General features: G+C 41.3%; 1 protein-coding gene across 2 annotated transcripts; it reads right to left on the bottom strand.

The window, feature by feature from the left end:
* Positions 1–26,751: 26,751 nt before the first annotated feature.
* On the bottom strand, positions 26,752–52,566 carry LOC111148138 (pleckstrin). 2 transcript variants are annotated; one of them, XM_022504564.1, is made up of 9 exons: positions 52,397–52,566; positions 42,714–42,869; positions 42,284–42,465; positions 40,502–40,593; positions 37,281–37,465; positions 35,584–35,688; positions 30,683–30,766; positions 29,736–29,805; positions 26,752–28,427 (listed from the first exon to the last, which is right to left on the bottom strand). In XM_022504564.1, the coding sequence occupies exons 1-9, from the start codon at positions 52,436–52,438 to the stop codon at positions 28,291–28,293; spliced, it is 1,053 nt and encodes a 350-aa protein (XP_022360272.1). In that variant the 5' UTR covers positions 52,439–52,566; the 3' UTR covers positions 26,752–28,290. The 2 variants fall into 2 exon arrangements, with proteins under 2 accessions (XP_022360272.1, XP_022360271.1); XM_022504563.1 differs by having other exon boundaries at positions 26,752–28,430; positions 52,397–52,516.
* Between the last annotated feature and the right edge of the window lie 19,523 nt (positions 52,567–72,089).

Raw genomic sequence — 72,089 nt, 5'->3', positions numbered from 1 at the left:
CAATTTAATTTAAAACAAAAATCAATTAACACAAGAAAATACAGAGATAGTAACATGGAACAAGCCGGATAAACAAAAAATAAGTAGTGAGATGGGAAATTTCAACCAAATGTATTTGTGATTATAGTTAATATAAGTACACTAAATGCTCTAGTGTAAAGATAAAGAGATCAGACTGCATTTTGTAGGAGATACATCAAAACATAAGGATACGTAAAGGTGTAAAGTAAAAGATGGAAAATTATATACTGTGCAAACATCAATGAAAGGAAAGTTGGTATGCCTCATATCAGACAAATTAATTTTTTAAGGGAAAATGCATTACTAGAGATTTTTTTACAAAACTCTACAAGGATAAAAAAAATTCATAATGAAGATTATTTTTTCTATTCATATGAATTTAATAACACAGGGGGGCGTAGGTGGTTCGGTCAATGAATTTAATAACACGGTATGAACATATGGAAAGAAAATCTGATTTAACTACAAGATGAAGTAAAAGAATCCATGATTATAGTGGGAGATTTAATAACGCTGTCAGCAGTTGATAGGAAAAACAAACAACAAAAGACAGTAAGGATATACGAGAGCAATGCTACTGTCTCAAATAAGTAGAAAAACTATAATAAAACAGAAAACATCTACTTAAAGGCATTGGAGAGCCCCATAGCAACCAGGGCGAGAGAGACCAAGATTCTGGAGAGGGGTGAACCCGAAAAGGCAAGCTGATATTCTGCAGTTTTCTTTTCCATGGAAGCATTTGGCAACTGCAGATGTGATACAAAAACCTGAGAATCTGGACTTTGTCAAGACAGAGGGCCCGGGTGGAGGAGCAGATCTGTGGGTGGTCTCAGGGGTGGGTGGGGTGGGGGGTACTGGAGAGATAAAACTGGAGATTTGAGGGCTCACCGGAAGGGACAGGTAGAGAACGAAGTCTGACACATGGCTAGTCTCCTTCAGACATTTGCCAAATTCTGGAGCTCTGCTGAATTGGAGACTAAGAAGTTAAGCCAGGAAAGCCTTTGGGAAGCAGAGTTGAGTTTCCCCAGAAACTCGCTCTGCTGAGGAGACAGTGATTAGAGCTGAGGACCCACCAGAGGCAGCAGCCCAGATGAACAGGCCACGTTCTCAATTTTAAGCCCCTGGGGGGTCTTATAAAAAGGGCTCCAGCCTCAATTCAGCTACAACCGTTAACATGATTAAGGTGAGCAAACCACTCCATTTCTGACATCTCCCACCAGAGGACAGGCTGAACCCTCTCTGGTGGGAGATGACATCGCCTGGAGCCTCTAGCTGGTCTTATGCAATGTCTGCCTCCAGTAAAAAATGGTCAGTCCTGCGGAGCCGTAGAGAAAAGAAGAATTGCTGGGGCTAGAAAGTACAGTAGGGAAGGTTACCAAAATGCCAGCCCATTCTACACCCCCTGCACCATAAAACAATGCTGGGCAAGGAAGAAAGAGTAAGGACTACGAAGAAAGGCGGAGATTGAATGACACCAAAGAAGGTAATAGCGCAAACCAAGGGATGCAAGTCAAGTCTCATAAAAGCCCGGTACCTTTATCTTCAGCCCCGCCGCAAATGAAACCCGCTCTTTTAGTAAATCCATTTTGCATTTTCTAACACCTCCCAGTCCCTGCCCAATCAGGGCAGAATGGGTGATAAAATCAGATAAAACAGGAGCCTTGCAAACCACTCCAATGACACTATGTTACCATAACTATAAAGTTGTCAGGGAAACTTTTTTTTTTTTTTTTTTTTTTGGTAACTATTTTCTGAGACTCATTTTTCAGCTGGGTGTCTTTGGAGCCATGTAGGGAAGAAACTGGCTGCTAGTTTCCCAGTTTGCTCATTTTGATTTAGTTTTAATATGACAAAGTTATGTATCTGATCATCACACAGTGAGAGCCTAGTTAAAAAAAAAAAAAGAAAAGAAAAGAAAATACAAGGGTACCTGGCTGGCTCAGTCCATAGAGCATGCGACTCTTGATCTTGGGGTCATGAGTTTGAGCTCCATGTTCGGTGTGGAGGCTACTTAAAAAAAATTAAAAATAAAATATTAAAAAATATTTAAGAATATATATATAAACATGAAAGAAGCTTCATAAAAACCACATTTGAAAATCTCTCAACTTAATGTGGTGACTGTGGTTTTATTGCCAATGAGTAGACTAGGCACAATTTTCTGTCATTTCTTTATTCTTGGGTTAATTTAAAAAAAAAATGTTTACCATTGTTTTCCTATGAGCGGCTTATTGTTTTATTAATGCAGCTTCCTTTTTCTCTCCTAGACTCCTTTGATTATATGTATTTTTTTTTAAGAAAATTTTTAATCTATTTGACAGAGAGAGAGCACAAGCAGGGGAAGCAGGAGAGAGAGAGAAGGAGGCTCCCCGCTGAGCAGGGAGTTGGGAAACAGGGCTTGATCCTAGGACCCTGGGATCATGACCTGAGTCAAAACCACTTAACCAGTCACCCAGGCACCCCTGATTATATATATTTTATAAATTTTCTTTTTCCTCTAAATATTTAATCTTGGGGTGCCTGGGTGGCTCAGTGGGTTAAGCCTCTGCCTTTGGCTCAGGTCATGATCTCAGGGTCCTGGGATCGAGGTCCGCATCAGGCTCTCTGCTCGGCAGGGAGCCTGCTTCCTCTCTCTCTCTGCCTGCCTCTCTGCCGTCTTGTGATCTCTGTCAAATAAATAAATAAAATCTTAAAAAATAAATAAATAAATATCTAATCTTGAAATTGTCAAATATACAGGAAAGTTGAAAGAATAATATAATCATATAATCACCTAGATTACCCAACTGTAGCCCTGTTTGCCTTCTTTCTATCTATATGAGATTTCTAAACCTTGGCACTATTGATATCTGGAGTAGTTTAAGGGGCTTTCTTGTACCTTGCTGGATATTTCACAGAATCTCTGGCCTCCACTCATTAGAGGTGCCAGTAGCCTCCTTCCCAAGTTGTGACAGCCAAAAATCTCTCTAAACATTGCCAAATGTCCCTGCTTAAGAACCACTGGTCGACAGTAAAAACACTTTTGTTTGAGTTGTATTTGAAAGTAGATTCTGAGGTCTCATGGTGTTTTATTCATAAATACTGTAGCATATATTCCCAAGGACATGCACACACTCCTACATAACCACAACACAATAATCACACCCAGGAACTATAACCTTCATAGAATAATGATATCGTCTAATACCCAGCTCAGGCCCAAATTTCACTCAATTGATTGCAGAAAAGTATGCTCTCAAGCTTGTGAATGCTTGCCAGTCTGAGAAATGATATCTCAATGTAGCTTTTCCATAATTTATTATGAACTTTTTCAAACATACAGTAAAGCTGGAAAAACTTTTTCCCTGAAGATTTAATTTGCTTTTCTCTTGTCATAAATGAAGTTCGTAGGTTTAAAAGCGCTTGTGATTTTTATGTGAATGAATTTTTGCCCTTCTCAATTTTTGAATGCTTCATCTATGATATATGTTGCAATTTTATTTTTCCCAGTTTGTCACTTATCTTTTGATTTTGCTTGTAGAGTTTTTTCATAAACTTTCTTATCATTGTAGTCAAATGTGTTGATCTTCTCTGTTATTGTTTCTGGATGATGAACATATTTTAAAAGGTTTTCTGACAGCAAAATTATAAATAAATTCACTTAGGTTTTCTTCTAGTACTTGTATGGCTTATTTTTTCCATTTGGAAAAAATACCCCTGAAGCAGAATGTGTGTTATGGATTCAAAATTATTTTTTTCAAATGGCGTGTAGTTGTCCTAACACTGTTTATTAGCAAGTCTATCTTTTCTCCAGTGATTTGAGTTACCATTTTATTCATATCATAATTTTTTCTTTGACTTGGTTCTACTTCTGAATCAGTTATGCTCCAGATCTGTCCATTTATTCATGCCATGCTGCTTTAATTATAGAGAATTTATAGTGTATTAGTAATTTTTAGAGTTATCTCTCCTCATTAATCCTTTTCCCTCCCCCCAGGTTTTCCTATATATGCATGTATATCTGGGGAGGGGGGTTGCCATGAGAACTTTAAAATCAATTTTCCGGAAAATTGATTTCAGGAAAAGTGCTTGTTGAAATTTTACTGGAGTAGTGTTAAACTAGGGATGATTTATATCTCAATGATGTCGAGTGATCCAAGACCAAGGAATATTTCCACTTGTCTTTCAGGAGTGTTTAAAATTTTTCCTCATTTGAGTTTTGCACATTCCTTTTTAAACTTATTCCCAAGTATTTTTATCTTTTATGTTGCTATTATAAATGGAATTTTCTCTTCCTTTATCTTCTAATTGATTATCATTACACACACACACACTGCTATTGATTTTTGTAGCTTGATTTTGTAGCCTGCTAACCAATGTATTCTTTTGTTCATAGTAGTGTTATCATTGAGTCTATTGAGTTTCCCAGATATATTATCATATCACCTGCAAGTGGAATTTTACTTCTCTTTCAATCTTATGTCCCTATTGTTTTTCCCTTGAATGAATACACTGATTTATGTATCCAGTATGATGTGAAATAGTAATGGAGATTGTGGACATTTTTGACTTGTTCCTTACCTTCATGGGGATGCTTTCAGTATTTCTTTCAACAATCTCTCTGTCTCTCTCCCAGATATATATATATGTATATATATATATATAATGTTAAAGGACAATATATGATAATTATATAATTTATAATATATATTATATTAATCACATTAAAGGGACATCCAGGGATGCCTGGGTGGCTCAGTCGGTTAAGCGTCTACCTTCAGCTCAGGTCATGACCCCAGGGTGCTGGGATCGAGCCCCCCTCGGACTCCCTCCCCGGTGGGGAACCTGGTTCTCTCTCTGCCTGCCTCTTCCCCTGCTAGTTCTCTCTCTCTCTCTCTCTCCCAGACAAATAAATAAATAAAATATTTTTAAATAGGAACATCCATTAATTTCTATTTTATCTAATAATTTTACTAGCATTGGATATTAAATTTTATAAAAGGACTATTTGACATTTATGATTTAAGTTAGACATTTCTCACCTGAGAATTTTTAAGAACTTTACAAGAATTATGTTACTATTCTACATGCTATAACAATAGCTTCTTAGGTTGCTATAACACATGCATGTTTTCTCATATCCAGAAAATCAACAGTATTGAAAATCATGTTTTACAAACTTGAGAAACTGGATGAGCAGCCTGGCTTTCTTCCCCCAAATTGTCTCCGTAATAATGATATCTTCCATTGATTTACTTTTACATAGTCATTTACTCATCAAATATACTTGAAAGCTAGTGCGTTAACATTAATATTTTAAAGATGCAAAAATTGAGATTCATGGAGGCAAAGTAACTTGAGTAAGGTCAAGGAGCTTGTAACCAGAGGAAGGAACTTTGACCCCAGGACGGCCAAGAAACTATCTCTGCTACACCATCCTGGAGACCTGGTAGATGCTACCTGGTCGCCAGCAGGGGGAGCAAAGCCTCTGTTGAAACTCTGACAAGGAGTTTAGGAATAAGAAAACAGAGTTCCTCATTTCAGCCATGTTAGCTGATTGGAAAATCTCAGAAGTCAGAACTTATACAAAACTTTTTGTTGTAAATGGCAGAACTGAAACCAGTCCTGCCCATCTTCTGGGCATTTCCCAGTAGAGAACACTGGAGATAAATAAAAAAATGACAAGCAGTTTTTCTAGCTAGAGAGTTAAGATGTCAGGGAATAGAACACGCTAACAAAAAGAATTCTCATTCCATGCTGCCCTCCACTCCTATCCTGACCTCTCCATAGATTTCTATCTTGATTTCCACAAGCACAATAAAGAACACGTGAATTCAGTTTTGCAGTTTTTTTCCCCAAAGAAGTATGTCCACGTCATTATTCTGTGCAGATGTTTTTACATAGGGATATTACTTCATTTTTTTTTTTTAATTTTTACTTATTTATTTGACAGACAGAGATCACAAGTAGGCAGAGAGACAGGCAGAGAGAGAGGGGGGGGGAAGCAGGCTCTCCGCTGAGCAGAGAGCCCAATGTGGGGCTTGATCTCAGGACCCTGAGATCATGACCTGGGCTGAAGGCAGAGGCTTAATCCACTGAGCCACCCGGGCGCCCCTTCATTTTTTTTTATAGGTTTGTTCTCCAGATTTTCAGCCCCATGTCCATGGATACTGTAGTTCCATGAGGTTAGGCTGTTAGTGTGAGTATATTCTACTGAAGTGACAGATGTGACCTCTGAGGTGGTCGCATCCAAGACTTAGAATTTATGGTTTAACAATCTTTAGGTGTCAAGAAGTTTCTTACCCTTTTACCAACATTGTCAATAAATTCTATTCTCTTATATGAAGAGACTATAAAAGGAATTCATCCAGCAGTGAAGACTCCTCTAGAAATATGTTTTTAGTTTCCCTTTGAAACTCATTTGGGCAGAAAGAGTGAGCCAGGGGCCCTAAGTAGTTGAGTAAGGTAACCAAAATTCATGTGCAAGATTCCATTTCATTTACAAATAAATCTGTCACTTGTCCACTTCTTGGATTACACATTTTATTATGTATATAAATATCCTTATCTCAAAATGGAAAGCAAAAAGTATGTTGTATAATTTTATCTCATATCACTTAGGTTTTTTTTTTATTCTATTTTACTGACCCTGCCTAAAGGACAGTATGTTTCTGATATAAAAGTCACCACACAAGATTAATGCCTATAGATAATAACTGCTACCCTAAGGTGAGTGTTCCCTATGTACAAGATACCTTTCCAACAACCATTGGACATAGTTCGTTCCTACATCTTCCCCTTACTGTGTGTGCAAGTTATCCATGCCTTAGATTTTCATCTGTAATATGATTACAAAAAGATTCATCTCATGGACCTGTCATGAAAATCAGCAGTCATGTCCCATCTCCCCATTTCCCCTTTCCCTGCCTCAATTACAGCTTATCTACTTTCTGTCCCTATAGATTTGCCTATTCTTTTCATTTGAGTCAATTTTTATAAATGGTGTGAGGTAAGGCTTCATACTTTCGCATTAAGTTCTCTACTTGTTCCAGCACTATTTGTTGAAAAAAACTGTTCCTTCCTCATTGAATGATTTGGGGACCCTTGTTGAAAATCACTTGACCATAGCTACATGGGTTCATTCTGGAATCTCAATTCTATTCCACTGAACTATCTATTCTTACTCCAGTGCCCCTTTGTCTTGATTCCTGCAGCTTTGCATTAAGTGCTCTCAGGAAGTGTAAGTCCTCCAACTTTGTTGTTTTTTAAGATTGTTTTGACGATTCTGAGTCTCAGGAGGATAGTTTTTTAACCTTACTCTAGCTGGGGGAGTTTTACAAAAGGAAGAGAGAGAAAACTGTCCTGGGTGGGGTGTGGGGGTGACAGAGACTTCTGAGTGATTGGACTGTCTTTTCTCACAATCTCAGCATGGAGTATATCTCTTGTAGCTAAAGTGGCAGAAGGCATTTATTAATACATTAATACTCAAGACATATTATCCCTCTGGTATTTTCCATATTACATACTTGTGTGCAGTAGCAAATATGAACAAAGATAAAGCAATAGAATTTTTTTTTTAAGATTTTATTTATTTGACAGAGAGAGAGAGAGAGAGAGAGAGAGAGAGAGCATGAGCACAAACAGGGAGAGCTGCAGGCAGAAGGAAAAGCAGGGTCCCCACGGAGCAGAGTGCCTGACATGGGGCCCCATTCCAGGGCCCTGGGATCATGATCTGAGCCAAAGGCAGACACCCCGCCCACTGAGCCACAGAGGCACTCCAAAGCAGTAGAATTATTAGCACTGGTTAGCAGTGATGCTCCAGGCTGAATCCTTCTGTTGACAAACAGGCCTGCTGTTGGCATTAAAGAGGCACTTGAGAGAACACAGGCCCTGGCAGTTTGGGCAATCTCTGCTCTCAGAAAACTCTTCCGGGGACCCCAGCCCCTAGGAGTTACTAAAGCCCAGAGGTCACTCTGAGAGGTCATGCTGAGTAACTCATGTCACTGTCAGCCTTGTTTCTTTTTAAGTAATGGGAGCTTATTTTTCCTGACCTTCATTCCACAAATACTTGAGGATTTGGAGTTAAATTTAGTAAGGTTTAACATTTTGATTTTATGCACTTCCCGCTCTAGTCTTTTGTCACCTCTCTATTTTTATTCTCTGTATTTATCCTTTAGCTTAGTTTGACTTTGTTTTTACTTTTCACCTATCTATTCTTGACTTCACAGTGTATATTTTACCCTTCTTTATATCCTTTTTATTTAGCTCAAATATTTATCCTTAATCCTTGTTTCTTTGATTTTTTAGTTCTATCCCTTTTACTGTTTCCTTTTTATTTTATTTTATTGTTTATTTTTGAGAGAGAGAGAGAGAGCGGATGGTAGGGAGGGGCAGAGGGAGAGGGAAAGAGAGAATCCTAAGCAGGCTACACGCCCAGCACAGAGCCCAACACAGGGCTGGATCTCATGACCCTGAGTTCATGACCTGAGCTGAAATCTAGAGTTGGACACTTAACCGAGTGAGCCACCCAGGCACCCCTCCTTTTTATTTGTTTAACCAAATCTATTACTTTATTTTTCTGAGTTATTCTTGGCTCAGTCCTGGTTTAAAAAAAGGGAGGGGGGCTTACTTTTGTAAGGAACCATATAATGTTTAACCCTCCCCTAAATCCCTATGGAAGAAGGCAAATTCATTCTTCACAAGCCTACTTCTATGTATTTTTAATTGGATTTGTGTTCATTTTTCATGAAATTACTAAAAGATCCTTTCATTCTTACATTCTGTGGGTTTAGTGAATTTTCTTTTCTCTCCTCCCTTTGTGTTCCTTTCAGAGTCAGGAAGTTCCTAAAGAGTCATTTGATTTCTTTAAATACAGGAATACATAAACCTCAAATGCCTTTAGGGGCCAAGCTGGCAATAAACAGGAATGAAGCAAGCTGAGTATAAGAAAAAGTCACCTAAGGAGGGGCGCCTGGGTGGCTCAGTCCGTTAAGCGTCTACCTTCAGCTCAGGTCGGGATCCTGGGGTCCTGAGATCCAGCCCTATATCCAATCTCCCTGCTCAGTGCAGAGCCTACTTTGCCCCTCTCCCTCTGCCACACACCCTGCTTGTGCACTCTCTCAAGTAAATAAAATCCTTAAAAAGAAGAAGAGAAAGTCAGCTGGGGAAAGAGAATCAAATTTGCCTTATTTTTACATGATTGTGGCTTAAGCACATAATCTCATACACATTTATATAATATTAGAAGATTTATTTTGAAGATGAAATGGAATACAAATAAAAAATATAAATATTGAATTTTCCTGAATACTTTCATAGGTTTTCTTACACAACATATACACATAGAAAAGTGTTTTTCCTTTATTTAGCTGACATGACTGATAAGGTGTTCGTTGGAAGCCTCCAGCCTCTGAGTTTCAGCAGAGGAAGAAAGGTTTACTATTGAATCCATTTCAAACCTTAGACCAATCCAGTGACATAAAGTATTTTAAATATCAAACTTTTGAGAGAAATGCTCACATCTTGTATTTCCTGCTCTCTATCCTGTTCTCATTCAAAATGGTGAAGAGCGCTGGGGGCAGAGGGATACATGTGATTTTGCACCAGAAGAGATCATAATGACATTTATTCTTCTGTCATCATGTTGGCTTATGGCTGCTGAAGCATAGTTGGCTGGTACTGTCCTGGGCTGCTTCTAGCCTCTGCTGCTGATTTACATGGGCTTTTCTCCACTGTCTCATGCTAACCAGGCCTGCCTTTAGTGATTGGTTGGCTATAGACATGACTCTCCTCCAGGTCCTCCATTGGTCTCATAGTCAATAGCTCTCCCTTCTGTTCTGCTGTGAATGACTGCTCCTACCAATGGCAGACATGATGACAAGCCCGCTGGCTCTCAGCCTGGAGCCAAGATAGGGTTGGTGTCTAAATGAGAGTTGCTCTCTTCATGGCCACGCACAACAGCTTTCTTGGCTATGCGGTTCACCTATACTGGCCCAGAGCTTCTACCCAAGAGTCCCTTCCAGAATCTCCAAATGTGAGCAGGGAAAGCCACTCTCCCTTTGATTTATCTGACTCTGCCCATTCTCTACACCAAGGCCCAAAGATGGACAATCACAACACACTTCTATTCCTTCTGATTCTTTCTTTCTGTCCTTTCCCACAACCCCAGAAATAGAATGGGCAGGTGTCGACCACCGCCACCCCTTGTGGTGCTCTAGCCTCCCCACCTGGCCATCCCAGCAGGAGTCTCTTCTCTACATTAACTCTATGATCTCAGTTTGCAAGACTTAGAAAAATGTTAGCCCTTTCTCTCTCTCCGTTAACTGGATTTCAAGCATATCATCTCACTGTAAATCTCAAAGAATGTCAAAAAAGGAGTATTACCTTATTCTTGCTCTCACATCGCTTCTGTAACAGATCCAAATCTCCTCCAAAGCTAAGCAGGAAAATGGTCACATACTTGGAAAGGCACAATTATACTTTTCTCTAAATATCATCACTGTTACATTTTCCTTCTTTAATTGGTTGCTTCTTTGATGGAACTAAAATATCATGCATTTTCTTCTTCACTAAGCTGTCACTGCCAGGCTTGTATTTTTTGTTATAGTTTGCAATGCAGAATTTAGTCTTGAATCATTTAGGTGAGAGAGATAATTATTTTTATTCATAATGAAATCAGCTGATCACAAATGTAGGTACTTTGAAATATGGGTACGATATTTGCACCATGGTTTTTATACCTAGACTAGCCATTCTTAGGCTATTTGTAAAATTCTGCTCTTCTGAAATCACTTGATTTTTTTTTTTTGCTCTTGCTTAACTGCATTTGGTAACTTTCCTTTGTAGCAATTTTCTACAATATCAATACTCAGATGATAAAAAAGAATCATCCTAGCTTGTTTTCATAAATTTAAAGTCAGAGAACTTTTTGAAATTTAGTTCTTAGCTTCACAATTATACTTCATACCATGATTTCTATTTTTGGAAACTGACTTCAGTGTAGCAAAGTGGGTCAGATTATTTTCCACCAGTTGAATTTCCTCCACATAATTTCACTAAAAATGAGTAGATTCCATGTGATATGTTTATGTCACCACATATGAATGCCCATGCAAGGTTATATTCACTATGATGAATTGAAATGTCAGGCAAATGACCAAGTTTTTGATCTGATCTTGTCAGGTATCTAAGGTAGGGATTTTTTTTTTCATGGCATAAAACAAACTGGTTGCTTTGTTTCGTTTTCACATTTTAAGCAATCTCTTCAACATTTTGCAGAACTAAGTCCTTCAATTGCTGCTACCACATTGTGTAACAATTTACTAAGCAGAGCATAGAACTGTCTGAGTATTAAGGAACTGGGCCATATTTAGTTCATAGCAATACATCCATAATGTTTTAAATGATAATTGGCCCAAGTTAATTCTTTAATAAACTGTAATTGCCACATTTTATTTTGAGGCTTCACTTTTTAACTAGCCCTTTCACTGATTTTAATTTCACTGAAATTTAGTTTAAAAAAAAACTTCAGGCTTAGTAAGAGAAAGTACACAACGCATTCTACCAATTAGTATTTGTAGCTGACATCCAGATGCCCGGATGGAGTAGAGAACGTAAGTGGACGCCTTCACTTGTGTGCACCACATACACAGACACTGTGGACTTTGGGGCAGCATCCCTGGCACCTTTGCTTCTGTATGATGCAGAAACACATGAAACAAATCAAGTAAGGGGATATTTGCATCTTTGCTGACTCACTTGACATAAACAAGCAACCAGCCCCCAAAGGCGAATGCAAATGAAGAGTGAGGAGATAAAGAATGTGGGAGGGAATCAACTGGAAAGATATTTTTCCAATTCGTGATAAGACCTTGAGCCCTGAAGAAGCATCCATAGGGAGAGAGAGAACATTTAGCACCGATATACGAATGCATAATGATAGCCACACAAAGGTGTGTAAAACTTACAGGTAATAGGTTAGCATTCTACATATTAATCCACAGCTCCTAGATCAAGTTATAGAACATTCCAGCATCTTACAAGATTCCTTGCTGGGATTTCCCAAATTATATCCCATGCTCCCCCAAAATAATCAATATTCTGATTTTCAAAACCACTAATTTTGCTGGATCTTAAAAGCCACATAAATGGAATCATGCAGTATGTATTCTTTGGGGGCTGGTTTCTTTCATGCGATATCCATGAGAGGAATTTATGTAGGGTAACAATTTGAAATATTATCAGAAACACTTTTTATTCTTGGCAATTTGTATTGCTCCCTTAGTCTCTTCAGAGGGGTGAGCAGAACCCAGCTACCAAAAAAGGAAACACTGTTTGACTTTTAGTTCCACACTAGGCATTGATACCATTTTAGAGATAAATAGTTATGAAAACCAATGTTTTCATTAGCAAGTGCTAAGTTTTATTGGGAGAAGAAAGGAATTTTATGTTCAGTTGAGCCAAAGCTATAGGATCAGATAGAGTTCATTTAAAAGTTAACTAGACACTAAGGAAATATTAAAATAAGATATGTAAGGACACTTTCTGAAATACAAGAAAGGCTTCTTTCCAAAAATACATACCAATTCTGTTTGAGGTTAGTGATTCCACTTCTTGCCTGCCGATCCCATGACACGTGGAATTCGAATAGCCCAGGTGGCAGCAATAACTTGTAGTTTACTAGCAACTTTGCTGGGTCCTCTCAAGTGAGTATACTTTCTGGGGATGAGGACCTCTAACTTGCAGCATCCAGAGTTGCAAGGACCAGTAGCCCAAAATCACCTGGTGCGTTGTTGGGCATGATGGTAAGTGAGGCTACTCCTGCTTCCACCCATTGGTTCTCAGACACAGTGCCACATAGAGGTCTCTGATTCATTTGACACACTGCACCCTTGATCTCTGCAGAGTACTGCTCCAAACTGTCACTTTAAGCTGTGCTTCCAGTAGGCCATTCCAGAACATTCTACCACTCCAGAAGTTTCAGGATGATACAGTATGTCATATGACTAATGGATCCCATGGTAGTAGGCTCATTTCCTCACCTCCCTCATTGTGAAGTGGGTTGGCTGTTTGAATGCTATGTTGTATAGGTCCCATGCCTTAGATCAGGCACTCTATAAACCTTTGGATAGTGATGCTGCCTGAGGACTCTATGGACAGGAAAGGAAAATTCACACCCCAAATTGACGTCTGTTCCTATCACTGGCCCTTCCAGGATGGAAGGTGTTCGATGTAGTCAGCTTGTCAAGTAGCTGGTTGGTCTCCTTGAAGAATAATGCCATATAGGGAGCTCAGCATTCGTCTCTGTTGCTGACAGGTTGGGCATTCTGAGGTGGCAGTAACTAGAAGAGCCTTAGAGAGTGGAGGTCTATTCCATTGGGACTAGTCATAGCCTCCATCTCTGCAACTGTGACTACTCTATTCATGCATCTCTTGTGCCCATTCTGTAGTAGACCAAGGACTCACTCACATCAACTGACCAACTTTTAGGGTGAATGCTTTTTGTGGGGTATTAACAAATGATACAAACACCTTCATACTTGAGGCCTACTTTCATTATGTCCATATACCACTACCCCAGAACTTCTTGGCTATGATCTTTTTCTTTATAGCCCATTTGGCACTTCAGGAGTCCATCTGTATTATCATCCTGGGCCATCTCTTCTTCCTCACAAAGCTCAAACGTCTGTCCACTGGGAGGATTATCCTTTGTCACTGACTTCCAAGGCCACCCCTGTCAGATCAACATCACAGTCTAAAAGGCTTTCTCTACCGAACTCCACTTCCTTTTTCTTTTATCTTGTGTGGGATTAACGCCCCCCGCCCCTCTTCTCAATAAGCTCCTTTCACTCCTACTGCTGTCTCAGTGTCTGTTTTCCAGAGAACCCAGCTGACATGTTCTCCCTTCAGAGGAGTGATCTTCAGGGGAACAGAGGAGGAAGAACTGTATGCATGTGTCATATATATATATATATATATATACATATATATATATATATATAATTTTATGTATATAAAAGAGTGAACAGAAACTGCTTCATGTCAGGGATGGGCAATGACAACTAAGATAGGAGTAAGAATTTAGAATGAGAAGGGGGGAAAGAATGTAAGTCTTCTCCTCACCCTTCAGAAGTTTTGGAAAAATTGGTGAGGTTGTCAGATTTCCCAGGTGTACAGGTAGACAGGAACGAAGTCATCTTGTTTGGATGCTAAAAGAAAAGATAACCGCAGAAGGCTAGAGAATTCCTGCTACAGTAGGTGCTAAATGTAGCAATGGATTCAAATGACACCCAGAGGAAGAGTGTGAGGAACAGAAGAGAAAACATAACATGGATTAAAATTGCAAAATCGGGTTTTGAATCCCATCTCCAGTGGTCTAGTCATGTAAGCTTGGCTAATTTATTTCGCCCTTCTGAGCCTCAATGTCCTCATCTATAAAATGGGGATAATGAAAGGAACTACAGCAGAGGGTTAAGGTGAGGTTGAAAGAAAGCAATGTTTGCTCAGTCCTTAGCACAGCACCTGGCCCAGGCTACTGATTCTGTAAATGGTTATTCTTTGATTAAATCCGAGGAAGCACCAATATCACACGTGTCACCCCTCAAGGAATAAATGATAGTGCACATTTTTCCCCAGAAGAATTGCAAACATATGGCTGAAACTGTGCCACCCAAATTGTACCATCTTTGCCCTTGCAAACAAATCTACTGTTCGTAAAATAACTTGAGTCTCCCACTCATCCCCCAGGAAAGAGAAAAGATGTTAAAGAAGCAAGACCAGGGTTCTTCATGATTCCCTCACACGTAGATACTCAAGCAGAACTTGGAGTTAGAGGAACTTTCGAAAAGAGGGACATACCCAAGACATTAGGAAGTATGTACTCCTCAACCCTGTACGTGCCACATGGCAAATTATACATCCCACATACCCCCCCACATCATTATGCCGAACATGTATCATAGCGTCTCATCAGAGCCTATTTAATTATGAGGACAAGCCACAATGAGGAAGTGGAAGGAGCCCCAGGAGAAACTTGTATTCCACCCCAGGACCAGGATTTCTGCTCTGATGTTTCTAATTCCCTACATCAAAACCTTCACATCTTGTCCCCCTTTGCACAGACCTGGGTTTCCATTCCCTGACCATTCGCCTCAGACTGGGAGTGTATCTCATCTCCTCAATCCTCCAGGGTTCTTCTCCTGAACTGTCACACTGGTAAGGATCCTCAAAACTGTCTACCTGAACTGGCCCAAAGACTGCCAAGCAGAAGAACTTTTATATTATATGCGTTGAAAGTTGTTTTGCTTCGTGATTTCTTACCCTAGTACAATCTTAATATATAATAATAATCTTTGAGCTTTTATTATGTGCCAGGAACTGTCCTCAGGTATTTACATGATTTTGAATGTAATTCTCATGTTAACCCTACCTAGTAGTATTTTCATACCCATTTTGCTGATAAATAAACAGAGGCTAAGTTAAGTAACTGGCTGAAGGGCATCTAACCAGGAAGTAAAATGCTCTGCTGCTAGGTAATTCCCTGGAGGAGACTGAACTCCAGGAGAGCCTCCCGGACCTTCCTTATTATACTTTTATGGGAGTCTGCTCAATTCCTTCTATTATTGAAACAGACCCTGAGAATCTGGCTGAACATTAACCTCTTCGAACATGCCTGTATTTCCGCTTCTGGAACAAGTGTATATGCATTTTTAACATTGGGAAAACATAAAAACATATAAAAAGTAAAATGTAGTAAATTTATCTATAAGAAAGATCTTTGGATCTCTGCAGAAATGCACCATTCTTATTTTTAGAAGTATATAACCTTTGAAATTCTCATTCTTTAGAACGCTCATTACAAATTTTAACACACATAGAACATCACCCAGGGATCTAGTTAAATTTCACTGTCTGACTTGGAAATCAGGGTTGGAACCCTGGCTTTCTGGAACAGACTCCCAGGGGATGCTGACTCTGTGGTCTGGGGACCCCACTTTCAGTTGCACTTCCATACTTCTATGCTGCTACAAACACACGCAGTCTTCCACCCAGACCAGGAACCTAACCTCTTAGCCCCATTCAGGACACTGGTGTCCTTCTGTATCCCACGTGTGCCCTGTTCCTACTGCTGGATCCAGCCCCCCGCCCCAGGCCTGACTTATTCCCTTCATGTCCCTTGTCCTTGCCTTATGGTCCCTACGGACTCTGACAGATGTCAAGGGCTTTTCTTACTCCTTGCACTACATTGAGACTGATGTTCTCTACTCTCAACTGAGTCTCCAAAATTTCTACTCCAAACCTCCTCTGTCCTCAGGCTCCAACTGTTCTTCTCACTCAAATCCCCCTGCAACCTCATCACTCACTTGAGAGAGAGATGTCAGAAGGCATGCAACCTAAGCTGTCTTCTCTCTCCCATCAACCTCTAAAGGACTCTGTAGCTACATGTGCTTGTATGTCCTTTTCTGCATCAGTGGTGTCCCTCCTGCTTTCCATGGCAACCCTCTGTCTGGCCCCATGATCTAATCCATCCCCACCCTCTCTAAAACCCTCCTTCCTCATTTTCTCCTTTCTTCTCTCTAGCATATTCCTGTCCTCAATCTATGACTTACAAACATGCAGTCCTTCAGTAGGAGAAAAATCTTGCCCTTGGTTCTAACCACTCCTCTGAACCCCACCTCCACCTGGATGGCTCTAAACTCATCACATATGAGCACAACGAAACCCCCTGACTCCCACACCATACCACACCCCACATCTGCACCTCCTCTAGCCTTCCCATAACAGCAAGTGGTTTTACTGGTTATGCAGTCACTCAGGCCAAATACCTAGGAGACATCCTTTTGTGATTCTACCACCAACACACTCCCCAAATCTGACCCCTACTCTCCATTTTCAGGGTTACCAGTCCAGTCTAAGCCACGCTTACCCCTTCCCTAACTTATTCAGCTTCTTCTCCTGTGTCCATGCTTGAACTCTTGCTTTCTTCTGCAGTCCATTCTTCACAAAGCAGCCAAAGAGAATTTGAAAGTTGTAAATCTGACCGTGTCAATTCCTTGTATAAAATCCACAATGGTGTCTGTCTTCTTGCATGTAGAATAAAACCCAAAGTCCTTCCCTGTGTCTCTTGGATGTCTCCTATCACTTTCCCTGTGATAGGGAAATTCATCAAACACCAAACACATTGTCTTTTTTGTTCCTTGAATATGCAGTCAATCTTGCTTCAGGATCTATGAACATTTTCTTTCCATAGATGGGAAAGTGCTTATTTCATGCCTTGTTTTATTTTCATCAATAACACTTTGAAGATCTGAAGTTGTCTTCATTGCTTACAGACTGTCCCTCCAGAATAGAAAGCTCCAGAATACCAGTGATCATGCCCACCTTATTCACTTAACAGTGAACAAGCAGGTAGTGGGCTCTAATAAATATGGTCCTGTTGAACAAGTAAATGAATGAGCTACCTATTATTCCTGGAAGCTACAGATTGGTTCTCTACTCTATAATTCACTGTAATAAACTTCTAAAATGAACAGTCTGCAACCACTGCTTCCCCCTTTCACACCCTCCCTCCCCATTGTCTCTATGCTGTGACTTTTCCCCTTGACCTCCTTCTGAAACTGTTCCCTTGAAGGTCACTATAGTGTTTTAATCACCAAACCCAACTGCCTTTTTGAGGCATCAGCCTCCTAAGCTCTACACATTTGACACTTTTGACCACTTCCTTTTTCTTGTAGAATCACCCTTCTACCTAGGCTTCTGACAGTCGTCATCTAGAAAGATTGCTCCCAATCTCCACCATGGTTCTTCCCAGTGGTTTGAGATAAGGCTGTATTGTCTTAATTCTACATATTTGCCTTTGGTGAACGCATCTCCTTAGACCTCAGCTCTTACTTCTTTGCTCAGGAGTCTAAGCAGATCCCTGCATCTCCCCCTCACTCCTTTATCTTCAAACTCATGTCCCAAACCTGCCCTCACTATATGATTTTCCTCTTTCTGTTAAGGAACTCCTGTCCTCAGAGGATCAAGTCTCTACAGTCCTCCCTGAGTACACGTAATGCTCACCATCTTATTCGGTGGGTACAATATGTGGATTCTTCCTTGAAATAACTGTGCTCACCTTATCTCTACTACCTACACAGTATTACCTCCCATACAGATAAACTACAATAGTCCCCAACTGATTACCCTGTCCCTTGAGTCACTGTCCTGTAAGCTCCCTCTGTCCTGGCCCCCTTTAATAAATGCCTCCCATTGCCTACAAGGAAAAAGAGAAAGCTTAAGTTCTTTAGCTTTTTGGCACAAATAGTCCTCAAGTCAGATTTCTAGACTTTCCTCAACATTTCCACTTTCTCACTTTTTAAGAGATTTTCTACAAATGGAAGTATAATCTCATCACAATGATCATCTATGTGGTTCATGGGCATTAATCTTTATAAACAGATGTTAAGTCCCAGGGTCACGATCAAGTCTTGACTTTTCTGCGCCTGCATAACCCCCGAGGATATGGTCAATTAAAGTTTGTCCAATCAACTTCTTTTGAAGATTCATTGCTTGCAGGGTAGAAGAATCAGATAACAGGTGGGAGAAGTGAAAGGTTACATTAATAAATATGATTGAAATTTCTGCAAATTTTATTAATATTAACAGCTATGTGTACAATCAACTGAAATTTTTGTTATAGTTTTCTCATTGATGAAAAGCTTTTTTTTTTCAAACATAGGTAAGATTCAACTAAATTTTCCACTCTAGGAAGTCTCATCCTTAAAATGTTCTCTTGGTTTTCTATTCTGTCTAATTATCAGCTAGCAATCACTTCCCCCGAACAATCAAGTTTCTTGAAAGAAAAGTACACTCCTGCTCTTTCCAAAAGTGTACATCTACCCAGCTTGATCTCACATTTCTTCATTTACCACATTGTGGGGCTCTCAGTAGATACTGAATGTGTGAGTGAATGAATGGATGGACTCTTTCTCCCCTTGGGCATTCTCATCTATTATTACTGTTTCAAATACCCCAGACAAGCTCTTGACTCTGAAATCTAAAAGCTTTGACCTTTCTTCTTTGCTCCAGTCCTGTAGGTCCCTAAGAATCAGTCAGCAGTCACTCCCAGATTCCTAACTAGAACTTTGTTATTGTTTTTGTTTTTTATTTAAGTGCATCCTTTTTTCCCACTAACTAGACTGTTCTTCTTTTATTCCTTACACTTGTCAATGATGTGACCATCTTCTAGGTGCTAAGTCATAAACCTGGAATCATCTGAGATTCCTTCTTCTTGTTGACTCTTCCCCTTAAGTATCTTTCAAATCTTTCTCCTACCCTCTTTGTCTGGTAAACCCTATTTGTCCTTCAATATTTCACTCAAAACAAAACAAAACAAAACAAACAAAAAACGAACCTTTGCTCAGTTGTCAGCATTTCTAGGAAGACTTCGCGGCACAGGCCATTTCCCCTTCTTTGTGTATCGCAGCACTCAACATCACAGAATGTTGAAGACATCGCCCTAAGAGTTCTTTGAGGGCAGAGAGGAAGGCTTAGCCACTTCTTATTCTGGCACAGAATTCTGATATATGATGTACCTTCTGTAAATATTTGTCTGACTGGTGATTGAAATGGACTCTTATCAGCCTCATCCTCACTGGTGTGACTCCGCCGTGTCTTCCCTGGATTATAACGATAGGCTTGACTGCCGTTGTTCTCCCACAGATATCTAGCTCTTCATACTCTTCAACACTGTCACCAGAATGTGCTTGTAAAACCCTAACATGAGCACTTTGTAGAGAGGCCCAGGGAGCAAGAGAAACAGGAAGGGAGGCTTACCTGAGTGGGCTGTTTATTCAAGGGTCACTGTGACAGGAAGCAAATGACCAAACTCGGGCATGAGTCTTCTGGCCGTATGTTAGCCTCATCTGCAAAGACAAGACAACCAGAAAGTTATCTTCCTTGGGTGTCAAGACATGGACAAAAAAAGAAAAATCCACAGTGATATCAAATTTGTCTTTCTTCTTCTAAATTACTACTAGACCAGAGTCCATTTAAAAGGATAAGGAAAATCCTAAAAGATTCTGATATTTCTGGTTATTGGTCACAGAGATGAGGAGTCTAAAGGGGAGAAATAGACATTCATGGAGATTTCAGAGGATAGAATATTCAGGAGGTTCTCTTCTGCTGCCTTTTTTTCCCCACACTGACCCAGTCAGGATAGTGAGGGTATTAATACTGTTACAGTAAAAAACCCCAGACCCCGGGGCCTTAAACTGCAAACGTGTATTTCTTGCTCACATTGTACATCCATCATGACTTGACTGTAGGATCTGCTCCATGTTTTTGACATCTTCACTTTAGGAACAATCCAGACTGATAGAAGAACTACTCTCTGGAACAACATTACCCAATAAAAATATAATGTAAGCCACAAATGTGAGCCACATGTATGATTTTAAACTTTCTAGGAGCCATATTTTAAACAGTAGAAAGAAAATAATGAAATTACTTTAAATAATATCTTTTGCTCTACCCACTTTTAAAAAAATAATATCTTTTCAGCAAGCAATAAATTAAAAAATATATTAATATTTTATCTTAACATCATTATCTTAATTATATTAAGTACTTACAAGCATTTTGTTTTTTTGGTATGAAGCCTTTGAAATCCGGTATGTCTTCTCGACTAAAGGCAAATCTCAGTTTGGACTTATCATTTTTAAGCACTCAGGGGCCACATAGTGGCTGCAGAGAGGATGTGGACATTGACAGAGAAAAGAGAGCTCAGGAGGGTTTGTAAAGCTACAGTGAGATGCTCAGCGTGGAACCGGTCACAGGGCGACACCCAACCCTATGGGCTGGGAAGTGCAATCCAGCCATGTTCCTGGGAGCAAGCTGGGACTGTGAGGTGAGCAGCCCCCAGGACTGACACATAAGCCTCCATGAATAATGTCTCTGTTGTAACCATAGCTACTGTAACCATTATGCTGAAAAGCCAGCCTTCTAGAAGGCAATCAGAATAAGCCTTAATCCATTCGAATCTGTTCTGAGGAGCTAGGTCTTTCCCACCCTGGGACAGACCCTCAGGCAGGTCCCATCATACTTTCCAGTCTCTCTGAGGTTAAAAAAAAAAAAAAAAAAAAAAAGTCCTCAGTCATTTCAAATCACAAAACTATCTCAACTGACTAATTAAAATGTAGCATTCCATGCAATACTCTGACCACATTTAGAGTTAGGGAGTCTGTTTCCCACAGATCAGGCCTGTGAGGCTGGAGACATCTGTAGAGGGAAAGGGCGCCCACATGGTAAGAACCTCTCCATTTCCTTGCCCTGTGCCTCTGGCTCCACTTCCTTCAGCTATTCCAGAAGTCGAGTGAGGAGTGGGGAGGCAAGGGACAAGAAAGTTTTCACTTGGGGCGCCTGGGTGGCTCAGTGGGTTAAGCCGCTGCCTTCAGCTCGGGTCATGATCTCAGAGTCCTGGGATCGAGCCCCGCATTGGGCTCTCTGCTCTCTAGGGGAGCCTGCTTCCTCTTCTCTCTCTGCCTGCCTCTCTGCCTGCTTGTGATCTCTCTGTCAAATAAATAAATAAAATAAATAAATAAATAAGTAAAAAAAGAAAGTTTTCACTTCACTGGTACCTCGTTGGTCTCCTCTCACCTTGCCCAAGTTCAAAGCTGCCGCTTCAGGGAGGTTCTGGAGGGTTTTCAGAGACACCCTCCCCCCAACAACATTAGGACGCCCTTCCCATGGTGCTGCTGCCTACAATTTCCCCTTTAGCCTCTAGGAATCTGATGGTCCATGTTTGTCAAGCTCATATACCCCCTGTTCAGGCAATCCTTATGGCAGGATTTCTTAAAGCCTACTTGGCCCTCTCCCCTTGAGGCCCTACTGGGAAATACTCAGGCATCCTTTGTCCTGGCAATCTAGGAGCACAGGCCATTTCCAGTGTAGCCCCCTCTCCTTGCCTCTGCCACAAGGGCACCCATGAACCACAGCCTCTGGGTTTTAGGCTTTATTCCAGCCATGATCTACCAGCAGCCTCTGGGTTACACAGATTCCATTAGGTACAGGTCAAGGTCAAAACCTTCTTTGAAGCCCTTCCCAGTGTGTTTCGGATGAAGGGAAGTACCCACACTACCCCCATGGAGTGGAAAGGAAAATTCCATTGCATGGCAACTGCTTTCCCCAAAGAAACAATCTCCCTAATTTCCAACAGATCTCTTCAACTCTTAGACCTTCCAGATGACAGAAGAGTGAAGGGCTGCAGAACTGGCTTTTGGCTACTCCTTTGCAAGTGTTTTTTCCTGTGCATGCATCCAGTGCTATCTGTAAAGTTAGGTTTTCTTTTTTTTTTTAGATTTTATTCATTTTATTTGACAGACAGATCACAAGTAGGCAGAGAGGCAGGCAGAGAGAGAGAGGAAGAAGCAGGTTCCCCGCCGAGCAGAGAGCCCGATGCGGGGCTTGATCCCAGAACCCTGGGATCATGACTCGAGCAGAAGGCAGAAGCTTTAACCCACCGAGCCACCCAGGCACCCCGCTTTTTTTTAAAAAAAGATTTATTTATTTATTTTAGAGAGAGACAGATGTGCAGAGAGAAGGGACAGAGGGAAAGGGAGAAATGTAAGCAGATTTCACACTGAGCTTGGAGCCCGATATAGGGCTCAATCTCACAACCCCAGCCAAAGCCAAGAGTTGGACACTTAACCAACTTTGCCACCCAGGCACCCCAAGGTTTTGAAACTTGTAAGTGCACAAGTGTATATCCGTGTTCACATATACACACATACATATATACATATATATGTGTCAGAGCATAAAATCCTCAGAAACCTTGAAACCAATGTCAGCAAGGCAGAGATATTTCTATCACTGTATCTGACCGTGGAGGTTTTCCTTTAAACAAAGAAAAGCCTAGAGCCCAGGGCTGTGGCTGTGGCTGTGGCCTGGCCTGACAGGAAATGTGAGTGCGGTTTACAGAGCAGGAGTGGTGGGTGCAGTCAGCAGGCTGTTCCTGTCTCGATCACACAGGGAGCCAAACAGGGGCAAGAACCAAATATATCCTCGGTAACAGAGCAGAGCGCTTTAGCACAGGGATTCGGAAGCCATTCGGATCTGGACTTGAATCTTAATCGGCTCTTGGCCCCAGAGTCTTGGGCGATTTGATCAAACTGGTTTTCTTCCTTTGCAAAATGGGGCTGAAACTGCCTTGCATCATTGTACAGTTAAGTACAATATTGTTGTACAAATTAAGGGGGGAAAATTGTGTGTATGTAGCGAAGTTCCTGGCACTCAGAGTCAGCACTAATTAATTAAAATTAAACTAATTAAGCAAAGGGGAAGTTTTTTTTTAAAAGATTTTATTTATTTATTTGACAGAGATCACAAGTAGGCAGAGAGGCAGGCAGAGAGAGAGGAAGGGAAGCAGGCTCCCTGCTGAGTAGAGAGCCCTATGTGGGGCTCGATCCCAGGATCCTGGGATCTTGACCTGAGCTGAAGGGAGAGGCTTTAACCCACAGAGCCACCCAGGCGCCCCAAAGGGGAAGTTTAAAGTGGGGATTAGGAGCTTGAACTCTGGGGCCAGCCGAACCGGGCCAGACCATTCCTAGCTGTGTGACCTGGGACAAGTCACTTCACCTCTCTGTGCCACGATTTCTTCTTCCATTAAATGGGAATAATATGGCATAAATCTCCTAGGGCTGCATTAGCTCAGTTCCTATCTGCAAAGTACTTAGAATGGTGGGTGATAGCAGACAGGTGGGAAGAGTTTGCTGTCACAGCTGCAGTGACAGCTCTAGTCAGCATACAGGAGGCTTCTTTTTTTTTTTTTTAAAGATTTTATTTATTTATGTGACATACAGAGATCACAAGTAGGTAGAGAGGCAGACAGAGAGAGGGGGATGCAGGCTCCCTGCTGAGCAGAGAGCCCGATGCGGGGCTCGATCCCAGGACCCTGAGATCATGACCTGAGTCGAAGGCAGAGGCTTAACCCACTGAGCCACCCAGGTGTCCCCCAGGAGGCTTCTGACTGTGACTAGCCATAACTTCATCTACGAACCAGCTATTTATAGAGCACCTGTCAGCACGAGCACTGAATGAAGTGTTAAGGAGACACTGAAAAAACAAACACTTTTCTGCCCTCAAAGATCACAAACCCTAAAACAGGAAGAATGGCTAATAATATCAACGGACATGGTATGTGACTAGATGGTATGAATAGATGGGCGAGAAATTCCAAGACACAGGGTCTTCCTGGTAGTGGAGGGAAGTTCAAAGAGAGGCAATAGCGAAAACATTAAGTTGGAGCTTGCTGGAAGAGTAAGACATTGAACAGAATGCCCTAAGCCTTGGACGGGTGCCAACAAGAGGCGGTTACTACAGTGTGATGGTCATCCCAAGGACCAGGGATGGGACCGTGTGTCTGGAAAGGAAGGCAAAGGGAAAATCTGTTAAGGGGTAGGTGGGGGCTGGTTTGTGAAGGGCCTTCACCCTGGGCTCATAGCCTCAGTGTCTAAACTGAAGGCAGCAGGGATTCAAATAGCTTTCTGGTAGTTTTAAACCTCAATGTTGACAAAAATTACACATCTACTTAAAAAAAAGTCAAAGCGCAAACATTGAGCCCCATCCGCACACACATGAAGTCAGAAACCCTGATGAGGCTCAGGCACGTGTGCAGCGGAAGAAGCCACTTATCGTGACATTGACCAAAGGCTGAAACCCTCTGCTGCAAAGCCCTCCAAACCTGGACGGCTGCAAAGCCCTCCAAACCTGGACGACCGCGAACAGCTCCCATGGCAGAGGCTTCAGAGGAAATGAGGATTTGGTGAGTGCCCACACATGCCAAGGGACTCACAGCTGTGATATCAGTCCCAGCAACAACCCTATGAGTAGGACATCATTATTCTTACTGTAGCCCTAAAAAAGCCGATAACTCTGACATGTTGCAAATGCAGAATGTCACAGACTGGGCATGCAAACACGGGTCCCAGGCTCCACTGCCTTTCCCACCGTATCACACAAACCTCCCAGTAACCACCCGGGTGCATTTTCCCCTGGACACTTACCGCAGCTTGTAAACACTCCTGCCATCCTCATTTCTCTCCTCCAGTGGTGTCTAAATTTTACCTTCCCTGTGTCCCGAAACTGAGTTTGTGTCTTAAAGCAGGCTTCTCCTACCTTTCTCCTTCTCCCACCCTTTTCTCTCCGATGTCCCCTCATCCACCCTACGGAATTTTGATATTCTTCATTTTCAGAGTAAAACATAAAGTGGAAAGTGAAATCTTAAATAATTCCATTTGTGGTTTTCTTTTACTTTAAAGTTGATGTCGGGTGACAAAGAAGTGGGGGGAGTTGTCCATGATAGATTTCACACACAATCCAAAGGAAAGGATGTTGATGCCTCTTTAGCCTTTTCTTTTCCTTGTTTTGTTTTGTTTTTAAGATTTTATTTATTTATTTAAAGGGGGGAGGGGCAGAGGGAGAGGAAAAGAGAAAATCCCAAGCAGACTGTACTGAGCCCAGAGCCCGATGCAAGGCTCAATTTCATGACTCTGAGATCATGACCTGAGCTGAAATCAGGAGTTGGACACTTAACCAACTGAGCCATCCAGGCACCCCTTAGTTTTTTGTAATGTCTACTACTAGACATTAGAGCTCTGGGAAACTGTTCATTATTTTAATCTAAGCAAGTTCCTCATTTTGAAAGCAAGCTTCTGCTGGCAGAACTTTAGCCACTGTGTGTGTGTATGTGTCTGTGTGTGTCTACAAGAGACACTTCACATCTTAAGTCAGCACTGTATTCTCCTCCTGCATGTAAGATTCTCACCTTACAATGCATCTTTCTATTTTTTTCCCAAACGGGTGTTGGATTTTTCAGATCGAATGCTTTATTTTTCTGACTTGCTGCTGGTCACATGATGCAAGGAGACATTTCCTTCCCTCCGTATATACTTTCTTAACTCTTCTACAGTTGATTATGTTACAATTTATTTTTCTCCCACTCTAAATTGGAATCCTGGGTAAATGCTGAGCAGCCTTTCTTTCCAGCTTTAAATATTCTTCAAATGGAATTGACAGTTTGCGCATTCCTTCATCTACACCACTGAGGGAAATGTCCATCAGTCTGGGGCTCAGTCTCATGAGGATTTTCCTATTACTGTGCTTGAAAGGACCTGAGCATGATTTCTTAACCAAATAGGTTCAGACACAGCATCTATGCCTAAACTCTAAATATCCACTTTGCCAAGTGACGCTTCCATTTCACCAGGAACAATCAATTACCCGTGTTAGGAAGCCATAATGACACTTAGAATTCTCTACATACCACTGGGTACACATTTGCAAATGGTATAAAGCAAATGCAAGGAGTGACAGTCACCTAAACTGCGGTGTGATAGTGCCTTCTGGTGTTGAACAGTGCACATTCCACTCAACCATACATAGCAGCCCTTCAGTAGGAAACTTATTTTCCCCTAATGTGAATAGTTTTCTGTATCCTTAATAGTTATAGACACTTTTGGTTTATAGACAATTTTGCTTGCCTGAACATTATAATCAAGGTCTTATGAACTAAAAATTAGTGATTCTTATTTTTTATTGTCCCCATATTTGCATTATTCCCTGGAATAGACTGATTTTGATTTTTAAAAAATGTTCTAAAGTCATTGAGATGACTTGAGAGATGAAAGGTGGTATTATCCTCAGGAAATGAAAGTGGGTTGTAGAAAAAGAGTCATCGATGGGAAGCAAAACATCAGAACCATCACACCAAAGAAACGCTAAACATGGTCATGTTTATTTCAAAACATAAAGTTGACTCCATATTAATAAATACTTGTAACACTGAATGTAGAAAAACTAATGTGCATGCTCTAAGAAGACAGCTTACAAAAGAATTAGAGAAAAGGTAATATTTTGCCCCTAGGCCACTGAGAAAACAATCTGGGAGTAGGAATAGCTTCAAGGATATTATGTGCAATTGGGGGAAGGAAAGAGAGAAGGTGACAAAATCAGGAAGAATTTTCTGCTCTCCTTTACTCACTGGAGCCTGAAAGTCAGAAATCTGAAATTGGAAAATGTACCTTGACAGGCATACCTGAGGTTTTTCTCAATTTGGGGTTAGAATCACTAGTTGGTAGACAGGGTCAGAAGTTGAAAACAGGCACCCAATTTGAATCTAGCTCAGCTCACTCTGATTGGTAATGGGTTCACAGGGCCCTGCAGAGGCCAAGCAGGAACAGCTAGCTATAGCTTGTGCCTAGAGCTCAAGGACAACCAGACTGGGGAACTGAAGGCGCTGCAGTGTGGACGGCCACCTCCGTGAGTTCCGTCTAGACCTAAGACATCTCAGTGCTTTGTCTAAGCCCGTCAACCAGTCTGCCAGCCTTCAGCTCAGCCCCTGCAGCCTCTGGAACTGGGGGCTATACCTCAGCCCGCCAGCCCCCTGGGCCCTTCACCCATGGAGGGAACCCATCTGACCACTTTTTCCTGCAAACATTCAATTGAAACAGAAGCTCAAAGATTTGGAGTTCCCCCTCCTAATTATAATCAATGGTAGAGAAATGCTCCGGAAAGGGGCAAAGATACACGCGTCTCAGATTAGCCCCAAAGGGGAGTGAAAAATGCCTGCTATGGGTAGCTTCAGGGCACGGAGAAGACCCTCGGCTACACCTGGCTTCCTTGGGTCATTTTCCCAGAAGATAGAACTTTCCAGGCTGTAGTAAGTGATGGAAGGCTTCAATCCAAAAGCTGCCACTGGGGCACTCGCTTTCAGAAAGTTTCTGGTCAGAGTGAGGAAGGAAGAAGAAAGCTCTCCTTCATGATACATGATCTAATGGCCAAGAGCAAGAGAAGGTGGCAAACGAGAACAAGAGGTTTACACCTACCCCCCTTAGTACAGACTGGGAACAGATTTAAAGGGAAGAATGCGTTGGGCTCCAAAGGCCAAGACGGAGCCCAGCAGTGACACCTACTACTTACTGGGTGACTAGAGACATTTTCACTTCCATGGGTATTAGAATCACAGGGCTTTGGGTTCTGAAGCTCAGGCCTGGAGAGTTTAAGCAGAGAAGCCAGGCCACACAGCTCGTTACATCGGCTTGGGGGGAAACAGAGAGGCTTCAGTGAGCAGTGTGGTCGGTGCAGGTGAACAGGACGCAGTGTGTGGTTAGTTACATTCAGAACCTCTGCAGACGAAAACTTCCCAACCCTGGGCCCTTTCTCATTGACGTGTCACCAGAAGTGGACAGGTCCTGGACCGAGCTTCTCCGTGGGGTTCCCTTCGGAGAGTGATGACAAGCAGCAGAAATGTTTTTACTTCCCAGTCCGGGAGGCCACCTGGATGGCTTTGATCCACTCAGTGCGCTCCTTGGGGGTGGCCGCTTGCAAAAAATAGTGAACTTCGTCCGCGGTGATGATCTCAAAGAGATTCTCTTCTTCACTCTTCCTGACTGCTGAAAAAGAAAGTGAATGACAGCGCATGTGCTCCGGAAAGGCCGCCCGATTCACCCTCCTTTTGCAAGGAGTGTAATTTTAAGTTTTTTAGTGTTCTAAGAAAATTGAATATGTGGTTTTCAAACTTACCATCATTGTATGATCATATATATTTATTGTATAATTATATATATAGTATTTATATCGATAGGTACATATATGATTCTGTGCATGTGTTTGAGTGTGTACGCTTAAGAAATAAGCAAAATACTCAGGCACAAATGTTTTCTTTTATAGTTTACAAGAAAACTAGATTTCTCACTTTTGCACACCAATTGTGTCTAATGAGTACCTCTAATAGTGCCTACTGAGTACTTTTCCTCTGCCCATAATATGAACCAAGAGCTGGCTCTAATATATTAAAATGAAAAACAAAACCAAAAACCCAAACCCACTTCCATTACCACCACTATAGCCTGGACTTGTTTTTGCACAGGCTAAGTTACAGTCTCTGCTGAAAGAGCAAAAAATAGTAAACTGGCCAATAGTGAGACTTAAAACATTGACATCAAATAAAAAATCATCATTCTATGAGGACAGGAGGGTGAGCAGATCAAGGAGTAGTAAAAACCTAGTTTTTGCAGCTGTAGTTTTTCCCCATCAGCCTCTATAATCCATAAACTTAAAATGACATGGCAAATCCAGGGCTGGGCTGTCTAAACCACCTCTCCCCTGGGAGCCCTCATTCCGGCACCTGTGACATTGGCATGCACCTGTATGGTCATTCCATGCAACGCATCATTGACTTGTGACCTGGGACGCAGAGGTCACTGGTGTGACCCCTCATTCCAGACAAGGAGCTAAGGCCCAAATTCATTAGGTGATTCACCCAAGACTAGCACAGACGTTAACTATCAGCCAGGTGCATTTTCCACTCACTGCACAAATGTTCCATTGGCTGTGGGAGACTTCCTGGTCTGGATATGACAAAGGTCCCCTTTAAGGAAAGTCATGGCTCAATGACAGGCCTCAGGAACAAACAAGTCTCTCCATTTAAGCCAGTTCCGAGGGGAAGGTTTTCTCCTCAGCATTGCTCCAGGATTTACTCAAGGCATCTAGAAAGCCACTCCTCCTCTCCAAAGCCCAAAGAACCAGGGCAGCATCTGGGAGAAAATAACTCTTGGCATCTCCCAGATGTTGAGGCAGAAATTCATTCCTGCTTAGGCTGATTGATTAAGTGACTGATAGCTGTTGGCTCTGGACGCCCAGGTGTGGGAAGGAAGCCTGAACAGATACACCTCTCTCGAACAAAAATTCATTCTTACCATCTGAGCTGCTCTCCACAGAAGTCACCACACAGCCTCTCAAGTGAATTGCTCCCAGAGGATCTTCCCCCTGGAGAAGAGAGGAGTCCTTAATGATGTTCCCAACAGATGAATATACCTTATCCCATTGGCGCAAAAGCCCCATGAGCTCTCTCTGCTATGGAGTAGGGCACCCGAATGGGTAAGAGCAGAAGGAGATTGAAGAAAACCCCTTCCAGAGCGTCCACCCCCCACTTTACTCCAGGAGGCCAGACAAGGAGACACGCGTCAATCTGGGCTCCCTTTCTGGAGCAGAATGCCAGGGCAGGGGGAAACACTGCCTCACCACACCCCATGAGAGAACTGCTGCATGTTTCCAGAGCTCTTTGGCCCCCCTGCTACTGACACAGGACCATGACCCTCGCAGGAAGGAATCAAAGAGCCCAGTGCTGCAAGTGGAGGCTAAGCACCCAGCCGGGACAGAGCTATCTGCACACTGCAGGGTTGGCTCTTTTTATTAAAGAAAAAGCCCCTTCTGAATAGCCACAGCCCACATGGCTGGACTTCCCCGATGCTCTCATCTGAATTGGCCCAGAGGACGGATTATCACTTTTTTGTGTGATTTTAAGATATTAAGCCAAGAACAATGAATCGGACTGGTTGAATTGCTCTGAAACTATCAGATCGGGACAAACAAACAAACAAACAAAAACTATGTTGAGTTGACCAAGTAAATGACAATAGAGTGATATTTTCTTTCAGCCCTGAGCTTATGCTGGTCTCAAGGCCTAAGATTTCACATCTTCACAGTGAGAGGAGAGAGGAAGAGGGACTGGAGGGCAGGAAGAAAAGGAGTGGGGGTGGGGGTGAAGAGAAAACGCGGAGAGAAACCAGGAGAACAGGAGGCCCAGAGAGCAGATACAGCGGAGGCTCTGAGCGCAATGGGTTTGGGGGCCCCAGGCTCTCACCCCAGCGGGGTCATAGTAGTGCAGGTACGCGGGGTCTTCTCTCAGAACGAACTTCCTCACTTTCCAGTTTTTCCTCCTGTGCCCCTATATCCAGGATCAACATAAGAAGAGGAATGGTGAGTTCTTGGCATCACTCTGTACACACAGTATCTACCTAATGAGTTTTTGTTGAATTGAAAAAAGAAGAAGAAGATAAACTATTATCTCCAGGAGAACCAGGACCCAACCCAGGTCTTTGTCAGGGAGACAGCACTAGGGCCAGTGAACAATTTGGATGTTACGATATTATGGATTAATCATTTCTTTCTGTTTCTAAAGATTTTATTTCTTTATGAGAGAGAGAGAGAGAGCACAGGCAGGAGGAGGAGCGGAAGGAGAGGGACAAGCAGACTCCACGCTGAGCACAGAGCCCAACTTGGGGCTCAACACGTGGTTGAATCCCAGACCCAAAGATCGTGACTTGAGCGGAAACCAAGAGTCAGGCGCTTAACTGACTAAACCACCCAGGTGCCCCATGGATTACTTATTTCCAAGATTGTCTTCCAGCTCTACTATTATACAAGATAGTACTATATACAAGGCACATACATTGTATGTTATTGAGTAACATGGGGATATAAAGAGATTAACACATAGCCCTAGTCTTCAAAGAGTTTATAACCTATGTGGAAATATAAAATAGTAAATGTCCAAATCAAGTAATTATTATGGATGATGGATTTCAAGGGAATTATATGTAGGATATGCAATTGTGGGTTTGGGATGTCGAAGAGAGACTCATAAAGATCTGAACTTACCCACAGAGGATACACAGGAGTCAGATGGGTGAGAAAGAGGTAGATAGGAAGACTTGACAACAAAAAAGAGCAGTGGGAACATACCAGGCATATGCAGACATTGGTGACTAAGACCAGTCTGGCTAGAACACAGCGTTCATGAGCAACAGCAGAGGAAAATTTGGGAGAGTGGAAAGAGACTTAAAATACAAGGTGCGGGTCATTGCTGATAGCTTCTGAGTCAGAGGGAAAAAATCACAATCATGTTTTAGGAAGATGAATGTGGTGACCATATATAGGATGGACTGATGAGCCAGGGGAAAGAAAATAAGGTAAAAAGGAGGTCGTTAGGGCATAATTTCAACAATCCACACATAGAATTACTAGGAACTAATATCAGGTAGCAGCAATGGAAATGGGAAGGAATCGGCACTGTGTCAGACATGATGAAAGAGAATAGGACCTGGGCTTTAGCAACAGAATGATGTCATTCAGACTGTGAGGTTGGAAGGCAGCATTTGTGTCTTGTTTACCTTTGTTCCTCCAATCCCCAATCCTGTGCCTGGTATAGAGAATCTCACCCCAGAAACTGCTTTATATCTGTTTGTGATTGCCTTGAATTACCCAGTTTCTTCAATTAGCTTGTAAGAATTTTTTAAAATGTCATGATAAATGACATTTCCCATGGAAAGTTCAAATCACGAAATATCTCCAGTAACAAAAATAGATATATATATATATATATATAATATATATAATATATAGATATAGATATAGATATAGATATATATTACATTAGAAGATATATAGTTCTAAAGCACCAAATATTGACAAGCACATATATAAATTTTCCAATATTTTTCATTGTGCTCATGTAGAAAACAGTGAAACATTTATGGTTTTAGCAAACAGTGCCTTCTTTATAATGTCAAGTTAAAGGAGTTTAAAGAGAGCTTTCAAGAATGGGTCTAAGTTATTTGGCCAAGCATTTGGTCAAGGAGCTCATCTCCAAAGAGGCTTTTACTTGCCTGAAAGATGAAAGCCAAGAAACTTATAGAGTCATAAGGGAGAACAGAGAATATTTCTATCTAGATATCATATCTAAAATAGCTTTTGCAAAGCATCAATTTCTAAATTCTTTTTATGAATTCTTGCTCTTTGCCTTAGCTAATGTTGCCCACTAGTTGAGAATACTCAAGTTTCTGCCCTACGCCATTTCCTCCTGACCTGGGGACACACATCACAGGACCTCTCATGCAACCACTGGGTGAATAACAAGTTCTTATGAATTGTGGAAGAGGAAGGTAAGAGGAGGATGTGAAATCAGCCAACCCTAGCCAGCTACCTATTGCCTTTAAGCCCTCACTGACATTAGAATGTGATGCATTGAGAAGTTTAGTGTTCTTAAGTGGGTGTCTGGCCATCCTTCATTTAATGAGTATTCCCTGGGGGATTTTAAGGAATGTGTGCATGCTTGGAATTGTTGCCGATCTGCCAGTTACTTATATTCAATTTCATCTGATCTACAAAGTTTTATTATCTATTGTAGACTAAGGATGCTGAACTGTGCAACAGATATGAGAAAAACACATATAATACATTGTCCCTCCTCATCAAAAAGCTTACACATGGTAGAGAAATTAGATATTTTATTCATTGTCACAACAGAATGAATTATATTAAAGGGATTATCTTGAATATAATTCACAATCATTCATCCTCAAACTTGCTGCATCCCCAAGTAGAATTATTTCTCTGGGATGAGAGAAGTGGGAAGAATGGGGGAGGACTGATCTCCAGGTGGACACAGCTACTTCCTGCCTGTGAGGTGTGGGACACAGGTATCCTTTTTCATGATAAGCCTCTACTCACATTAACCCTGGCTAAATGCCAGCAGCTGACATAGAGTGGTTTAGCTTTGTGACACTTGAAGAAATTTTTGCTAATTCCCTCGGGTGATTCTGATATGAACCAGGTTATAAACAACTAAGTTAAGAGGTTGGAAACATTAAAGGGAAGCCATCAGTCAAAATAGGAGAAGTTTCTCTTCCCTCTCCCTCCCCCAAAAATTGGAGGAAAGAATATTGTAAGTGAACAACGTTCCTAAGTACACATAGATTTCTGTTTTCTTTATGTGAAAAGGAGGCTAAGAGGGATGACTATTTAAATAGTGGTATTTTGATAACAGGAGAAATTCGCTTTTAAGAAAAAGGCCAGGGGCGCCTGGGTGGCTCCGTCGGTTAAGCCTCTGCCTTCAGCTCAGGTCGTGATCTCAGGGTCCTGGGATCGAGCCCCACATTGGGTTCTCTGCTGGGGAGGGAGTCTGCTTCCCCCCCGCCTCTCTCTGCCTGCCTGTCTGCCTACTTGTGATTTCTCTCTCTCTCTCTCTGTCAAATAAATAAACAAAATCTTAGGAAAAAAAAGAAAAAGAAAGAAGGAAAAGAAAAAGGCCAGTTCTGTTTTTCTCAGCCTTGGCCACACATCAGAATCACTTGCAGAGCTGTAAAATTCAGAGACTGATTTAATTGGCATGGGGTGCAATTTTAACAGATCCTTAGAGGATCTGTTAGATCAGAGAACCACTTATTTGCCTTAGCTAATGTTGATGACCTCATAACCTAATAATGATAACCTCAGCCAATTTTTTGACCATCCAGGACACCCACTGGGAATGTTTTGCCCAGACATGACTTCAGTCCAGCCCAGACTTTGTCTCCCCTTTCAACCTTCATGTTTAGTTTTTTCAGGGCTCCACACTAAACTAACACTTGTCAGATCAACTAAGTCAATAAAAGTCACAACTGATAACAAGATAGAATTAGACAGAATCAACAACATAAAGAAGTAATGAAATTCCTTCCCAAGTTCCTCTTGTCTGAACATCCACCTTCCAGCCCCTATAATCAAAGAGCCGGGAACACGGGAACATTGGGCAGAACCAGAGCAAGCTGGCAATGGACAAAACAGACAACTGCCAGAACCTTCCCTATCAAAGATTAGCCCTGCTCCTATACTTAGCTTTAATCTGGTTGGTGATCGCTCTGTCATAAAAGTTGTTAGAATCACCTGTGAATTAATTCTTTCTACATCTTTGCTGTAGTATCTCTTAGGAGCCTGTTTTCTCAAAACCTGATATTAAGGTCAGTTTTTCACATGAATGCCCCACTTTCCCCAGTGAAACTCAAAATCTGTGTGTATATCTCATCTCAGCTAGTCCAAAGTTCTTTTTAAATATGACTATAGGCTCAGCTTTAGTTCTTTCCTCTTCACCCTGCAAGTTGGAGCCCTTTTATGAGGTAAGCTAAATCTCAGTCCCATCCTTTATACACTAAGCAGTGCCTTGAAGACAGCTCACCACACAGCTGGGAAGGTAAAACCCTGGCTTTAGAATGCAGCTTTGGTTTCTATGATACCATATGCTACTATCAGTTTTCTTACCCTGAATATTCCCACGTCTTCCTGCTGCTTTCTCCTCTACCAGGTGCCAGCCCTGGCTTCCCCACCTAGCCCCAGCCCTTGCATTCTCTTACTTTTTGACATCCTATGCCTTAGCCTCTGGTGAACAGCTAGAACTCTTCAGTCCACCCCGACCACTGCCTCCCAGACTGACAGTGGCCTGTGCCTGTGGAGACCTGTCCTCTAACCCCATGTCCTACCCACAGTCTGGAATATGACTTTCAGTCATACATGATCCTCTCCTGAGTGTGGCTTGCTCCTGTTTCCAGGTCACTTTGCAAAAAAGAGGGATAGGCTTTTCCTGTCCCCTAAAGGGGAAGTACTTTTCCCATGAAACCTCTCTGTCCTCTGGATGGCTCCTTTTCGCCAGTGGATTTCTCCCAGCTCATGAAAAGGTCAGTATTTTTCTTGAAGCATCTTTTTTCCCCCACGGTATTGATAAAAGAAGAATTTCCAGATTTCAAGGTGTATCTTGTACTCTACCTGCCCCAGTCCTCCTGTCCTAATACCACTTTGATCATCTCCTCGGCTTTTTTTGTCTTTCCCTCTGCGGGGTTCATTCTCTCATTGAGTATTGGACAAACAGAACAAATACCATTTGGTAACACAGAAGTTAAAAGGACCTGGTAAGGGGGAAAAGACAAGAAAGGGATAGTGGGAGCCACTCACCTGCTTCAGTAAACATCCCTGCTTGATAATGACCCCTCTGAATTCTTCTTTCAGAATCACATCATCATCACTGGAATTCTCTTCACAGAAGAACCCACTGTCTGGCTGTTGGGAAACCAGATAGCAAGTCTGTTTACTGGTCTAAGGCAGATGGCTACTTGTACCTTTTCCTTTCTCTCTCTCCCCTCCAGCCCCTGGAGTAGGCTCCTTTTCTCCTTCCTACTGTGGTTCATACCCCAACCTAAACTTTAAAGGTCTTCCTTGGTGAGCACATCTCCCTCCCCATTTCTTATCTCTAGCTGCTTGTTTCCTGTTGCTAGATGTTCTCCCTCATCTCCACTCAAGTGTCACCTTGTCAATATCCTTTCATTTTCTTGGGTTCCCCAAGCCATACTCTAAATCTCTCTCAGCACATTTCCTTCTTGCTCAAAGCCTTCTTTCTCTTGGCCCCTCAAGGCCACGTTCTTGAAAGCAGAGTTGGCTCATTTATAAGACACTGCATGACACAATTTCCATTAGGAGCTTTACTACTTAGCGCCTTCTACTTTGAGAAGGCCAAGAGCATGATGGGTCCATTCAGCCTCATGTTCTAAGGTCAAGAGGGAACTGGGACTCGCTCAACTATACGTAAGTAATGAATCATACAGAGGAAGAAGAGCCCACTCTGGGGGGTATTTTTAGAATCCCACATTTAAATGGCTATAAAAACCAGATTGAAGGTCTGGAAAAAAAAAAAAAAAAAAACCAGAAACTGACAGTGGAACTTCCCCCAAAGTGAAATGAAACTTTCTCGGAGATATTCACTTCATTTTTGTAAGAAGGTGGTTCTCTTAAGTAGCTTCCTAACTTTTGCACTCAGACCCCAAATTGGAATAAAACTGCCAAAATCCCCCTAGAAACCCACGGTTCCTGGCTTTCTCATATGGTGCAAGATTAGGTCCTTTGTGCAATGTAGTGTTTCCCAATCTGGGGTAAGCATACATGCGAGATAAACAAGATGACTCGGGGAGAGGACGTGGATGAACACATTCTGTGTTAGTAGTGTATTATAACACACATTCGGGAAAATACAACTAGTACATTGTGATTTTATAGAGCTCCCTCTAGAAAGGAAGCTCCCTGAGGGCCACAATTTTGGCACTTTTTTTTTTTTTTCACTGTTGCATCTCCTTTGTCCAGGAGAGGGCCTAGACTGTACTAGGGCCCAATACGTTTTTATAAATGAATTACTGCTTAGAATAAGAATATAGTTTTAAAAGTCAATTAAAAAAAAACTATTCAAGTAGGGGCACCTGGGTGGCTCAGCGGGTTAAGCCTCTGCCTTTAGCTTAGGTCTTAACCTCAGAGTCCTAGAATGGAGCCCCACATCAGGCTCTCGGCTCAGGGGGGAGCCTGCTTCCCCCTCTCTTTCTGTCTGCCTCTCTGCCTACTTGTGATCTCTGTCTGTCAAATAAATAAAATCTTTTTTAAAAACTAAAAAAAAAAAAAAACTATTCAAGTAAACAACATTTTTCTCTAACCTGATTCACTAGATATAGCAGGCACTGTGGAGGAAGACAAGTCAGAGACACCTCACTGCTCTCCATAGGGCTGGGTCCTGTGCTTAGCCCATTCCAATATAAATTAAAATCAACATAGAATCTGCTCGGAGCAGCCCCCACTACAGGACGAGTGAATGGGTAGCATTTCTGACTTACAAAGTAGTAGAAGGCATCGGCGTTGTCCAGAAAAGGGTTTTCAGCGATGCCGTCGGCTGCATTCTTGGACAGTTCTCCCGCGGGCTGCAGGTACCCTTCACCCAGCAGCGAGGAGGCAATCATGAGGCCTTCCTGGCGATTCCGAACAGAGTTATTGGACACCAGCCAGTCGATGACACAGTTCCCTGGATGGGATCATCAGAAGGAGGTCAGTGCTCCTTACCATAGTACCAAAGAACAAGCCACTGACAGTCACCCCTGAAAATTTTCCAGAGGACCCCTGGGTCTGACTTGTCCCGTGTTCCCTGTTATTCCAAGAAGGAAAAATGAGATCAGTGGGATAAATATTTGGAAACAAAAGGCACCTCATAGAAGGTTTTTAAAAGCATCAACATACTCCTTCAGGAGCAATGCATCCATCAAAGAAATAGGTCTTAACTAATTCCCTCGTTTACTCCATTAATGAACAGACACTTATTGAGCGTCTACTAGGTGCAAAGCACAGTGATGGATACTGGGGACGCTCCCTCGGATGATCTGAAAGGAAGAGATAGGATATACTTAAGGATTGTAACAAGCCATCTGCCATGGGTCAATGCAGTGCCATGGAGCTACAGGGTCAAATATGCAAGGTGTGGAAAGGAGTGGTAGGGTAGGGGGGGCTGGTGTGCACAGCTGGGAAAAGATTCATAGAGGAAGTAGCACAGGGCTCAGGCTTAAAATATGAGTAAATGTTTGCCAAGCACATGAAACAGGGAACCAGCTCAGGCTGAGGGAGCAGCAGCGTGGGAACAGAACCACACAGGCATGAAGCAGTCCCTTTTGGGGGACAGAGGGAAGAGCTGGTGAAAAGAAGGGAAAACAAGAGAGAGGAAGGCACAAGGTGAGTGGGAGCGCTTTGATGGCATATTAAGAAATTCGGCGAAGAAGAACCATTGACAAGTTTTTAGCAGAAGAGAACATGATCAGACACGCATGGTCCTAAATTAAAATTTGATCACGTCACTTGCAGGGTCTAGTAGTGACCTTGAAAAGGCATCTCACCAAACTTCTGCCTCAAGCAAGGACTGCAAAGGATAAAAGAAAATTGACCCAGCAATTGGATTATTAGCAGGCTACAGTGAAGCTTTATATTAAAAATGGCATATTCTAGGGGCGCCTGGGTGGCTCAGTGGGTTGGGCCTCTGCCTTCGGCTCGGATCATGATCTCAGGGTCCTGGGATCGAGTCCTGCGTCAGGCTCTCTGCTCGGCAGGAGGCCTGCTTCCCCCCTCTCTGCCTGCCTTTCTGCCTACTTGTGATTTCTCTGTCAAATGAATAGATAAAATCTTTAAAAAAAAATTAAAATGGCATATTCTGTACAAATGTAGCCAACCAGGGAGTGAAGGTAACTGGCAACAAAGTTCTGGGTCATCAAAACAAGAGTAATAGGATATACTATCTTTGAAACAGGAGTTGGTTAGTGAGCCTTCCATATATGAAAGGTATTTTACCCACTTTTCTTTTGTTAAAGGATAAACTAATAAATACTACCTTTCTGCTCTTAATCTGCATAGCGACCCTATGAAAGAGTTAAGGCAGTAGTTACAGACCCCACTTAAGAATGAGGAAATTAAGGCCTAGGTTACCATAGGCCTGAGTTCTACCAGTAATGGCCCTTTACTCAAGTGTTCTAACCCTAGAGTTCATATTTGCTCAGTCAGGCATGCTGAAACTTGGAAAGAAAATTTCCATCTCCCTATCACCCAACATTCAAGATCTTCCTTATTTGTCAGCAGTGCCTGAGTCCCAGTCTCTGGTTTCTCCACTGAAACCACCAGGCTCCCACATGAAAACTTGACCCCACAGAAATTTCTAGAACCTACCCCGACCTTTGGTGGACAGGACTTCAGAAGTTCTAGTCCTATAGTCTGGGACTCAGTAACACATTACACAGGGAATAAGTATGGCCTGGACCTTGTGCCCAGAACCTCTATTTCAGAACCTCTTCCTTATCCCCTTCCTCTGCTAGAGGATCTGTCTTAGTGACATCACTCCTGCTCCAGTTAGGGCCCTGCCTTGCTCTTGTCAGTTCCCCTTACCACTGTCCACAACTTGGTATCTTGATCCGAAATTTCAGCCCTGACTTTTCTGGTGCTATTAGGGTGTAACCTTAACTCTCTGAGACTGATTTCCATGGGATACACTACCCTCCTGTAGATCACACCTCCACCTTCCTGACTTGGACCTGAGCCATTTTCATGAATTATCTGTTGATTGCACATCCCCTCAGATTCTACGTCTATTCTATCTCCTCAGAGTTTTCCTCTCTTGATCTCTTCTGTCATAAGTAAGGCATGCCCAGCTTCTAACAACCTGGTCCCAAACTGCAGGTCCCATTTAGCCCCCTAGTGAACCATGAGCTCTACCAACCTGGTCATTTTCTTCTTCTGGATGCATATTCTGGATATCTCTGCCCCATAACTTTGTCCTCACCATGTGAAATGCGACCATCTCTTTGTGTAAAATTTAGGCTCATACTTCTGTTCATCCCAACAAACCCCTGAGTTCTTTTTCTTTTCTGAACTCAGAATTGTCTGTGCAGACATGTGACCTCTTAACACCATATAGTATTTAGTGTGACCAGGCACTGTCCTAAACGCATTATGTGTTTAGCAGACCTATAAAGTAGATGCACTATGATTACCCCCATTTTATAGACAAGGGAAGGGAAGCCCAGGGAGGCTAAGTTATTGGTCTAAGGTTTTACAGCAAGTGAGTGCCTGAGCCAGGATTTGAACTAAGGCAGTCTGGCTCCAAAGAACATGTTTTAATGTCTATGCCATCTACCTAACTATCTAAACTCTTGCCACTTAGTACCTGACCCTGCGTAGCCTCAGGCATCTCTAGTATTGCCACTTAACTATTACATTGTGTGCCTTGATTCCTGTTTATTATCTTGTTCAATTCAGTGTCTATTTAAACATAATGTCATTTATTTGGGGTGTGGAGACGAGACAGAGATTAGCTTGAACTCAAAAACTTTAGCTTGAACAACAGAGTTCTTTCCCACCTCTCTTTTGGTTTCCACCCTGAGAAAGTTCAAGTCACATGTTCATCTATCTGTGTTCTATGATCGCACTCACCCACCAGGCTTCACACCCACTCCCACACACGAGGTTGAGTGAGAACTACATATTGTCTTCCCCGGGTACGCCGTTTCAGACTTGCAAGGCCTTTTACCTGTGAAGCAGTGATTAAAAATCTTCTTGTCCTTCTCTAGATTCAGTTCTTTTATTCCTTTCTCTGTATCTTTCATGGACAGGTACAAGGCACTGTGCAGAGATAAAAAACAGACAGGTGAGTGAGGAGCCTTTCAGAGTGGCGAGTCCTCTCTGGGGGTCGCCATCTTGGAGAGGCTGGCCGTGACCACAGGCTTCCCCCATCCTCAGGTGGTTCCTGAGGCTAGTCTCTCCAATGGCGGATCATAAGTAAGGGGTTGGGTTCATATTTGGGTGACTCCGTGACTTACAACATTGAGCAAAATACACAGGAAGATATTTTAAGTCTCTTACATTCATTAAGCTCTTTGGTGATTTAATTCCTAGTCCCGAGGTAGAGAATTATCCCAGTTAGGTGCCAAGATGAGAGGTTCTCAGGGCCAATTATCCATACACATTCTAGGTGTTTGATTGCCCTCAGTCCTCGTGTCTCAGTTCTTTCAGTGTCTTTTAAGAGACCATCTGTTGTTGATAATTGTCTCCAGGAAAGTGAATGTTTTGACTAAGCTTTTTTCTTATTCTAAAAATTATGAGAGATGGCAAGTTCTCATTTTTGTACTTGAAGTAATAAATTACAGATGGCCTTATCAGAGAAATTGCAGACCACAAAATAGAAGGCCACTTTCAGGGATCCTGTAGGTCCAAGGAGCACAGGCATCATTCCCACTTAGCACTGACAGCTGTGGCCAGAAACATGGTCATCTGGTCACCTGACAACACCTCCCAGCAGCTACAGCTGGACAGGGCACTGCCTCTTGGGTCTTTACCAAAAAGCTTTCTTGATGAGGGGAAGTGCTTATTGTCCCCTAGATCAAAGCACAAACTTTATTAAATCCCTATGATATATTTTATATGTTTAAATCCCTATGATATGTCTTATGATTAAGACCTGTGTTGGACTTGCAGAAGGGGTTTCTTCACTCCCATCACAGAACCCCTCCCCATTTTGTAAACAGAGTCCTTGTTGGACATGTTAATTGTTGGACATGTTAACATGGAATTCCTCCAGGCAGGGCTCCTATTTCAGGATATGTTCAACATAAAAGCAAAACTAGCAAGGAGTGAAGAGACTCTGGGGAAACAGGCTCATGTGGTAGGAGATGTAAAACATGCAGGAAGGAAGAAACCCTCTTCCTAACCCCGGCAGACACTGAATTTACCTGTGAGTCTCTGAAAACCTTTAGGCTACACTACCTAAATTGCAACTACCACTTGCAATTCCAAATCAGCCAACATATAAGACCATTAAACCAAGTCAGGACATCACAGGCTTCTGCCCAGAATGGGTGTTCGCCTTGACTGGCTCTTGTTGGCTGCGTAAGTGCATGAACTTGAACTTGAAACCTTACCTGCTTTGACACATAGCCCCTGCCTTTTCCTACCTATCTAGAAATCCTGAACTTTACTTTCAAGACTAAGCTATTATGGCCACTTCATAAATACAATTATGCATTCTCTCTCTCTCTCTCTCTCTCTCTCTCTCTCTCTCTCTCATTCCCCCTCTGCCAAGGTTACACAAAATGAGGGAGTTCATACTCCATTAGCCTCCTCTCCTCAGCTGCTAGGCCTTGGAGAGGTTACGATCACTGCTTCAGACTGTATCAACTTGGAAGAGTGGTTACAGCCTTCAGAGATGACCAAAGCAAGCCATGCAACAGGATCTGTTGTGAGATTTCCATAATGGGGAGGTGGGGGCATGGGTGTATTGAGGAAGGGGTGGAGGGAAGCAAACACAGAAAATTACCCTAAGTCAACAGTTTCTGGCAATCGAATGGACCTCCTGGTGGATTTCCTTGCAAACTTTTGACCTCCTTCAATGCATTTAATGGCTTTCTTGATGTCCCGAACCCAGGCATCTCTCTCCTCCAGGAAGGCTGCCTGGAAGAAGTGGTCCTGCTGTTTGGTCGTAGTGATCTTAAACACAAACTAAAAATCAAAACACATTCCATTAGGAATGATTCCTTTCAAAGGGCTGAGTCCCTTATGAAGCACAGCAGTTGAGCCAACCCCATTCTGGAATTGCTTGGCCAACAGAAACCCAAATGCCCGGGTTGGAGTGTGGGTGGTGGTGAGAGGGACAGACCCAGGAAGCACCATTCACATGATAGGCTGTGCATAGGCTTAAAGGTCAGTGCGTGACAGGGTGTCTACTGTGGCTAGTGATGTTGACTCACCATCCTTTTGCCAAAGTCTTGACAAGGGCTAGTCAGTGTGCTTCCTTTCAGGGGAATCATTCCTTTGGGGCTGTTGTCACTTTTCTTCTTATAGAATTCAATTCCATCTTCTAACAGTACAACCCACATAGGTTTCCAGGTGTTGAACACACTTCCCTATAATGACAACAAAAGGAGCTGTGCAACAATGTCTTCTAAAACTGTTCTTTTTTTTTTAATATTTTATTTATTTATTTGACAAAGAGAGATCACAAGTAGGCAGAGAGGCAGGCAGAGTGGAAGGGGAGCTGAGCAGACAGCCTGATGTGGGGCTCGATCCCAGGATGCTGGGATCATGACCTGAGCCTAAGGCAGAGGCTTTAACCCACTGAGCCACCCAGGCGCCCCTTCTAAAACTATTCTATAGATGGTGTATAACTTGACAAACAGCCTAGCTTTAGCCAGTGTGGATGCAGGTGATGCACACTGGTGTGACAAGGCTGGTAAGAAAGCAGCCTTCAGGAGAGAAGGGGACTGCCATTCAGATGGAAATTTAAAAAGAAACAAATTTTTAAGATAAAATGTATACACAGCTATAAGCAGGTCTTGAGCTTCCCATGGGCCATTACCAAGGGAATATGGTATGGCTCTCTATTCTCTTTCTTGGACAGTTCAGGCTGGCTTTCTGTGGCTTCTTTTCTGCTCCAACTCTGCCCACTGTGTTCTTTCCACTTAGGGATTGCAAATAGATCTCAAGTGCCAATTCAGACTGAATAGTAGCCGATGTCTGAGGCCAGACTCACTGGAAAAGTGTCATAGTCAAATAGCTATTTCGACCAAGGGCGTGGAAGCCGTAAGTGGTGGCATGGTAGCTGCAGTTATTCCCGTCCTTTGGCCTAATCAGATTTTATCTGAATACGAACATCAAGAAGAGACTCAGAGATCGGCCTTGTGTATGAGCATGGAGAAGCTGTATGAAAATCACTTGCAAAGTGCCCTATAAAGACAGAGTGAATGAGGAAAATCCTTACTTAGAATGTTCTCAGTTGGGATTAATGCCAAGCACACAGTAGCAATAAATTAACCATTCTGACTACATCAAGAAGGTCTCTTTCTTCTCTCTATTTTGGGAGGACTTTGGAAAAGGAAGAGGTTCTTTGCTTCTCATCTTTGAACCCACGGTGTCTCCTTGTCATGACTACCACGAAACAGGATTATCATCCAGTTCCCAGCAGATCCTGCTGCTTATCTTAAAATACAAAGAGCTTCTATATAAAGGTCCAGTTGCCCAAAAGGAAGACTATTTATGCAATGAAGATAAATACTTGCAGGACTAATCGTTTTGCTTGTCCAAGTGTTTCCTTTGTTTTAGTTACTGAAAAAATAATTTTAAATTAGAACACACTATCTCTTTTCTGCACAGGCAGAAGAACCATTCGTATTACCACTGGATTATTTCCCTGTTTAAAAAATAGGCTATGTCGGTGGCGGGGTGGGGGTGGCCTGGGTGGGTCTGCCGGGTCATGATCTCCAGGTCCTGGGATCAATCTGCATGTTGGGCTCCCAGCTCAGTGAGGAGTCTGCTTCTCCCTCTGCCTCTGCTTCTCCCCACTGCTTGTGTTTGCTTTGTCTTAATCTCTCTCAAATGAATAAATTTTTAAAAAAATCTTTGTAAAAAGTAGGCAATGTCAGACCCATGCCAACACATGAAATCACAATACTTCTCTGTTTTACATCTATCTGAGAGAAACTCCTATTCAGAATATAAAGAGCTCCTGCAAATCAGTAAGAAAAACACAATCTATTTTAAATGGGAAAAAACCTGAAAGAGACTTCTTATTAAAGAGGATATCAAAAAAGCCTCTGAAAAGGTATCCAAAATCATTTTTCACCAGGGAAAGGCAGATTAAAACCAAATGAGATACCTCTACACACCCACAAAAGTATCTAAAATTAAAAAGATTGAGAAAAGCAAGATTTGGCAAGGATGGTAACTGGAACTCCCATACATGGCTGACAGGAGTGCAAAATGGTCCATCCAGTTTGGAAACTGTGTAGAATGTCCTAATTCTTAGAAGATATATGTTGAAGTACTTAGGTGTGAGGTAGCATGATGTCTGCAACTTATTCTCAAAGACCTCAGCATAAAAATATGAGTGAGTGTGTGTGTGGGGGGGGAGGTGTCTATTTATAGAGATATAGAGGTAAAGAGAGAGAAAGCAAATGCACCCCTGTGTTAACAATTGATAAATCTAGGCAATGTGTTATTTTTCCTATTTCTCTGTGCATTTGGAATTTTTCGAAGTAATTGGGCAAAATTAATAAATAAATGAACAACCCATGACACTACTATATATTAAAATTTGGGATGTAATTTTAGAAAAATATGGTACATCTTAATAAAAAACAAAATAACTAAAAATAATCAAAGACATATTCACAGAAGTAGGAGTAAGAAGTTGGGCTAGATGACTGCAAAAGTGCCTTTCAAGTCCAGAATTTTATATCCTACCTCAGGCCTAGCGAAGACTTATAATGGCCATAGTCGCTCAGAGCTTTTGACCTTGGAACTGAGAGAAACTGGGAGAGGTCAGCCTGCACAGCATTCCTTCTTTGACAATTAAAACAAAGCTACTCCAGAGCCATTGGGTTTTCTTAATTCAAGCATAGTAGCCTTAGGGACTGGGTCAGGCAGGGCCCTCAGAGGAGATTGTGTCCTCTGGGATTCAGGCTCCTGCACAGCGAGGAGGCTGAAGTTCCACAAAACAAAAGAAATCTGACCATTTATAAAGTTGAAACTTTTCTTCCAGGCTTGGTAGTGGTGAATTAGGTTAGGGTCGTGAAACTGTGTGGGCCCTCTCTCCTCTCAGCTATTTCTGCAGCTGCTCGCTGGAGTCACCTGACAGCCCTTCTCCCTGGCCACCCCCATATTTACCCCTTCTGTCCCCAAGCTTCTTGGTGCCCATTCAGTAGCACACCTGGGAGTGTGATCATGGAGCGCCCGTGCCAGAAAGGCACTTAGGATCATCTACCAACACTCATCATACAGGTAAGAACATGGAGGCCCAGTGAAGTGACTGGGCCTAGTTCATCTGCTCAATCTATGTGGACTGTGATCTGAATCCAGGTCTGGTTCTCAATTTTATGCTCTTTCCATTTTCCCTCAGATGCCATCTTCATTACTGTTCATACATAACTGTGAGCAATTCCAGAATCTAAATGAAAATGTTCATCATCCTGGGACTGGTATAGTTTTGTGCACAAGAGTCTGACAATACATGACACCAAAGGAAGAAATCTTAAAGGACAAGATATTTGGCCATATAAAAATTATACTTTTATACTTAAAAAGAAGGGGTGGCTCAGTGGGTGGCTCAGTGGATTAAAGCCTCTGCGTTCAGCTCGCGGGTCATGATCCCAGGGTCCTGGGATCAAGCCCCGCATCAGGCTCTCTGCTCAGCCGGGAACCTGCTTCCCCCTGCTCTCTCTCTGCCTGCCTCTCTGCCTCCTTGTGATCTCTGTCTGTCAAATAGATAAAATTTTTCAAAAGAGTTATAAAATGTATTGGTGAAGATGTGGGGAAAGGGGCATGTAAAAAAAAAAAAAGGAGCTCTGTGAGTCAGCAGTTTGATGTGGGCTGTCAAAAAAAATCCAAGTCATTTTTGACTCTATAAATAGAAGCATAGGATCTAAAGTGATGAAAGTAATATTCTAAGTTTAAATGGAGTATAACCAGTAGGTGACTGGATCTGGAGCTGAATAGCCCAGGCTCAAATCCCAGCTCCACTACATTCTAGTAATGTGATCTTGAGCAAGTTTTTAAACCTCAGTTTCTACATCTGGCTAACGGGAATAATGCTACTACCTATTTCTTAGCGTTATTGGGATATTAAACAAAATAGTCCATGTAAATTGCGTAGGGGAATATCTAGAACATAGTAAGCACCCAATAAATACTCCTTACTCCCTGTTATTCTGCGCTCATAAGTGTACCTGGAGAATGATCCTCAGTTCAGGAAATCTCAAAGCTGCAGCTAACCGGGGCCTGTTCAAAAGAGGGTGACAAGCTGGCATCTCTCTCTTGGAGAATTATTGGGGGAAGCAGCAAGGTTTGGGCCCAAAAGGGGGCAGGCAGAGCAGATGAGGACTGTCTTCAAAGGTGTGAAACATTATCATAGACTGTTTGGAGGCCTAACAGGTAGAGGTTTCAGGGGAAGAAAAAAAAAAAAAAAACAGTTTGCTGCATAACTTAAGGGAGAAATTTAAATTAGTGAGTTCCCCATCACAAGAGGTATTCCAGCATTCTTGTTAGTGAATTGGTAAAAGAAATATAAGCCACAGATGGGAAAGGTCAATGAAATACTTATTTAAGTATTCAATATGCCTTTCAACCCTCAGGTTCTACACACTATTCCAAAAAAACCTATTGTCTGTTCTGTCCTTGAGTCTTCTATTTACAATGCCCTGTCAAACCTTGGGTGTCACCTATAAGCCAAAAACAAACACATGTTAAAAACATTTAACACGATCATCTAAAACTGAATCCTCCACTGGAGATGTTTTCTAATACTTTAAAAGTTACTATAATATGGGGCCCTGATTTTTGGGGTCTATTTCAGGCAAATTTCTTTCTTCGAGACACATTCATTCAACACATTATGATAAAACAGCTCCTGTGCTTCAGACCCTGGCCTGGGGGTTGGGGTATAAAATTGACCAAGAGGCTGTCTGTCCCCACCCTAAGTGGGGGTTGGTGGGGGGAGGACCTTGACCAACACACAAAGTGAAGCATGCTTTGTATAGCTTCGCTGAAAGAAGCCACCACTCACTGCTGTGGGTTGGGGCAATTTGAATTTGGTGTTGCGAACCCCTCCCAGACACCTCCCACAGAGTGCAGACACCTTTAACTTCCTTCCCCTTCCCCTCAGACTTCTCTTTTCATATGTTGCCGCCTCGCTGGAATTCAAAGGCAATCCTATTATGAGCCAAACTATGTATCCAACTAAAACAGAACTCTGAGTAAGTATCACCTATCCTTCCAGACGCATGGGATGTGTCATTTTAAGTTGCTGTTGTATTAAAGTCCTGATTTCTGCTTCCTCATCAATTGTATCATCTAGTTTTCCAGTCTGATCTGTGAAATCACTTGTATGACATGTTGATTTTGTACCAGATAAATGGTCCGTTTGTACCTATTTAAATTCTTCCAAGGCAAGGAAACTAATCTGTTCAGGAGCATATTTTTTTACATAAGTAAACCCTCCTAAATTGGACAATTTCTCAATAAAAACATGAGGTGAGCAATAGAAGAATGGCACCAAGTGCTCAACAGAATGATTTCTGGAGTCTCAGGGCTTCACATTCAAATCTCAACTTTGCTTCTTCCAGGCTGTGTGGCCTTAGCCAAGTTATTTAATTTTTCCAAACGCTTTTGTCTCCTCACCTATAAAATGAAAATAATTAAACACCTACTTCCCATTGTTGCAAAGGTTAAATGCAATACTATATTTAAGGGAGATACATATTTAAGCTAAAGGGCTTAGCACAGAGGCTAGCTTAGAGGAGGTACTCAAAAAATGGTAACCATATAGACAGGTAAGATTTCAGTTTATAGGCAATAGTGTGAAGGTTGTCCTGGGCACCACCCGTCATCACCGCAACAGAGCTCCGGAGAAGAAAATCACTGCAAAATGAGCCCATGAGGGCCACAAGTAACACGGGCATGGCTCATGACCTTGAGGCCGCACTGCTGAGTTGCAGAATAGCTCTGCTACTTAATAGCTGTATGACCTTGGGCAAGGCCCTTTGCCTCTCTTGTACCTCAGTTTCCTCTTCTGAAAAGTAAGGATAGTAGTTGCACCCACTTTGTGGCGTTGTTATAAATATCAAATGTCTTAACACATTCAATGCTTCCATCTATCTTTGCTGCAAGGTAAGGACCACCTGGGTTAGCTATTACGATGGTGACAAATCAACAAACGCAAATTGCTGGGACTTATTTTGTGGTACGTGTCCGGAAGACAAACAAGGTTGCTGTGCGAAAGAATTCCTGGGCTGGGACTCCTGACTCTCCTGTTCTCTCGCACCCTCAGCTTTCTTCCTTCCACCTCAGTTTTCTACCGTCCTTCTCTCTCCGGCCCAAACACCCCCATCCTTCTCTTTCCCACCACCCCAACTCCTGAGCTTTCACCCAGCCTCACAGACCACCCCAAGCCCGAAGTCACTCTTGGGCTCTGCCCTGCTGCGCAAAGTGCCTGCTGGTTGTTTGTCCATCTGTCAACAGCAGTTTGCTCCAGAAACCGCTAGGAATGAGGTTGGTTTGGAACATGACTTAGTGGAGTCTAGCTTATTCATTGCATGGAAACTGCTCCTCTCTCTCTCTCTCTCTCTTTTTAAAGTTATGATTGATTATAAACATACCCGGATTATTAGTATGGTTTCAAGGACATTCAAAAGATGTCTAGATTTATTGGCTGGAATCAACCCCTCATCAGAGAAAAAGGGAGGTTGAGGTTACTAACCCCACTCTTGCCCCCAGTGCAATATGTCCAGGCCCCACTCTAACTCTGGTAAATCTGTCTAACCTCCCTTTTGCTGGCTTGGGTAAGCCTGCCTTTTAGAATGCTACGTGGATCGATGAGATGGTGGGGTTTGCTGTTAGGAAGCCTGGATTTGAATCTCAGGTCATCCTCTTACTAGCGGTTTAATTGTGGGCAAGTCACACAGTCTCTCCAAGCCTCAGTTTTCTCATCTGTAAGATGGGGATAAGGATACTATCACAGAGGATGATTAGGATTGAATGAGATCATGGTCATACAGTCGTTAACTGCTATATGGTCAGCTCAAAGGGCTTTTTTTTTTTTCCCTTAAAGTCAAAAGTGACAAGACCCTGGCACAAGGAAATCTACATCTTATTAAGAATGAAAAATTGCAAAGTGACAGAATCATGTATCTTCCCTCCTTCTCTAGCCATCATTTCTATTTAAAGACCTTAGGCAGGAGGCAAAGCAGGAAACCGGAATGGTAGACTGTGTATACTTATCTTGCACTGAAGAAAAGCAGGAACATTTCATAGTCGATGCCATTGACTGTTGACCCCAAGACTTCTGGCTTGACAAAATCCTTCCACCAGCATTTCTAATATTGTATTTTGCCACCCAAAAAATCTTATCTCCAATAAAGTTATTTCACAAAACAAGACAGGGAAAAAGATACTCTTTATCACTACACAAGTATCTTAAACTGCATAAGAGAAAGAAGTAAATGAAGGGAGATTCATTGCTTGTCATGCTCTAACATCAACAACTATAATCAAAGCATCTAACAGCCTTGCCACAGAAAGATTTCCATGGTCCTTTCTTCACTATTAAGTTGACAACCAACCCAGGCATCAGTACATATATCCCTGTTAGCATCTAGAAAAGGACCCTTATCTACTGAAGTATATGTCAATACTGATATAAATAATCATTGCCACATATATAGCACCTACTGTATGCTAGGTTCCTGACATATATAGTTTTTAATCCATATATATGAGGTAACTGGAAGAAGCTTAGTGTCTAAAAACATTACTGGGAAATTCTGCTTCAGGTGTAGTTCCCAACGAAGGGAATATTTCTGAACCAGACATTTCTTCAAAATGATAAATTAGAGAGTCTTAACACATTACAACAAAGACTGTTCAAAAGTTTCCAGAAAAAAAATGTAAAAATTACATTATGTTACATTATATTTCATTATAAATTATAGACATGAGAATTAGGAAGATGGAAATTGTGGAAATATCAATATGAAATTTCACTATGCTTTCTTTCTAGGTACATTTTCTAAATTGGCTTTTATAAGCCATAACCTGAGAGAATTACTCACACTGATTAAAAACTATTAATATAAATCTGTAAGTTTGACAAACCTAACTCGTTCATCCCCATTTTCTCATGGGGCAGCCTCACTTATCTCACTTAGTCTTCTCATTTATGGAGTTTAAAATGTGAACACACAAACTAAACAACAGCAATTTTCACAGCAAAATGTTTCCATTCACTTGCTCTTCTCTAGACATTAGCCCAAGCAATCAGGAAAGAAATGCCACCATTAATTATTACTCAACATCTAAAGAGAATGTTGGTATCTATTGCAAAGAATCTGCATACACCTGTGTGTGTGTATATATATGCGTCTTTTTCAAAGCATGTTTCAAAATAGCTAATGATGCTATGCTAGCTAAAGAGCAAATGAGCTGTGGGCTCCTTTATTCTCCAGCACCCACTTACAACTCTCGCTGCCACAAATACATTACAAACCCTAACCCACATTACACTGACTCTAAGAAAAACTTGGTGTATTGGACAGAGTTCAGCACCATGAGTCAGAAACCAAAGCCAGCAAGTGGGTTTCTGGTGTCAACTGTCACAGCCATGTGACCTTGGGCAGTCACCCAGCTTCCTGGTCTCAGTTTCTTCTCCTGGAAATGGGAGAATGAGGCCAGGTGGTCTAAAGTCCCTTCTAGCTTTAATTTATTTTTCAAGGTTTATTTGTTTATTTGAGAGAGACAGAGAAAGCACAAGCTGGAGGAGAGGCAGAGGGAGAGGGAGAAGCAGGCTCCCTGCTGAGCAGTGACCCTGACTTGAGACTTGATCCCAGGACCCTGAGATCACGACCAGAGCCAAAGGCAGACACCCAACCAACTGAGCCACCCAGGTGCACTCCCCTTCCAGCTTTAAACCAAAACAGAATCAGGCAACAATGTGTGCCGCTTAACCCCCTCATAAGTAGAACATTTTAGGCCAAAATGTTAAGCCAACAGATGACCTAAAACAGTTACATTAGGTGCTCATTCAGTTGAAAAGCTGGGCATCTGAACGAATGTCCTGAATTCAGTTCACTTCTGACAAGCTGAGCTCACATGGCTCATTGTGAGAATATCTGTTCACAGAGGTGTTGCCCACAGGATGCCAACCAGTCCTGTGTGTGAATTCACATGATGATATGACATACACCCAGCATTAGGGGAAAAACAAGCGGTGCTAAGAAAATTCAATTTTTTGATCATACAAGTGAGACTAAGCTTTTTTTGAGTAAGCTTGCATCCCCATTCCCTAATCTTTAAAATTACTTCCTACTACCTTAGCAGTACATTATACAAATTCACTCAGAATGGTGAATGAAGAGATTTGAGCCCAATGTAAGAAAAACATAAGGTTTTTCATGCATTTTTTAGAAGATGACCCAAGAAATAAGATACAGTTACAGTGTCATATCAGCTTCCATTTAATCCTTTTCTTTTTCCTCTCCTCCATAAATAAATAATAAGAGGAGGAATAAGGAATAATCTCATTGAGTAACCTCTACAGCAGAAGAGTGTGAGTCTTCTAGCATAATAAACACACATGGCTAGCGACAAAAACACTCTAAATCATGATTTAGATTTTGCTGAGGTCCCCACCTTCCGAATCAGTCCCAGAAGATCAAGCTGTGTTGATGCCTGAGCTGAACTAGATTACCTTTAAGAAACAGAACGCAGTGGAATGTGTGCTGGCTTCCCTCCCAACACTCTACAGGCTGTCGTGCTCTCCGGGGTCACCCCAATAGGTTCAGCATAAAACATTCTTAAAGTGAGTGGGTAGAGAGTCCAACGCTGGGCACCAATCCTCCCCAACCCTATCTTAAGTGATACCCTTGTAGGTGGTACTTCTGCTTACCCTCTTCACAAGGTAGCCCTCTCTGATCCGTTTTGGTTCCATGTCGGTTGGACAATCAGACAGCCAAGTCCTGTTCTGACAGACAAGTTCTGACAGACAAGTTCTGTTAGAAGCCCAGCCTCCTCTGAGAGCTGAGGCAGTTATGGGCCGCTTTTCTAAAGTGAGGTCCCTTTCACAATTTCCCATCTGCTGGCGATCGCATGATCACATCCTCTTCCCCTCACTGGGTGGAAGACAGAATGAGGAACTGCAGACAGAAAAAACCCCATTCTTTACTAAGATGGGAGGCTTACTAAGAAGGCAGATGGGTTGAATATTTACCCCATGTAGATTTTATTATCATATACAAAAACATTCTCCTAAAGAGGGTAGAAAAACAGAACAGTGAAAGGAAGAGGAAAATGAGCAAGAAAACCTCATTTTGTTTAGTTCTTAGAAGAAACCCATGGGGAATTTTATTACTGTCTTTTTCTTAGTGATAGGGAAACTCAGGCTCAGAGAAGAAAGCAGTTGACTCAAGGTCACACAGCAGGTTAAGAGGTGGATCCAGAAGAGTAAGGAGGGACCTCACCAGGTCTGCTACCTCACATCTGGCCTGAGAACTGGGCATCACACAGAATGGTAGCCCACAGTAGACCTATAAAAGGAAGTCCACAAGCAAACATGTTTGAGAAATAGTCCATAATGGTACCAGCTTTGTGACTCCCCTTCAGGTGAACAAATTAAAGACCCTCCCAAAATACTACAGCAAAGAATCCTACTGAAATGGCGTTCAATCCTGTGTTTCCCAAACTTACTTGGCTACAGATTTCCTTTCTGAATAATGTCTATTACCATTCATGTTATGTGTTAAATTGTGTTCCCCCAAAAGAAGTCCTAACCCCCAGTACCTTAGAATGTTACCCTAATTTGTAAATAAATGTAATTAGTTAAGATGACATAATCCTGGAGTAGATGGATCCTTGACCCAATATGACTAGTGTTCTTATAAGAAGAGTGAAGACAGCCACGTGACAATAGAGGCAGAGATTGGAGTGACAGGTCTATAAGCCAGGGAATGCCAGTGATTGCTGGCAAACATGGCAAACACCAGAAGCTAGAAGAAGCAAGCATAGATTCTCCCTTAGAGTAGTCACAGACAGCTGGTCCAACTGACATCCGACACCCTGATTTCAGACTACTGGTCTTCAGAACTGTGAGATAATGCATTTCTGCTGTTTTAAGCGCCGTTTGCTGTACTTTGTGAGAGCAGCCCCAGGAAATTAATACAATTCTCAAAAACTGGTATTCTATAGAAGAAACTTTGAGAATGTTAATTTGGCCATGTGAAAATGGGCAGGTTATTTAATCACTCTATGCCTCAGTTTTCTCATCTACAAAATGGTCATAGTAACATCTATTCAATTGAGTCATTTTGAAAATTAAAAAAGACAATACCTGTAAATGTTTTTAAACATGTCCAGAAAAAAAAATAAGTGTTCATAAATGTCATATTCCACATTTTGGGGAAGTATCCATTACCTTAGGGCTGATCTTTTTCAGTAAGTTCAGCAGAAGTTACAGAAGTAATCACCGGACTAGATTCTTTTACTAGCTCCCTTTCTTCATTCCACCTGTCACCACTCTTTGACTGCTGTCAACAGAAACCAACTCTAGCTAATTTGATAGAAGAATATGGGGCAGCTCATAGACTTGAAGAAAAAATGAAAACTAGGTCTTTGGAAAAACAGAAACCAGGGCAACTGTGGGGCTCCGGGAAATGAGAACTAATGAATGAATGGTTTCTTTGAGACACCAAGCTAAAAGAATTCCAAAGGATTTCAGGCTGGTCATTTCCTAGGGACGGAGCCTTTGATTGGCCTCCCTTGGCTTCATGCTTACCTCTCAGCCACCTGAAGGGGGAGCCTGCGAACTGACTGCCCTTCGGGACAGCACCCAATTGTGCAGGGGCTCATCCCTGGGCGCTATTAACAGTAGAAGGGTGAAAGGTCCTTCGGCAGGCAACACCAACTGATGTCCACAGAAGGCATCTGAGGAACAAGGGAGTTGGGAGGGAGAAGAAGATTTGCTCTTGGGGTTTTCTAAGAGCCTCCTGATTCACTCTCCTCCTTCCTTCCAGCTCCATATATAGCCAGTGTTTGCTGCCTCTGTTTCTCACTTTTCACTAATGTAGATTATGGAGAATCGTAGATGGCTTGCCATCCATTTGTCATTGCACCAAAATTACTCAAAAACTCGGGGGAGGAGGAGTGGAAGAATCAACATTTGATGGCACTGGAGTGAAACAGAAACAATAAAGGGATGATTTGCCACATCTGCATTTCAACAAGTATTTTGGTAGGGTTGTGTTTGTACAGGCGATGGAAATAGTTCATGGATTTACCAAGTCTGATGTCATGGCTACATTGATCTCCTTTTGTTTAATTCATCAAGTGACTTCTAATTTATGATGTTTTCTCCATTTGCCTAGAATGGTGAGAGGGCTTGAAGAACGCTTACATAGGAAATGTCCTATCATTCAGATGCCCACAATGTAAAATCACCTCTGCATCCTGAACAATTCATTTCAAGAAATATGTGTTTAATGGTTACCATGTGCCAAGTGCTGGACTAGGTAAAAATGTCTTGCCACCAAGAGCACCCCAAATTTGTTGATCAGTTGAATGTACCTCGGATGGGTTGGAGGCTCCCTCTCCTGCTTCTCCTCCCCCTGCCGCAGATCATCATGCCTGGTTAGCAACACCTAGTGGTCAGTTGAGGAACTGTCGGAATTAATGACATTTTATTTAGGACTTTCTTCGCCTACCAGTTTGAGCAAATGCTCTTCAGTTGTCAGATTTCATTCCCATATCAAATAATTACAACCTCTTTCAATATCTTTTACATGTATGTGTGTCTGAGCTAACTTTTAAAAATCACTTTCTGGGGACGCCTGGGTGGCTCAGTTGGTTAAGCAGCTGCCTTCGGCTCAGGTCATGATCCCGGCATCCTGGGATCGAGTCCCGCATCGGGCTCCTTGCTCGTCAGGGAACCTGCTTCTCCCTCTGCCTCTGCCTGCCATTCTGTCTGCATGTGCTCGCTCTCTCTTCCTCTCTCTCTCTGACAAATAAATAAATAAAATCTTTAAAAAAAATCACTTTCTGTCCTCCTTTTAATTCTCACATGTGACTAATACCTTGGAAACATACTTAGAGGACATTGTATCTGTGTAAGGAAAATTTAAGTCTTTGGAATAAGCAAAAAAAAAAGACTACTGCATGTCTCCAGTGGAAAACTATGCATCATTTACAGCACACCATTCCAGGTTATCTGATTCTATGGAATTTGTGCTTTTCCTTGTATTTGAATTATTTTACAACTCTATAAATTGTGGATAATTGATAGCAATACAAATAACTTTTGTCCATAAATATACAAATACATTCTATTATATATATACGTATATATATATATATATATATATATATATATATATTCTATTTTCTACCCCCCCCAAACGAGCCAGGTTTTTGCCTATTTGTAAATCGATTTTAACATTTCTTTACTCCATATAAAAATGATCACTATGATAAATTCAGTTAGCATTTGTCACCTTACATAGTAACAAACTTTTTCCTTTTGACAAAAATTTTCAAAATCCACTCTCCCAACTACTTTCAAATATGCAGTACAGTATTATCAATTTTAATCACCATGCTGTGTGCTACATTTGCATGATTTACTCATTTTATAACTAGAAATTCGTACCTTTTGAGCCTTTCGCCCATTTCACCTACCCCTAACCCTGCTCCAGGCAACCACCAATTTGTTCTCTATATCCATGAGCTCAGTCTTTGTTTTGTCTTGTGGGGGATTTTTTTAGGTTGGTAGTTAGATTTTTTTTTTTAGATTGGCATTTATCATTTTCTGCCTGATTTACTTCACTTAGCATACCGTTGTGGCAAATGGCAAGAATTTCATTTTTTATGACTGAATAATATTCCACTCTACCTGTATATTACATTTTCTTTATTCTTTCATCCATCAGTGAGCATTTAGGTTGTTCCTATGTTTAGGTTATTATAAATAATGCTACAATGAACATGAGGATGCAGATACCTTTTCAAATTGGTGGTTTTATTTTCTTTGGATAAATATCCAGAAGTGGAATTGCTGGATTGTATGGTAGTTCCATTTTTAATTTTTTGAGGAAACACCATACTGTTTTCCACAGTGGCCACACCAATTTACATTCCCACCTACAGTGCACATCCCTTTTTCTCTACATCCTTGCCAACACTTGTTTCTTATCTTTTTGATAATAGCCATTTTAACAGGTATGAAGTTATATCTCATTGTGATTTTGATTTGCATTTCCCTGATGGTTAGTGACATGGGACATCTATTCAGGTATCTGCTGGTCATCTGTATGTTTTCTTTGGAAAAATGTCTAGTCATATCTTTTGCCCATTTTTAATCAAATTGTTTATTCTTTTGCTATTGAATTGTGTAAGCTACTTACATATTTTGGAGATTAATCCCTTATTGGATTAATAATAATTGGATTATTATAATAATTAATAATAATTGGATTATTATGCATTCAGTAGGTTGCCAAGTTATCTCAGTTATACTGAGCAAATCTGCCCTTGGCTCTAGAGGAATATACTATCTATCTTTCAAGGCTATGGTTCACTATACAACCTTCCATGAAAAGGTAGTGCCTCTTGTTGCAAGTTGTAGAGAAACATAAGAGATCCATGGGGAATTATCTCCCAACAAAAGGAGAGTCTTAAGTTGTTAACTCATTTAAACCCACTAGAAAATATCTATTTGGTGCCCAGTGGGCCTTCAGTTCAAGATGGGGAATGAAGACCACAGATTGAGCAACTCTCTCACAACAGACTCACATACATAAAATTTGTGTGGAAATGATAAAAGAAATATGAAAGTGTGAACATACCTATACCCATTTGCTTCAAAAAAAGTATTTCCACACAGACATTTCCTTGCATTGTCAGCTAAGAAGGACTAGAAGCAGCAAAACCCCAGTAGCAATGGGCATAATGGTATGGACCAAATGTTTGTATTCCCCAAAATTCATATGTTGAAATCCTAGTCTCCAATGTGACTGTATTAGGAAGTGGGGCCTTTAAAAGATAATTAGGTCATGAGGGTGGTGCCCCTATGAAGGGGATTACTGTGTTTATAAAAAACAAAAAGAGTTTGCTTTCTCTCTCTCCAGCCATGTGAGGATAAAATGAGAAGATGGCCATCTGCAGCCCAGAGAAGGCTCTCACAGGAACCCAACTGCGCTGGCATGCCGATCTTAGACATTCGGCCCTAGAGCTGTGAGAAATTTCTATTGTTTATAAGCCACCCAATCTGTGCTTGTTTGTTATAGCTTCCTAAACTGACTGAGACTTACAGTGTCCAGATTTTGATATATTATTCTCCAATAAAATGAACTGGGCTCCTTGGAGAAATAGATGATTCTAGAACTGGAGAAGGAAATACACAAGATGAGCCTGGAGCATCTTGTGGTGCCAGAAAGTAAGGAAGTGCTGAAAAAAATCTTTTAAAGAACAGAAAGTAAAACCACAATGATGGGTTATGTCAAAGGGACACAGGAGCCAATGGAAAGAGATTCCAATGGCCAAAGCTGGAACAATTTGAGCAACAAAATAAGTAAAGTAGTATTTGGATATGTGTATATATATAAGTATATACATATATACTTATATATATAAGTATTTATATATATATACATATATATACACACACACATACATACATACATATATATATATCTCAAAACTTACCTATTTTATACCTTGAGAGAGACATATATATATCTCTCTCAAGGTATAAAATAGGTAAGTAAATGAATAAATAAATAAATAAATGAGGAAGAATAGATGAATTTATTCCAAGAATTCCAAATAATTTATGTAAATACTATCTCCTCAAAGAGATAGAGCATATTTCTCTACTCCTTAATTGTGAGCTGCTTACAGTGACTTCCTTTCAAAGAGTACAGAATGGAAAGAGGGAAAAAGAGTAATTTTATGGTGGAGAGATGATCAAAGTCAAAATCAACAGTGATAAGTCATGTTCTATGTACCCGTGATACCTAATCATGGGAAAAACATTAGACAAACCTCAATTGTGGGACATTCTACTAAACTTGGCCAGCACTCTTTAAAACTGTCAAGGTCATCAAAAACAAGGAAAGTCTGAGCAACTATCACGGCTAAGAGACATGACAACTAAATGTAATGTGAGCTGCTGGCTGGGATCCCAGAACAGAGAAAGCACATTATGAAAAGCCTGAGTAAATCTTAAGAAGTATGAACTTTAGTTGATAATAATGTACAGGTATTGGTTCATTCATCTCCATCTTCTTCATTTCCATAATGTGCAGATGGAGATTCCAATGCAACAATTTCCATATAGTTATGTCCACATTCCATTTGTGCAGAACAATTCACTAACTTGAAAAGGTATTTGCATCCTGTATTCACTCCAGAATTGTTTACAATAGCTAAAATATGGAAACAACCTAAGTGTCTGTCAACAGATGAACAGATAAAGAAGGTATGGTGAACATATATATATACAGTGAAAAACTATTCAGCCATAAAAAAGAATGAAAACTTGCTATTTGTGACTACATGAATAGACTTCGAGGGTATTATGCTAAGTGAAATAAATCAGAGAAAGACAAGTGCCATATGATCTCACTTACATACAGAATCTAAGAAGACAAAACAAAAGCCAAACTCATAGATACAGAAAACAGACTGATGGTTGCCAGAAGTGTGAGTGCTGGGTGGTGTGAAATGGGGGAAAGAAATCAAAAGACACAAACTTCCAGTTATTAAAAAATAATAATAATAAGTCCTGGGGATCTAATACACAGCATGGAGACTATATACTACTGTATTGCATAGTTGAAAGTTGTTAAGAGAATAAATGTTCAAAGTTCTCATGATGAGGATAAAAAGGTTTTGTAACTATATATGGTAATGGATGTTACTAGACTTATTGTGGTGATCATTTCTCAAAATGTACAAATATTGAATTATGTTGTACACCTGAAACTAATATAATGTTATATGTTAATTATACCTCTATATAAAAAAGGAAAGGCTTTAAATCAGTAAGAACTGTTTTTGTGGTGGGAACTGGTTTTGGGTTTTTTCTTAAAGTTTTGTTTTGTTAAGCCACTGAGCCACTGAGGTGGTTACTACTGTAGGTGTACTGTTTTGCCAGTTCTTCCTCCCCCTCTGAGGATTATGGAGGTAGAGAAGACCTCTTTTTAAAGAGTGTGCCTTGGTTAAATTTAAGAATTTAATGCAGTGCATAATTCTTTGCGATATGGTTTATAATAATGAGAAGTTGGGGGTATCCAAATATCAAGAATAAAAGCATGGTTAACTGATTTACGAAGCATATGTAGAATTAAATGAATGGGATTCAATAGGAATAAGTGGAAAAAGCAGGACACAAACCAGTTGGAGACTTTATGTGCTAATTTTTATATAGCAAACATGGAACTTTTATTAGGCTGAAAATGGGTGAAGTCCTGTGATGATCTAGGTGCTGAGGAATATACTGTCAAACAGTTAACAAGGGCATGTCTAATAACGGCCATAAATATCTCAGTAGTTATAGGGAAAGCGTGTTGGAGATTTTATGGTGTAGCTTTGGTGTCCAAATAACAGAGGAATGGCATTAACAAATGCCAGAGTACCCACTGCTTTGGTGTAGCTTTAGTACACAGAAGGTTCCAGAAGACCGAGCACAGCTTTTCAGGAGTTGGGGCGACAGCACCACTCTCAGCTGGGCTCTGCCACAGGCGACATGCTCACAGAGCTGAAGGCAGCATCCTTGATGTCAGGCATCCCCAGCCTTGATGCAACAGACATACCGGGCATTGCCCACTGCGGTGGCCTCAGGGGTTGCAGGAGAGACTCTAAGAAGACCAACAGAGGAAGCCCACAGTAACTGACAGGCTGTTTCCATGAGTCCACGTGAGTCATCTCCCACAGCATCTTCAAAGTACACAGGGGCCCAGAGAAGAGGACCAGAGCTCCCATCCTGGAAGGTCTGTGCACAGCTGAAAAGTACCAAGTGCAACTGAGGCTGTGAACCAGACTTTGCCCCAGACTTGCGGGGCTGGGGACACGCAGTTTCTATATCTGCATCCCAGTCATTGACACCAAGGGTATCTTCAATCTTCAGCTTGTTCCAACAAGTTCTTTCCTAAAACAGGCTTCTGAAGATACAGCTGCTGCTTGGAGTTCCAGTTGTCACCCCTCCTTCTAACATTTCCTGCCCACGTTCAGATGAGCTAAGTGGCATTAAGTGTAGCTGAGGTCACTGAAGAGATGTTTAAATAAGCTATTTTAAAAGTTACTGACATCATCGGCTCTGAGCTGTTATTTCTAGGTCAGCACAACGTCTTGCCTGCAGCAGCGACACTCATGGCTGATGACCGCCTGACTGCGAGGGACACAGCGGGGGACCGAGGCGGGTGAAACACTAGCAGCCAGGTGACACCGCGCACCCTCTAGCAGCCAACTTCCCACAAAAGGTGGGGGAAACTCTTTTCCCAGCAGAATTTAAACCAAATGACATATCTGATCATGATTTGGTTCTGAAAATATTTTGACACTTAAAGTTCTAGAAATAATAGGTATATATTTCATCCTGATTCAAACAGACTTCCCATTTCCTTAAAAGATAACTTAGTCTCACTTATAGGGAAGAAAAATAAAATCTGGGTTTACTTAAATATTTACCAAGTAACCCCAGGAAGAGAAGCTGGATTAGACAACACCTAAGTTCTTTTCCAACACCTAGATTCTATAATTCTATGAAATAAGTAAGATTCGCCCATATTTAGTTGGTTGGTTTTGGGTAGTTTGATCTTTTTTCAAGTTCAGAGTTTCTAGAATGTGGTTTCTGGATATTAAGAACGATAACAAATACATGTGTTTCACCTCTTTATGAGAGGACAAATGTCCGTGCATCTAAGGCTTGTGTAAATTTTCTAAATGCTGTGGATTGTTTTAAAAATGGCATTCTTTTTAACATAACACTTCAATCAGTGTGAACCCACAGTAATAGGAGTTTACATTTACCGAATGTTTACCATGTCTTGGCACTGTGCTAAATCCTTCATTTTGAACTCATTTAATCCTCCCACTTTACACAGTCAGGTATTATTATATTATTATTATCCCTGTCTTCAAGATGAGGCAGCACGCAAGGAGACATTGAATGACTTCCCCACATCAGTTGAGTTCATAAGGACAATGGGCTGGGATTTGTCCGGGTCCGTCTCATTCCAGAACCTGCAAGCTCCATACAATACTGTAATATGGTCATCTCTAGTCTGGGGTGCCTGGCAGCCAAGATAAATCAATTAAATTCAAATCAACCCCAAAGGGAGCCACTGTTTCCACAATGAAACAAAGCTTCCTTGATTTTTCATTCTAAAAAAAAACAAAAACAAAAAACAAAAAACTCACTGTGCATTTTTTTAAAGATTTTATTTATTTATTTGACAGAGAGAGAAATCAGAAGTAGGCAGAGCAGCAGAGCAGCAGGCAGAGAGAGAGGGGAATGCAGGCTCCCTGCTGAGCAAAGAGCCGGATATGGGGCTCTATCTCAGGACCCTAAGATTATGACTTGAGCCAAAGGCAGAGGCTTAACCCACTGAGCCATCCAGGTGCCCCTCTCATTCTGTATTTTTATATAGACACCAATAAATATCCAATATCCAATATCCCCGCAGTAAATGCAATTTCTTAAAATCTCTTGGTAAATCTGAGGTAAGGAAATAAATAGTTTGAAAAAGTTGTCTCTTCTGAAGGGATTTTAAAACAATAGGAGTCATATGTAAAACTTTCTAATCATCTGTCTTAATCCAGAAATAAAACCTGGGATAAATAAATAAATAGACAAATAAACATAAGCATGTACACACACGTACACACACATAAAATCTTAAATGAATATTCTTTTTTTTTAAAGATTTTTTTAATTTATTTGAGAGAGCCCGCACAAGCAAGAGTGAAAGCATGAACAAGGGGAGGGTCAGAAGGAGAGGGAGAAGCAGACTTCCCGCTGAGCAGGGAGCCCAATGAGGGACTTGATCCCAGCACCCTGAGATCATGACCTGAGCAGAAAGCAGACGCTTACCCAACTGAGCCACCCAGGCGTCCCTCAGGTGAATATCCTTTAAACAGTCCTCCCTATAGATCTTTCTCATCACAGTGCTCAAGATAAAAGTTCAGCAGCAAAAAGTTCAAGGTTATGGTCTTTGGCAAAGGCCTGAAGTGTGTATATTCTAGGTGGCTATTTTTTTTTCAAGATTTTACTTATTTATTTGAGAGAGAGAGAGAGAGAGCATAAGAGGGGAGAGGTCAGAGGGAAAAGCAGTCTCCCCACTGAGCAGGGAGCCCAATGTGGGACTCGATCCCAGGACTCCAGGATCATGACCTGAGACAAAGGCAGTTGCTTAACCAACTGAGCCACCCAGGCATCCCATCTAATGGCTAATTATTAGCTGATATATACTCTGAAATATTATCATGTTGTTATTCAATAAATGGTGGTGTAATGGATAGCCTATGAGAAAGAAAACAGATAAATTTGGATTCTACTACATCTCACACTTTATATCAAAATAAATTTCAGATGGACCCAAAATGTAAATATTAAAAATATTGGGAAAGCTCTATCAGAAAACAGAAAATAAAATTATTTTTATAATTCCAGAATGGGAATGCCACAAGAGATTGATAGATTAAATTACATAGAAGTTAAAAATTACATCTGAGAAAAACACCACAAACAAATAAAAAAGATAAATGTCAAATTGAAAATAAATGATGATATAATCACACACACACACACACACGCACAACACACACACACACACAAATCACACACACATAAAAAATAAGATAAAGACAGAAAATGCGTAAAAAATATGAACCAACACTCATAGAAAAGGGAGGCCAAATGATTCCTAAACATATGAAAAATGTGTGAACCCATTCATAATAATAAGGAATGCACAAAAGAATGAGATGATATTCCTTACATATCAGATGGCTCAGATTCAAAACTCTGATCACACTCTGTTGACGAAGGTGCAGGGAAATAGACATATGGCTGGTGGGGGTATTAAGTAGAACAAACTCAACAGGAGAAAATTTGGCAATGGTTATCAAAATTACAGAGAAAACACGTATCTTTGACCCAGAAAATCTGCTTCTGAAATCCTTGGATATATTTACCTGCTTGCAAATAACAAGATACAAGGATTCCCCTCACTAAGGTACAAAGTACCTCTGTGTCTTTCTCCTTTCTTGGTCACCATAACACCAAGACTGTCCTTAGGACCCACTTATTGGTCTTGACCATCTCCCCCACAAGAGTGTGCGTGTGCGTAAAGGATGAGCAGCAGGCCTGCTTGGGGAGGTGATCCCAGTTTGCCTTCTCACAGCACCACTTCCTTGTGTAAATGCGGATACCATGAGCTGGTTATCCGTCCTGTTTACTGGGAGGGCGGCAAATCGACAGTCAAGCTTTGAGCCTATGTAAGTGGAATTACATAGGCAGGTGGGGAACTAGGGCAGTAATTTCTCTCTTTCAGAATGAATCACACATACCTTGACCTCGTTCACAGAAACTATGTTTGTACTCCCCACTTGCAGCTGTTGGACCACTGCGAACACCAAACAGGCTTCGCATGCTGTTTTCCCTGACCTGTTTCCGTCTGTGGCGTAAACTTCGTGCTAGATTTGGTCCAACTGAGTCCTACTAGCTGCCTTGCTAGTCTAAACATGGAATTACTCCTGGTGGCAGGGCAGTGCACCAGAAGGCAGGCTGCATCCCCAGCACTGGGACAGGACCTGGTACAGAGGAGCAACTCTGTAGGCAAGAGTCAAATGATAAATGAATGGATGGATGAATATTGTTAAGTGAAAAAGATCAATGTACACAACAGTAACACTTCATGTTACCATTTGTGTAAAAAGGTAACGTTGCTTCCATTGGCACAGGCTAAGTCTGGTCAAGGGCGCAAGTAATTCGCACCTCCATAAATGAATGCACTTCTATGTTTGGTGGTTAGAGGATTTCTATAAAGGTTTTCATATAAAGCCACCTGGGTGGCTCAGTCAGTTCAGCGTCTGCCTTCATCTTGAGTCATGATCTCAGGGTCCTGGGATCGAGCCCTGTGTCGGGCTCCCTGCTCAGCTGCAAGTCTGCTTCTCCCTCTCCCTCTGTGATTGCTCTCACTCTCTTTCAAATAAATCAGAAAAAAAAAATGTTTTTAATTTAAAAAAGAAAGGTTTTTATTGGAAAACAGTTGTTGGTCTGCTTTATCATGTATGTAAATGTATAAATGATTAATTGAGATTGTATTTCATAGGCAATAATGATTTTGAACTGGAATATCATCAAGCAGACATTATGGAAGAGCTGGAAGTGGTATGCAGCAGATTGGCAGATGTCGTGCGTGGATCCCTACTCATCCCATCAGGAAAGAGAGGTTGGAAAATAATAGAGCCTAAAGATATTGGTCATATTCATCTCCCCTATGAAGTTGCTGAAAATCAATCAATAGGTTTGAGGTAAGGGCTGCTAAAAAAATAACAGCTTGAATTATAAGGAGTTTATATTAAACTTTCTGATCACAGTTAAATATCTGTAAACATTCCTATTTCATAACAACTGAAATAAGCATATACATAAGAATAAAGAAAAATACATTTTCCATTCCTTACGTAACAAATGGAATAAATAGGAGAAGCTTACAGAGAATCCAAGAACTGTTAAAAATTATTAAGAAATAAAGATGGATAGTGCTGCTTATCTTTATACCACTCGTAATTATCATATGATTTAATAGTTTCCTATTCCTGCTAACTGTTTTTTTATGAATGGGTTCTGTATCAGGCATATTTATCTAGACAGTATTTATCTACATATGTCTTCTATATATTTTAGCCCATTAAAGTCCAACAAACAGGCTGCAAATACTGTAAATCTTTCCACTCTGGCTGGTAGCAATATAAACTGTTCCCAGCCCGACTGCTGGGAATGATTCAACCCACTGCTTTCTTTCCTGGCCTTGTAGAATTTTGCCCCATACCTGCACAGATAAGTGGACTGCTCTGCAGATACCTAGAGCATTCTCAATCTCTCCGTTCCACATCTCCCCACTCACAATCTGCCTTACGCATTCTAGCCAGTCTCCCCTCCTTCTCATCTCTGCTCCTCAGTTCAGTGGGGCTACCGGGCTCTGTTTCAGTTCTCCTTCCTGCTCCATGGCTGGAAATGGCTTCAGACAGTGGAGAAAATCAGAGGGCTCCTCTTAATTATTTCTCTTCTCTCATGTTCACAGTCTATGCTACCTGCTGTCCACTGTCTGAAAATAGTTGTTCCTGCTGTTTGAATTTCTAGCTCTTATTACAAGGGGGAAATTCTTGTTGCAGTTAAACCTTCGTGGGAAGAGGTATAAGTCAATAATTTTATCCTTTGTACGTCCCCAAGAATGATAAAAACTATCTCCAAGGTCAATTTAAATGATGTTGTGGTCATGTTAAAGACACACACACACACACACACACACACACCAGAAACAACAATAATCCTTGTCTTTTAGAAATTCTATTAAAATATTCATGGACTAAGTGATATAATTTCCGAAATTTGTTTCAGAAATATGGGTGAGGGTGAAATTCCATGAGAATAGACACTGGTCGTGAATTGATAATTATTGAAATTGGGTGAGGAATACTACCTACTTTTTTATGTTTGAAATTTCCCATAATAAATGTTTTCTGAAATCAATGATAAGAAACTCTGTTTAATGCCCACTAAATCACTTCTGTGTCAAGTTCATAACAATGAATGATCTGAGAGCAGAGGTTTGGTGGCCAAATATGAAAACAGGCAGTGTAAAAAGAGAAACTGCAGGGAAGAGAAACTGAAGAGTGAAGGACAGTTCTCAAACACCATATCTTAATCAGTTCAAGTACCGGCCTTCCCTGATAACCCCAAGGACCAGGCTAGCAACAGGCTCTCCCCCTACTGTGAGAGGGGCCAGAAGCTCTGCCCCACACCACGTAGTTACTGCTTCTGTGACTGCTTCATCCCTATTTTAGAGAGTGAAATTTCACAAATCACAAAACCAATCTGTCCTGCCACAAACTCTGACTAAATAGAACCTGGGTTCTCTTGCTGCTATGGTAACAGCAAAGACAGGCAGTGAGGGGTGGGGGAATGCATGCTTTGTCACAGGGATAAAAAAAAGTAGTTGAAAAACAAAAGTCAGAGAAAGCAGTCTATTCATCTCTCAGGACCCAGCCCGAAGCCCTCTTCAGTCAATGCTCTGGAGAATGTAAATTCTGCCTCCTCTCGAACCTCAGTGGCCTCCTCTATAGAGCTGTGTTTATAAAGCACAGAATCTGTGCATCCAAGGAAGGTATCATCATGTTCATTTTGCAGAAGGGAAAACTGAGGCTCAGAGAGACTAGGAAACTCTTTAAAGTCTAGTCAGTGCCAAAGCTTGGATCAAAACCCAGATCTACCTAGTGCCAAAGCCCACATTCTCCCATCTCTGATCCAGGAGCATTGAGCATTTGTGAGTGCTCATACAGAAAGTATCCATGTTAACCTATATGTCCATTATAAAATAAATAGAATAAACAACAGCATAAAGGCAAACATAGAAATCATGATTAAGCATTTAAAGGTCCAGAGTGTTTTAAAGACTCATATACCCTCCCCGTCCTCTCCCAAATTTCAACCAAATAGAAACATAATATTAGACTATACTAATAAAGGGGAAATCTCTTTCCCTTATGGAAACCTGAGAAGAGACGTGTAATTACAGATCTGCTTTCAGAGATGGGCTAAACAAGCAATATTTTAGGACATCAATCTATATGCCAATCTAATATCATTGGGATAAATAAAAATTATACTGTTCTGTTCAGGTTTCCTCACATAACTTCTTAAACAGTGCAGTGTAAATCAGTCTTATTCTTGTTCAGTCCCTATAATAAATACTCTACTTGAACATTTTTCAATGTGGTAGATAAAAGGGTATTTATTAATTCAAACTGGTTTTTAAGGAAGGTGTTTTTGTTTGGTGTTGATGTTATTTGGGGATATTGTTTATGTTTTGTTGAACACAAATACAACTTTTATCTATAGGCATGCTTACCTTGTCGTACTTGAGGAGAGAAATCAAGGGTACTCTGGCAGCAACACAGCCAAGAGGCTGCTATTGCTACAGAACATACCTCATGAGCCACCACTTCCACCAGTGAATTCTAACTGTATTTTAGTCTTTGCATTATTCATTCAAAGTGGGCTCCAAGATGGCAGAGGAGTAGGAGACATAAATTTCATCTGGTCTCAGGAATTCAGCTAAATAGTTGTCAAACCATTCTGAACACCTACAAACTCAACAGGAGATTGAAGAAAAGAGTAGCAGCAACTATATGAACATCTACAAACTCAACAGGAGATTGAAGAAAAGAGTAGCAGCAACTATATGAATGAAAAGTGACCACTTTCTGGGAGGTAGGACATACGGAGACATGAATCCGAGGCGATATACAGGAAGATAGACCACAGGGGGAGGGGCTAGCTCCCAACAAGTGATAGAGTGGCAGAGCACAAAATTGGAAATTTTGTAAGTATACTCCACTGAGGGACAACACTACAGTGGCTAAGTTGGGGGGTGGGGGGAGCCCTCGCTGGGACTGTGTGGTCTCAGGACTCTTAGGTTCACAGAAAGATAAGGGAGCCCATGTGTGACAGAGCTCCCAGGTATCAAAGCAAGGAAGCCAGCTGCAAAGATGGAGCTGAGGAGTTGGCTCTCAGTTCGGGGTTGCCATAAACAATGATCTGCAGCACAGTCAGGCCACTGCCCTTCGAGTGGGACCCCATAAGTGGCAGATATGGGGAGACTCCCCTTCCTCCCCCAAAAGGAGCCGCACAGGAGCACGCTGCAGGAATCTGCTGAGTTTGGAGACTCCAAATGGGACCATGCACCAGAGATAGAAACACTCAGTCACAGGCCGGGTCAGCATGGAGTGTGACTGGAGACCAATGTGATGGGAGGGATTGGCTGCTCTTCTCTGAGGGCGCACTGAGTAGTGGGGCCCCGAGCTCTCAGCTCCTCCAGGCCAGAGATTAGGAGGCTTCCATTATCATTCTCACCCTCCAAAGCTGTACAGAAATCTTTCAGGGAACAAAAGCTTCTGAGAGCAAACCCCAGCAGATTGTTTAGCCTGGCCCCTGGCAAGGGTAGTGCAATTCCTCCTGGGCAAAGACATTTGAGAATCACAGCAAGAGGCCCCTCCCCCAGAAGATCAGCAAGAACATCCAGCCAAGACAAAGTTTACTGATCAATGAGAACTGCAAAGCTCCAGCGCCAGGGGAATATAACCCATAGAATTCATGGCTTTTCCCCCCATGATTCTTAAGGCTTTCAAAGTTAATTTTTTAAATTTTCTTTATTCTTTTCTTTTTCTATTTATTCTTTAATTTTTCTTCTTTTGTTTTTCAACCAACTTCTTACCAATTCCTTTTTTAAAATCTTAGATTCTTCTAAAAGAGCAAAATATGCCCTAAATCTAGTATATGCCTTTGTTCTATTCACCCACCTGATCATATTCTCTCCTCTTTTTTAAAAATTTTCTTCTTTCTTTTTTCAACCAACTTCTTATCTTTTCAATTCGTTTTTTAATTTTCATTTTTACAGTCATATTCCATCCCTTCATTGTATTTACCCTTATTTTTGTATATATATGTTTTTCTTTCTTTAAAATTTTGGGAGGCAGTTTCTTCTAACAGACCAAATACACCCAAAATCTAGTGTGTGTCTCTATTCTATTCTATCCACCAACCTGATCATATTCTTCTTCTCCCCTCCCGCACAAGACACACACCGGTTTTGGGTCTCTTTTGATTTGTTTAGTGTATATTTTTCTGGGGCCATTGTTACCCTTGTAGCATTTTGTTCTCTTGTTCATCTATTTTTCTCTGGACAAAATGACAAAACGGAAAAACACCTCAAAAGAAAAGAACAAGAGGCAATACCAACTGTCAGGGAGCTAATCAACATGGACATTAGTAAGATGTCAAAACTAAAATTCAGAATAATGATTATAAAGATATTAACTTGCCTTGAAAAAAGCATAGAAGATAATAGAGAATCCTTTTTTGGAGAAATAAAATCTAATCAAGTCAAAATAAAAAGGCTATCAATGAGGTGCAATAAAAAATGGAGGCTCTAACTGCTAGGATGAATGAAGCAGAAGAGAGAATTACGGGGGCACCTGGGTGGTTCAGTTGTTGAGCGTCTGATTTGGTTCAGGTCATGATCCATGGTCCTGGGATCAAGCCCTGTGTCAGGCTCCCTGCTCAGCAGGAAGCCTGCTTCTCCCTCTTCCATTCCCCCTGCTTGTGTTCCCTCTCTCACTGTGTCTATCTCTGTCAAACATAAATAAAATCTTTAAAAAGAAGAAGAAGAGAGAATTAGTGATATAGAACACCAAATAATGGAGAATAAAGAAGTTGAGAAAAAGAGAGATCATGACAGGAGAATTTGAGAGATAAGTGGTACCATAAAGTGAACAATATTAGAATAATTGGCATCCCAGGAGAAGAAGAAAGAGAGAGGGGGCAGAAGGTGTATTAGAGCAAATCATAGCAGAGAATTTCCCTAATTTGGGAAAGGAAACATGCATCAATATCCAGGAGGCACAGAGAATCCCCTTCAAACTCAATAAAAATAGGTCAGCACCCCAACATCTCATAGTAAAACTTATAAATCTCAGAGACAAAGAGAAAATCCTAAAAGCACCTCAGGACAAATGGTCTGTAACCTACAATGACAGAAACATTAGATTGGCAACAGACCTGTCCACAGAGAACTAGCAGGCCAGAAAGGACTGGCATGATATATTCAGGGTTCTAACTGAGAAAAATATGCAGCCGAGAATACTAAATCAAGCTAGGCTGTCATTGAAAATAGAAGGACAGATAAAAAGCTTCCAGGTAAAACAAACTAAAAGAATAAGCAATCACCAAACCAGCCCTACAAAAAATATTGAAAAGGGTCCTCTAAGCAAAGAGAGAGCCTAAAAGCAACATAGACGGGGAAGAAACAGAGACCATATACTGTAACAGTCACTTTAAAGGCCATACAGTGGCACTAAATTCATATCTTTCAATAGTTACCCTGAATGTAAAAGGGCTAAATGCCTCAATCAAAAGACAGAGGGAATCAGACTGGATAAAAAAAACAAGACTCATCAATATGCTGTCTGAAAGAGACTCATTTTAGACCCAAAGACACCTCCAAATTTAAAGTGATGGAGTAGAAAACCATTTACCATGCTAATGGACATCAAAAGAAAGTTGGGGTGGCAATCCTTTTATCAGACAAATTAGATTTTAAACCAAAGACTCTAATAAGAGATGAGGAAGGACACTCTATAGTACTTAAAGGTTCTCTCCAACAAGAAGATCTAACAATTTTAAATATCTATGCCCCTAACAAGGGAGCAGCTAATTATATAAACCGATTAATAACAAAATCAAAGAAACACAACAACAATAATATAATACTAGTAGGGAACTATAATATCCCCCTCACTGAAATGGAAAGATCATCTAAGCAAAAGATCAACAAGGAAATAAAGGCTTTAAATGACACACTGGACCAGATGGACATCACAGATATATTCAGAACATTCCATCCCAAGGCAACAGGAACACATTCTTCTCTAGTGCACATGGAATATTCTCCAGAATAGATCACATCCTGGGTCACAAATCAGTTCTCAATCAGTACCAAAAGATTGGCATCATTCCCTGCATATTTTCAGACCACAATGCTTTGAAACTAGAACTCAACCACAAGAGGAAAGTTGGAAAGAACTCAAATACATGGAGGCTAAAGAGCATCCTACTAAAGAATGAATGGGTCAATTAGGAAACTAAAGAAGAATGAAAAAATTCATGGAAACAAATGAAAATGAAAACACAACTGTTCAAAATCTTTGGGACACAGCAAAGGTGGTCCTGAGAGGAAAGTATATAGCAATACAAGCCTTTCTCAAGAAACAAGAAAGGCCTCAAGTACACAACCTAACCGTACACCTAAAGGAGCTGAAGAAAGAACAGCAAAGAAAGCCTAAACCCAGCAGGAGAAGGGAAATCATAAAGATCAGAGCAGAAATCAATAAAATAGAAACCAAAAGAACAGTAGAACAAATCAATGAAACTAGGAGCTGGTTCTTTGAAAGAATTAATAAGATTGATGAACCCCTGGCCAGACTTATCAAAAAGAAAAGAGAAAGGACCCAAATTAATAAAATCATGAATGAGAGAGATCACAACCAACCCAAAGAAATGCAAACAATTATAAGGACATATTATGAGCAATTATATGTCAACAAAATTAGACAACCTGGAAGAAATGGATGCATTCCTAGAAACGTATAAACTACCAAAATGAATGAGCAAGAAATAGAAAGACCCATAAACAGCAAGGACATTGAAGCAGTAATAAAAAATCTCTCAAAAAACAGGAGTCCAAGACCACATGGCTTCCCACAGGAATTCCACCAAACATTTCAAGAAGAATTAATACCTATTCTTCTGA

This window comes from Enhydra lutris, unplaced genomic scaffold, assembly GCF_002288905.1.
Source record: "Enhydra lutris kenyoni isolate GAN:26980312 unplaced genomic scaffold, ASM228890v2 scaffoldscaffold18, whole genome shotgun sequence".
Lineage (NCBI taxonomy): Eukaryota > Metazoa > Chordata > Mammalia > Carnivora > Mustelidae > Enhydra > Enhydra lutris.
This window is presented reverse-complemented; position numbering and strand designations above follow the sequence as displayed.

Bases quoted from the DNA above. Each gene is read 5' to 3' on its own strand.
- LOC111148138 (XM_022504563.1), bottom strand. From the start codon at position 52,438: ATGGAACCAAAACGGATCAGAGAGGGCTACCTTGTGAAGAGG. The intron at 42,870-52,396 runs GTAAGCAGAAGT...TTGTCATTATAG, and splicing joins AGGGCTACCTTGTGAAGAGG to GGAAGTGTGTTCAACACCTG. The intron at 35,689-37,280 runs GTAAGTCAGAAA...GTTTCCCAACAG, and splicing joins CCGATGCCTTCTACTACTTT to CCAGACAGTGGGTTCTTCTG.